Source organism: Zalophus californianus, chromosome 10, assembly GCF_009762305.2.
Source record: "Zalophus californianus isolate mZalCal1 chromosome 10, mZalCal1.pri.v2, whole genome shotgun sequence".
NCBI lineage: Eukaryota > Metazoa > Chordata > Mammalia > Carnivora > Otariidae > Zalophus > Zalophus californianus.
Genome location: NC_045604.1, coordinates 105,153,990 through 105,214,937, shown reverse-complemented (window position 1 = coordinate 105,214,937; position 60,948 = coordinate 105,153,990). Strand labels below are relative to the sequence as shown.

The 60,948-nt window shown below is 55.2% G+C and overlaps 3 protein-coding genes across 12 annotated transcripts in view; all 3 read right to left on the bottom strand.

The window, feature by feature from the left end:
• Positions 1-7,389: 7,389 nt before the first annotated feature.
• Positions 7,390-12,067, bottom strand: UPK3B (uroplakin 3B). Of its 2 annotated transcripts, XM_027612880.2 has the most exons (6): positions 11,825-12,067; positions 11,524-11,673; positions 11,062-11,299; positions 9,684-9,763; positions 9,069-9,198; positions 7,390-8,599 (listed from the first exon to the last, which is right to left on the bottom strand). In XM_027612880.2, exons 1-6 carry the CDS (start codon positions 11,910-11,912, stop codon positions 8,440-8,442), a joined length of 846 nt encoding a protein of 281 aa, XP_027468681.1. In that variant the 5' UTR covers positions 11,913-12,067; the 3' UTR covers positions 7,390-8,439. The 2 variants fall into 2 exon arrangements, with proteins under 2 accessions (XP_027468681.1, XP_027468682.1); XM_027612881.2 differs by lacking the exon at positions 11,524-11,673.
• Positions 12,068-13,910: 1,843 nt separating this feature from the next.
• Positions 13,911-49,382, bottom strand: DTX2 (deltex E3 ubiquitin ligase 2). 9 transcript variants are annotated; one of them, XM_027611473.2, is made up of 12 exons: positions 49,169-49,382; positions 48,937-49,034; positions 47,630-47,792; positions 36,108-36,464; positions 33,406-34,042; positions 27,109-27,209; positions 22,334-22,474; positions 19,287-19,360; positions 17,719-17,877; positions 16,941-17,102; positions 15,629-15,718; positions 13,911-14,543 (listed from the first exon to the last, which is right to left on the bottom strand). In XM_027611473.2, exons 4-12 carry the CDS (start codon positions 36,373-36,375, stop codon positions 14,316-14,318), a joined length of 1,860 nt encoding a protein of 619 aa, XP_027467274.1. In that variant the 5' UTR covers positions 36,376-36,464; positions 47,630-47,792; positions 48,937-49,034; positions 49,169-49,382; the 3' UTR covers positions 13,911-14,315. The 9 variants fall into 9 exon arrangements, with proteins under 9 accessions (XP_027467274.1, XP_027467280.1, XP_027467273.1 ...); XM_027611479.2 differs by lacking the exon at positions 47,630-47,792; XM_027611472.1 differs by lacking the exon at positions 49,169-49,382 and having other exon boundaries at positions 48,937-49,075.
• Positions 49,383-58,260: 8,878 nt separating this feature from the next.
• ZP3 (zona pellucida glycoprotein 3) overlaps positions 58,261-60,948 on the bottom strand; it is a 7,769-nt gene continuing 5,081 nt past the window's right edge. The window contains exons 6-8 of the mRNA XM_027612093.2: positions 59,141-59,232; positions 58,837-58,979; positions 58,261-58,494 (exon numbers count right to left, since the gene is read on the bottom strand). Of these exons, the coding sequence (XP_027467894.2) occupies positions 58,274-58,494; positions 58,837-58,979; positions 59,141-59,232 (456 nt within the window). The 3' untranslated portion in view covers positions 58,261-58,273. The remainder of the gene's footprint in view (positions 58,495-58,836; positions 58,980-59,140; positions 59,233-60,948) is intronic.

Sequence of the window (60,948 nt, the reverse complement as noted above, 5' to 3'; positions counted from 1 at the left end):
CCACTGTGTCCCCAGGGCTGAGGCACAAATTCAGCTACTATGGACCCCTCCCTGCTCTGTGTATCTGCCCAGTTGGCCCATGGGTACCATCTTGTTTTATAGTATCGGGCTGACAATTACCTTGTTGTGGCCTCACCTCAGGGCAGAGCCCAGCTTCTCTGCTGTGTCCCCTCTTCCTGGTCCAGATGTCCCCAGCCCCAGTGAGTCTCAGTGTGAAGGGTGTTGGCCCAGAATGCCCAAATGGATGGGGTTGGGGGCATGCCAAGCCCTAGGGGATAGTCTGTTCCCAAGGACCTACCTTGCCTTGTACCTTTGGGGTGACTCATGGGACGAGGTGGGGCTCCACCCACCCCCGAACACAGAGCAGGCCAGCTAAAGGCTCCCAAAGGCCCACCCAGCTCCATTCACCAAACAAGGCCCCAGCTCTATGGCAACCATCACACCCTGTCCCGTGGAGGTGCACAGGGAGAAGCGCTGGCCCTTCCAGGGGCCAGGCTCTTTCCCCCCTTCCCCCTGTAGAGCGATGTCCCAGATTTGCAGTCTGGGGCTTTCTCGTGTAGAGAGGGGAAGTGCAGGTTACCCAGTCCCTTCCCCCTGCATCAGCGTGGCCTTGGGGCCGCTCACCAAAGCCTGACAGAGACCCGTCTGTGCCAATATCAAGGGGAAAAGACCCCAGAGTTCATGAACCCCACCCTGGTCCTGAATCTTTCTACTGCATGGTGGTCCAGCCCCTCCCAGGTCTGCTTGAACACCCCCCAAGACAGGCAGCTCACCACCTACCTGGTCTAGTTAAAGCATCACACACCTGGAATCATAAACCAGAAAGCTCTTTCAGTAGGGGAATGCCTCCTTTGAGTTAAACCTCACGATTCTGGGGCCAAGAGGCAAGTGACCCCGGCTCACCCTGACCCACCTAAGCCTGGGGCCAAGTCCTCCCTGCTCTGGGCCTATATGTCCTCACCTGGACACAGGGCAGCTGGAGGTCAGAAGACTGGGGCCTTTTTACTCGCTATATTCAGTGTAGTTGCCCCACTGTTTATTGAGGGGCGACTATGTGCCAGGACCACTGTGGGCAGAAGCTCGAGAGGCAAAGTGGGGGCTAGGAAAAGGGTGGGCACTTTATCCACTCATCCCTCCAATAGGCCATCAGAGAGGCCAGCAGCTCTGCCTGCAGAGGACCTCACTCGGGAGAGGCACCCGGAGATGTCTGATGGCCTGAGCCCACTCTCAGCCCCCAACCCCTCCTGCCCATCCCCCCCCTGCACCCCATGACACCCTCTGCCCTGGGGACTCTCCCACTGAGTTGGGAGAGTCCGGCCCCATGGAGTTGGGGCTCAGACAAGGACAGGGTTCCAGGCACAGGGATCGGAGGGGAAGGCTGAGCCTGGGGGTTCCATGAAACACTCGTGGGGGCTTTGAGCAGAGGGAGCAGGGCTGGAGAGCAGGAGGGAGAGGCCAGGATGATTAATGAGGCATTCCTCTCTGTCCCTCAGGGAGAGAAGTCAGGGAGAAGAATGGTTGTCAAGGGTAACACATTCTTTCCCGTGGGTAACTCTAGCCTGTGTCACCCACAGGGAGTGGGGTTTCGGGGAGGCCCGGACTGGAGCGTCTGAGCCACGGAGCTTGGAGGTCTTTGCTCGTTTTGTGGAGGAGAAACTGAGGCCATGGCAGGGCTTCCTGGTGGGGCTCCCCCAGCAAATAAGGCAGAAAGGACAACCCCAGGCTCCTGCATCGCGCTGGGGGCTCTGCCTCAGGAGTCGGGGGCATCCAGTCTGGGACCAGTGCGGGGTTTGGAAGGAGAGTGACAGGACATGGCTGTAGAGGCTTCTGGCTTCTGTGGGGGATGGGGGTGGGGGAAGGCCACCCAGAAAGCTGGGCCAGGGACAGTGAGCAGGTGGACCCCAGCCTACACCCAATCCATTCTGAAGTCTTCAGCCTGCTCAGTGGGCCCCCAGGCCCTGTCCTACCTCCAAGCCTCTGTGCACAAAAGCTCCTGCCCTCAGCTCCCCTGTTGGCTCTGAGCTAAATGACCTCTCACCCTGACCCCGGCTCCGTGCCCTCCACCTCTGCGAATGTTCTCGCCCACTGTGCTGTATGGTGGGGTGGATCAGTCCCCTTGGGAGGCCATAGCTCGATGCCGCAGACCGCGGTGCTCAAACAAGGCTTGGGGGCTCCTGCCCTTCTTGATCTGGGGGCTGGGAGGTCAAGCCCCACGTTGGGCCCGGAGCTTACTTAAAAACAAACAGCGAGTATCCGTTTTCTCACTCCAGAAGCCCAAGGTCCAGTGGGCAGGGTTGGTTTCTTCGGAGACCTCTCTCCTTGGCGTGCACTCGGCTGCCCGATGGTGGCCTGATCCCACGGTCTCTCCTCTGCGCGCATCCCTGGTGACCGTGTCCTCTTTTATCAAGATGCTGGTTGGACTGGATGACGTCCCACTCTAAAAGGCCTCACTTAATTCCCTCTTTAGAGACTCTATCTCCAAATACAGTTGCATTCTGAGGCACTAGGAGTTAGAACTTCCACAGAATTTTCCACAATTCAGTCTATCACAGTGGGTGGGCCTCCCCTCCGCGTGGGACACTCCCTAAGGACAGGGACTGGATCTGAGCCCTCTGTATGTCCTGGAGGGTCTCCAGGCTGGGTCCCCAGGTCCGTTGTCCTGCCCAGAAGTGGGTACCCACCAGGAACTACCCCCTTTGCCCCCACACCTCTTTCCCCTCTCCCTTCTAGGAAGCGAGCAGGTGGGGTAGGCAGGCTGCAGAGTGAGAAGTGAGGTGTGACAAGTCCAAGGGCTGGAACCTGGAGAGGCCCTCGCACTCCCCCACATTGGCCCCGGGGGCCCTACTAGAAGGCCGATAGTCACAGAGCCCCGTAAAGCTCTGAAGAGCCCCCAGCATTTAATGACATTCTTTCATTACAGTGAATATAAAGCACACTCCCCGGCCGCTTGGAGAGAGTGACAAATGGCTCCCATTCAGACAGTCTAGCTCCTGCCACCGCCTTCGTATGTCTGGGACACTGCCTTTCTGCTCTGTGTCCTCCCAGAGCCAGCCCTGGAGAATCACAAAAATGCGTCCCTCCTCCACAAGGACTCAGTCAGCCCCTCACCCACACCCAGGAACGCCAGCATGGCCCAGGCTCCCATGCAGCCAAGGTGCCCACCAGTCATGCACCCACCCCAGACAAAGGAGTGGGTGCCGAGGCTAGCCCTTCCAGCCAGGGCAGTGGCCACCATGCCCAGCTTCCAGACGCGACCAGCCCAGAAGCTCTCAGGGTGCGACTCCAAGGAATGCAGTTTGTTCTGCACTGGGATCCCCAGTGTGATTTCCAACCCCGGCTCTCTCAGAGTTTCCAGGAGCTTCCTATCTCTTCTAGAACATTCCTTCACCACTGAGCTCACTAAGGTTGGTTCCTGCTCTTTGTGGCTGAGAACACACTGGGGCTCTGTGGAGATGGTTTCCTGGGTGGGTGAAAGAGACCCCACTTTTCCTACCACTGGAATGTAGTTCTACTCAGAAATGATTAAGAAGTGATTCTTCCAAATGAGAGGAGCAGCGAGTGATGGAACCCATGACAGGCAAATAAATGTCAGGACTTCTGTTTTCTTTTCCCCCCAAATTTTGCCAGTCATGGTGTCTTTCAGGATGATTAAAATGTTTTCAAGTTGGTTCTGATTCGCAACTCTGTGAATATGCTAGAAATCAGCGAACTGAACAGTTTAAGTAGGTACCCCACATCGTATTTTAATTATAGCTCAATGAAGCTGGTATTTTTTCAAAATAATTCATGGGCACCTGGGTGGCTCAGTCGTTAGGCGTCTGCCTTCGGCTCGGGTTGTGATCCCAGGGTCCTGGGATCGAGCCCCACATCGGGCTCCTTGCTCCGCGGGGAACCTGCTTCTCCCTCTCCCACTCCCCCTGCTTGTGTTCCCTCTCTCGCTGTGTCTCTGTCAAATAAATAAATAAATAAATAAATAAATAAAATCTTAAAAAAAAAGAGAGAATGCAAAGATGAATTTGCCTTTTATAAAGCAGTCAGTCAACAAATGTCCATTAAACACCCACCAGGGAGCCAGGCACTGTGCCAGCTCTAGGCGCACCACGGTGAGCAAACCAGACACAGAGTCCCTGTCCTCCTGGAGTTTCCAGTCCAGTGGGAAAGAGGCAAAACTCACCCTTTTAAATGTCTAATTACAAAATGGAAAACGTGCAGAGAAGGGAAAGAACAGGGACCCAAGAGAGCTGAAGGGACAGGAAGGATTTTCCTGAAGAAAAGACACAGGAGCTGAGGAAGCTCCTGAGCTGAGTGAAGTGGAGAAGTGTTTTACACTGAGGGGGGAAAGCAAGTGCAAAGGCCCTGTGGCAGGAGGGCTAACCAGGCACCTGTGTGGCTGGAATACAGAGAGCAAGGGATGGATCGATAGGGCCTTGAAACTGAGATGGCAAATCTAGATTCTGGTCTCGCAGCAGGAAGTCTCTGCAAGTAGTGAGCAAAGGTGGACACCATCAGGTTCCTAACCTGGCCCCTCTGGATCCTGGGAGGAGGAGAGGTGTGGGGGTCAGGAGCACTGATGTGGAGAGACGAGCTAGAGATAGGGTGGCTGGCTGGGGATTGCAGGGATGACGGCCAGGAACACGTGATTCAGAGGCAAAGAGGGACAAAGTGGACCCAGACGGTGAGAGGGAGCGGTGGTGCCCCCCCCACCCCGCCCCCGCCGCCTGGTTTCCACCTGCTGTCATCCTGATTCCTTTGATTTTTGGTCTGATGAGTCATCTGTGAGTCATCACCCCCACAATCACCGCTGTTTTTTCCTTTTTCAACAATGAACTTGTTTTTAGCCACTGAGCCATTATATTACAGGCCAATGGATTTGGAGGCCCTTCTCCAAAGACGGTTCTGGGGAAAATTTAAAAGGCTATTTAATAAAAGATTCACCATAGCATGGCTGTCACTACATACGCTGCTCAAGGCTGTCATGCGCAGGGTGGGGTCCAGCTGGTGACCCTCTGGAGCATGACTGTGGGGCAGAATGCCCCGTCTTGGCTCCCCGGGGGCCCAGTGGGGTGGTGCCCATGCTGGGCCACGACCAATCCTGCTGCCCCTTCTCCATGTGGATTCTGCGACACCCTGGCATGCCTGCCACCACAGCCCTGGGCCAGAACACCCACCATCCGCAGGGCTCCCAGGATGGCCACCCGCTGACCCAGGGTAGGCTTCCATCCTTGTAAAATATTAACCTGTTAACGTTCTTCTGAACTCACCCATTTGCTAATGGGTGATTAGCCCATTGATATCCCCAGAACCCCCTTTTCTGGGGGTCTGCTCTGAGGCAGGCTGGGGATATAGAACCACTTGCAGGACATAAAGTACCTCCATTTTGCAGTCACAGTCACCCGCCACCCCCCATCAGAAACCCGAGCATGGCCTCTCCTGGAGCATCTCCTTCATCTGCGAAGTCCCCGTTCCTCAGACCACCTTCTGAATATTCTGGAATCCACCTCCTCCTCTCCAGCTCCCTTTGTCTGCCCTGGTTCAGGCCTGGTTCCATGTGCCTGGAAGACCAGGCCAGTCCCCCTCATCCTGGCCTCCCAACCCCCGTCCCTGCTGCCAGCCCCTGGGTGCCATCCATGCCCCCGCACGGTGAGACCATTTACCCCTGGTCTCCCCAACTCTCTCACTCTCTCTTCCTTCCTCCTTCCCCCCCTACTTAACTCACTTCCATGTGCCCCTCAGGACTCGTCTCAGAAGTCACCCTTGGGAGGCCCCCTTACCTTCAGGTGGGGTCACTTTCTTCCCCTGGGCTACGCTTTACCCACTGTGCTGCAATGTCTGTCTGGAGCCTGCCTTCACGGTCAAGGCTCAGATGGCTGGATAGGGTGAGAACAGCTCCTCCCAGGGCTCCAGGGTGCTGTTCAGAAACAAGGAGCAGCCCTGGGCACACATGGGGCATCACTGGGGCTGTGTCTAGGATCAGTATAAGCCACAAGAGGGCCCTGGGACACATCAAAGCCTGGGGCAATTACTGCTCCTGCCTGATCTCCAGCCCTGGGCTGGTTCATTCATGTTTTCACTCAGCAAACACCAGGGAAAGCCTCTTCCTTCTCACCATACCCCACCCCCGGGGCAGGTGTCTGGGCCTAGAGGGCCTACTCCCTGTGGTGTTGGAGCCAGGGCTGGACAGGACAGTGGGAGGCGGGCTCTGCTGGACATAGCTGGTGAGGGTGGGGGGCGCTTTTAACCCTTCTCCGATTCCAAGAGGCCAGGACGGTCCTCGGTTCCACAGCAGCAGAATTTCAAAAGTGGCTGCCCAAAGGGGCTGGCCGATGTCACCCAGGACCCTGGAGCCTGAGCTCCTGACTACATTTGAATCTGCCTCTGCCTGCACCTGGAGGAGGTCTTGTGGCTGGTGGGGGATAAACCACTAGGGACCAGGGGTTCATGGGTTTTGACAGCAAAACCTCCCTGAAGTGTTCGCCTGGGAGGGAGCACCACTCACGCCACAGAAGCTGCATTGGTGGTTGGTTGGTCTCTTGGCCCTGAGCTGCAAGGGTGGGTTTCCCTGAGGCTCATTAGGCGACGGGGCACCCCCAAAGTGCAGTTAGGGCTACCAGTCAAAGGGACAGGCTCAGGGTGGTCCCTGGTGCGGATGCTCCTCTCCCCAACCAGAGCGGGCGCCCTCCAGGGGAGCCTGCATGCTGGGACCCGCGGTCAGGCGGGAGGAGCCAGGAGCGGCGCGGCGCCAGTGGACAGAGCGCGAGGACAAGTCGCAGAGCCTCAGTTTCTCCATCTAGAAACCGACGGCGGTTGTGCAGTTTGGACGGCACACGGTAGGCCCTCAAGCGGGAGCGTGACTGCTCATCCCTCTGGCTTGGCCGAGATGAGGCCTGGAGCCCCGACCTCCGGGGACCCCACTGAGTGGCCGCTGCTCTTCGGCTTCAGGTCACTGCCGCGGCCCCCAGCGCACAACGCCCGGCCGCTCTGTGAATAGGAGTGCGCATGCGCGGGGCCAGACGGCTGCGGCGCATCGGCGCCCCCGCGTGGCCACAGCAGGAACCACCGGCCTTGTGAACAGACGGTGTTAGGGGCCTCCCGGCCTCAGACAGCCCGTTGGGGTGATCATCTAAGGAGCGCGAACCCGAGAGTATGTGACAATCTGAAGGCGTGACAGCCCTAACAGTAACAGATCACATCTGGACACGTGGTCATCTCAGGTCCAGAGTGGTGAGTGAGTTCCCCAAGATCAGGACTGGCTCTGCCTGAGGCCCTATGTCTAACACTGTCAGTGGCATACAGCAGGTGTTTAATAAATGTTTGTGGAGTGAGAACGAGTAAGCCATCTGTGTGTGCAGTGGGGTTGGAAGTGGTGGTATCAGTGGTCAGATGGTCACAATGTGCGTCTACACTCTGACCTTCTGGCCACCCTCAGAAAGGGCCCGTCTCTGAAGTCCCCAGCCACTGGAAGGTGGGGCAGAGAGACAGAGGGAGGCTCAGGCCCCATACAAACTGTGATGGGCCCGGCCCAGTCCCCTGCACAGGGCAGAGCAAGGCTCCCTGCTCCTGGAGCCTGGAAGCTTCTGGTCAGGGCGGCCTCTGCACATCACCTCTAGCCTCTCCCGCGAGAGGCCAGGCAGAACAGAGGTGGGGATGGAAGTGGGAGCTGCATACTAGCCTGACCCTGACCCTCCCTGGGGAGGGCAGAACAGGAAAGGCAAAGTCAGGGCTGCTGGGGGTGGTGATGTGGGAAACGAAGGCAGAAGAAAAATTATTAAATTTCCTCACTACTTAACAACCACTGACAAGTCCTTGAAACAAGCAGAGTGACATTCCTCTAGGGACTCAGCTGCCGGGATGTTGACACTTTACTAAGGGCAAAGGGCAATCTTAGCTTGACCCCCAGGACCCTGTAAGTCTACTTAATGCAGAAAAATTCCTTTGGAAACTTCCTTTATCTCGAAACCCCCAAGATACATGTTGGCAGTCATCCTCCGAGCATATGACGCACCGATATACATCTGAAGGGTCTCGTGACACTTTTTACTGAACAGTAATAAATGACCTTTTCCTAACAATAGCTAGCCCCCTCAGGATCCTGGAAACCTTGCTTCCAAAATTCCTTAGAAACTTATGCTATCCCTAATGCCCTCCTAACTTGAAAGTATATATATAATGGGCCACTCCTCGCCACCCCAGAGCAGCTCTTTCTGCCCACGGGTCCTGTCTCCCGTGCTTTAATAAAACCACCTTTTTGCACCAAAGACGTCTCAAGTGTTCCTTGTCGGCAGTGGGCTACGAACCCTGACATCTTTCCTATATCAGTGGGACTGTGGGCAGGGCGGGGAAGTGCGATGCGGAAGGGGCATGTAGGCGCAGAGGCTGGGAATGAGCCCCAGGTCCTTGCCCCCGACTCCCTGCGGCCATGCCCCAGCCACGTGGGCCAGCCTAGGGGCTGAGGCTGGGGAGGGGGTCCAGGCCAGGCTCACAGCCCACGGGCAGGGTGGGGGCCTCGCTGGGTGGGATGTGGTGGGTCATGTAGCGCTTCCCCATGAAGGAGCCAATCCGCAGCTGCTCCGGGGCCTCCTCAGGCCACCACAGGCTGGAGCTGGATGGGGAGAGGAGGCCGCACTAGGTTCCTGCTGGGTGGAGCCCACTGCCAAGCCCGGGCCTCCTCCCGCAGCCTCTTCCTTTCCTTCCTTCTAGAACCAGCTGCTGGCCCACCTCCTCCAGGTGGTTGTCCTGACTACCCTGGTATCAGTTCCCTGAAGTGACTGAGGGCTGGCTGGCGAAAAAACAAGGCCCAGCAGGAGAAAGGCCAGGGCCAAGGACACAGTGAAGGGCAGGGCGGAGCAAGGTGGCCCCTTTTCTGAGCCTGTGTTCAGAGGAGCTGCTGGGCCACCTCCCTGCCCTCCAGGTGAGAGAGACTTGGGGCAGAAATCCCCCGAACATCCCTAGAAGGGGCATCGCCAACTCAAAACCGCAAGGTTCAAGGAGGGCTTCCAGGTGCCAGGACCAGGGAGAGGGAAAGGGCTCTGCGGGGTGGGAGAGAGGCCCATGGGGCCGTCAGCACTCACAAGCATGCGGTGGACGCTGCCAGGAAGGCCAAGAGCAGGAGGCCGGCCAGAGAGCAGAGGATGGAGGTGATGATGATCATGTCACCACTGCGCCGCCCTGGCCACGTGTCGATGGAGGCTGGCGCCTTCCCTGCACACAGCAGCAGCTCAGAGGCTGCCCCTGGACCCCAGGGCAGTCATGTCCCCACCCAAGCTCACACTCAAGGCCTGACAGCCTCCTGAGCCCACCCACCTGTCCATCTCAGCCGGGCATCTGGGCCCTGCCCGCCTGTATCACCCACAGCTCCAGCCCCTTGGTCTCACCTTCTAGGCTGTTCCTGCCAATGTGCCTGCCCACCGCCCTGCCCACGACTGGGCTGGGACCTGGGCACCCGAGGGGTGACCAACATTTGGGCATGGACAGAGCCGGTGTGTCTGCCCATGAGGCTGACCCGGTGCCCCACCTCCCCAGCACAAGCTTCTGTTTCGGGGAGGGGCTGGACTTGGACACACTGCCTCCAGGCCCCCAGTCTCATGGCAGCAGGGGGAGAGGCCGCTGAGCATGACCATTTGGCAGGGGGGTGACGAGTCCACAGGGGTAGACTGGAGCCGGAGCACCCCTCTCCCCAGGGCTACCTTGGTGGAGAGCAATGGGGTCGGACCACCTGGTCTCGGCCTGGGGTGAGCCTCTGGCATCCATCAGGAGGAACTTCACTCTGCGGGGAGGAGAAGCGGGGAGGTCTGAGCCTCAGCTGCCCTGGGCAGGGCGCCCACAGTGGCCAAGCTCCAGGCAGTTCTGGGCCAGGCTCTTCTGGGGCACATCGGGATCAGCTGTGGCCTGGTCCCCTTCTGGGGGCCCTCTGAGACCGCGCTGACCACAGTGACCTCTGCCATCAGTCCCAGTGCACTGAGCCATTGCTCTCCAGACACCCCATCTGGTTTAGGGGGCCCCAGTCACTAAATGTCATATACACAGTGCCTCAGGGTGGCTCAGCGGGTCAGATGGAGCTGGGAGCCCCAGGCCTCCCAGAGAAAAAGGCTGGCCAAGTGGCACCTAGGAAGCCATAGAAGGCCCCCCACTAGGCTCGGGCACCCTAAGCAAAGGTCCAGGGAGGGAGGGGTGTGGTCAGGGTGCACTCAGAGCCTGGGGTCCCAGGGCGGGGGCCGGCTGAGCACTGAGGGCACCAGAGGCCGCGCAGAGGAGGTCTGGTTGTATCTTTGTGCCAGGTGGGGAGCCCTGGAAGGTGTCTGAGCATGGAGGGACCCAGGCGGTCTGGCACCGAGGGCAGCCAGCTCCAGTGGCTGCTAGGGATGGGGGCAGGAGGTAAGAGGAAGCCGAGCCAGGAAGTAGGCATGGGGGAGGTGGGAGGGTGGTCCTGTCCGGGCAGGGGTTGCGCAGAGGCAGAGGGAGGCTGTGGATGGAAGCGCGGGTCCAGCCCACACCATGCCCCACCTTCCCTGCACCCCGTGCTGGTTTTCTCGGCCGGACTTGGACTCCCTGAGGACCCCTGGGCCTGGCTCTTCTGGGGCATATCGGGACCAGCCCCCATCTGGACACCTGCTCTCATTGTGGCTCCCTCCGTGACCCTGACAAGCCCATGGTGCCCTGTGCCTCAGCTTCTTCACCGGAGAAAGTGGGTGGTAGTCTTATTTCCTGCTTCCCTGCCTCATACCCACTGCTTGGCCCCGGACTCAGCCTGGGGCTTAGATTCCTGCCAGATCTACCCATGGGCTAGTGGCTGCAGCCCAGCACCCCCCACCGCCCAACTCTGGGCCTGAGACCCCACCAGCCCTTTGGTGCCCACTTCTTCCTCATGGGCAGGCTTCCCGGAAAGGCCACATTCTGCCTGCCCCCCAACTGGGATGAGTGCTGCTCCTTGACCCCACAGAGGCATAAACCAAAGCTTGTGAAGGGGAAGGGTCTGGGGAGAGGCTAGGAAGGGCAGCTCTCTAACCCGAGACCCCTTCTCCCCCAGCACAGCCCCTGTCCCAGGGTCCAGGTGGAGTGACCCACCTGTAAGGTCCAGGGCTCGGGAGGGGGCTGTTGCAGTAGGGTGGCTGGTGGAGGTCAGCAAGGCAGCCGGGGTCACTGCCAACCCGCAGCAGGGGGACGTCCCTGCTGCCACCCTCGGGGTCCTCACAGGGCAGCTGGTCCAGGGAGAGGGGCAGTGTCATATAGTGGCCATCAGTGAGCAGCCGTGGGAAGGCTGGGATCTCAGCTCGTGTCTGCGGGTTCTGGAAGTCCCTGGAGGCTGCAGAAGAAAGGGACAGACAGAGGGGGCTAGAGGGCCTAGCCCCTTGCTGGGTCTAAGGCTCCCTGCCCGCCTGGCCCCTCCACGCCTCAGGGCCCAGAGGCTCCCTCCAGGCACAAACCAGGTTACTTTGTCACCCTCTCAGAGCCCGTTCAGGATAAAGCCCAACGCCTGGTCCACCACTGGCCAGCTCTCCTCAGCCCCAGACCTGCACCGTGACACACCATTGCTGAAGGCCACCACCAGCCAGATGGTGTTGGCAATGCCAGCATGCCCGTCCAGGACACAGCGAGGCTGCTCCAGGGAGAACGTGGTGGCTGTGACCTTTCCTTCCAGGTCCCAGGCTGTTATCTGCGGCGTGTAGGGGATCAGCTCTGTGGCCACGGAGATAGGCATGAGGGTCCTGGGACCTGCTCCCCGCCTCCCCGTTGGAGGTGGGGGGGCTCCCAGGATCCAATAACCCCAGCGGGTGGTCCCAGCCCCTTGGGTCCGGCCAGGTGAATTCATGCCAGGACCCCCACTCACCCAGGCTCACACAAGATGAGGGCCAGATCAGCGCCCCCACGAGGAGGAGCAGGACCGATGGGCCAGGCTGCCTCTGGGGGAGCCCCATGATGGCCGCCCGAGCTCAGCTTTCTTCCCCATCCACAGCCTGGGGCTGATCTGGCTACCTCCTGCCACACCCCCGCCCCCAGCGCCTTGAGCCTGGAGGAGCCGGTTAGTCAGGCTGCGAGGCTGGCCAAGGCCTGGAAAGACCTGAAAATGTAAATGTACCCACCCTCTCCCACCAGCCCGGCCTACCCTGAGGGGGCTGGGCTGGGCTGGGCTGTAGGGTGGGGCAGGCTAGTGCCAGGCCCCAGTGCAGGACTGAAGGGGATGCCACCGGACCCCCAGATGCCAGCCAGGCCACCAGAGTCCCATGTCTGAATTGGGCTCCCAGCTAGCCTCCCTGCCCTGGAGAGGACCCAGTCTCTGGAAACCTGGGCTCAGGGCCACATGCCTGAGATTCCTGCACTCCAGGTGCCAAGAGCCTCCCTCTGGCCTTCCATCCCCACCTAGGGAGTGCGAGCAGGATGCAGAGGCCCAAGCCAACCTGTCCAGCTCCAGCCCCAGGACAGCACCCCCCCCTCCACACACACCCCCCCCCCCACCCCCCCGCCACCCCGGTCCTACTGCCATCTCAGCACCCTGCCCTCCCTCCACAAGGCCACATTCTTGTCTAACAGGAGTCTGGAGTCAGAGAAAGGACCTTTGACAGCTGACAAGCCTCCCATTTACTTTAGTCCTTTGGGTTCTATTTTTTTGTTAAGATATAATTTAAGAAAAAAGATAATTCACATAAAATTCATCCTTTTAAAAATCCACAGCACAGTGGGTTTTCACAAGGTTGTGCAAACATCACCACTAAGTTCAGAACGTGTGCATCACCCCGAGAGAACACGCTGTACCCATGATAAGTCACTCCCCATTCCCCGCTCCCCCGGCAACCGGCAACCGTCTACTCTCAGCCTCCACGGACTTCCCTGTACCGAACACTTCACATCGACAGAATCACCCAAGTGGCGAGCTGGGGCTGGCTTCTTTCACTTAGTGTTCTGTTGTCCAGGTTCATCCATGTTGTAGCGTGTGGCCGGCCTCTGTTCTTCCTTAGGGCTCCAGAACTTTCCCTCCACTGTACGGAGACCGGGCATTTTGTTTCCTGGCCCCTCGGCGGACAGTTGGGCTGTTCCCACTTTTTGGCTGTTATGAATAATGTTGCCACGAGCGTTCATGCACAAGTTTTGTGTGGACCTGTCTTCTGTTCTTGGATACATGCCTAGGGGTGGAATCACTGAGTCATAGGGTAACTACTTTAAGATTTTATTTTTAAGCAATCTCTACACCCAACATGGGGCTCGAACTCAAGAGTCACATGCTCTATTGACTGAGTCAGCCAGGCGCCCCCAAAACCCCAAACTTTTAGGTGGAAGAAAAATGCTTTAATATATAATATATTCATCTTTATACCAACACATAAAATATAAAAACACATAAAAAATTTAATTTTTTTTTCTTATGGAGAAAAAGGGTTTATGGAGGCAAAAGTACCCGGGGCCCACTCAGGATGTGGCCGGTGTCCCTGCAGCCCCGGGCCACAGTCACTGCCCCCAGACAGATGGCAGGCTGGGGTATTTGATCCTCCTAAGAGGGTTGAGAAGAATTAGAACTTCAAGTATGGGGTCAGACCAGCCCTGGCCCCCTTCCAGGCCCAGCTCTACTGCGAGCCTGGGACCCTGGGCCAGTCACTGCATCCTTGAACCTGTTCCCTCATCCAGAACCTGGAAGCCAGCAGCACCCGCTACGTGCAAGCAGCGTCTTACTCGGGGAATAAATGGGACGGTGGGCCTGGCAGAGTCACTGGACCGCACGCGGTGAGAACTGGAGTGGGGACGGGGCAGCAGCCCAGGTCAGGGGGTGGGCTCTCGGGCCTCACCGCAGCTCGGTCATTGGGGAATGCGGGGCGAACAGGCAGTCTGCGGCTCCCTCCTGCTCGGACGCAGCAGGGTGCACGCACACGCACGCACACATGCACAGCCTCTCCACCAAAAAACACACCAAGGCCTGCTGACTTTGGCTATAGGGCATTTATTGCAAACAGAACATCTGAGGTATGAGAAGCTGACCTTGAACCCATGCCTGCCCTGGCTACGATGGGGCAGTCTCGCCTCACCCCACGCCAGGCCCCCGGCACTATGGACCCAAAGCAGCCCGCCAAGGGCAGGGCCCCACGCTCTGAGGTAGCTGCATCTTAAGCCCCCACAGTACAACTCCCCAGGCTTGCCCAACTCCCACGCAGATCCAGGCCTGGAGGGGAGGAGGGGGGGTGGAAGGCAGGCCCCGACAAACACTGCAGCCTCTGAGGAAAGGCACCTTCCTGCCTGCCCATCCCAGGGACAGCCCAGCCGGCGGCGTGGGGAGAGGGCGGCTGGCTGCCGGAGGCAGGCGGGGCGGGGCTGGGGCCGGCCAGGCTGGGGGGTCACTGCTGCTCCAGGCAGTCCTCGGTCACCCCCTGGGCAGCCAGCTCGGCCAGCACATTCTGCAGGTAGTTGGGGTCAGGGTAGCCGTGGCCTGTCACATTGCGGTCCATCTCTGTCTTGTGGTGGATCTCGTTCCACACCACTGTGTCCGTCTCTCCCGTGGTGCTGGACGTCCCTACTGTGAAGATGAGTCGCCTCTTCCAGGCCACCTTCAATAGCTCCAGGACCTGCCGCGGGGGGCGGAAAGGGAGGGAGGGCCTGGTGAGCGAGCGCAGGCCTGGGCACGGGTTTTTCACCCCGGAGCGGCAGGGCACAGGGACGGTCGACAGCTGCTGGCATCCACTGCTCGCTCCCCTTCCCGGGACTGACCTGCCCCAGCAGTGGGGGCCAGGATGGGCGCAGTGGCGTTGGGTGCAATGCCAGCCGTGGGTGGGGCACGCCAAGGGGTGCAAAGCCCTCTCTCTCCGACCTGTACTGTGACCGCCGGCAGAGCCGGGGCCAGGCCGCTCTCCTGAGTGAGCCCACCCACAGTCCCGGGCCTGGAGCCCCATCTGTGGCGGTCCCCGACCTCCGGCTCCAGTCCTAACTCCTCTCTCAACAACTCTAATCTAACAACTCTACCTGCTGACCTCACCGCCCAAGAGGACCCTCAGAGGGCACCACCATCCGCTGCTCAAGCCATACCTGGGGCCGGCCTAACTCGGCCCTACTTCCAAGTCGGCCTCTCCCTCCTGAGGGAGCCCGCGCCTCTCTGCTCCCCCACATCCAGTACCTGCCGGCCAGGCTCCCAGCAGCCAGAAGAAGCTTTTTCAAACCTCCAACCAGCAACACCCAGGGCGGCCTAGGGGTGCCCGATGCCCCACTGCCCCCACAAGGGGCTCTGGTCCTCCCCAGACTCTTCCCAGCCTCCAGCCCAGCCCACCTGCTGCCACTCACGAGCTGCTCTGTCTGCTGGGAATGCTCTCCCCAGTCTCAGCGAGGAGGTGGCTCTGCAGGCCGTCCCAGTCACCCAGTCCTTTCCTGTCCCCTGCACCCCCACTGCCCCCACCCCACTGATCTCGTCATGCTAACCTGACTGAAGACCAGGTGACCTGGCCCGGGAGGTTGACGGAAGAGGCCTCCTCTCCAGTCATCTCTCCTGGGGGAGCATGCCTAATGCACAGCCGCCCCTGGGAAGGAGGGGCCAGCACCCCAGCCAGCCCCAGAAGAAGAAGGTGAGCAGGGCAGAGCAGGCATGGCCACCAGGCTGGGCCCTTCCCCACCCCACCTGCTCGAACTGCCCATAAGCAGCCCCGGGGGGCCCCTTCCTCACCTTGCGGCCCTGGGCACTGTCTGGAAGGTAGCACTGGCGGGGAAACCCCCTGGCGGTGAACGGCTTCCCGGGGTTGGGGTGCTCTGGGCCCTGCAGGAGGAACGCAGACACTGGGTGTGGGTGCATCCTGAGAGGGGCCCAGCAGCCCAGCCCACCCTCTGCCTCCCCGGCCAGGGCTATTCCTGCACTTGAGACCAAATAAATCCGTGTCTCAGATCCCGCCCCTCAGAGACCGGACATGACACGGCCTTCCCTGACGCCAGGCCACTCGGTTTGGCACAGACTCTCCTGCAAACTGATGAGGCCAGAGCTCATCAAAGGCCGGGGCACACGCTCCCACCCTGCTGGTGCCCCTCTGGGCTCTGTGGCCGAGATGGCAGGGCCTCCTTCCTGACGCCCTCACCCCTTGCTCGAGATGGGGCCACAGCGGGGTCTGGCACAGGGGCAGCAAACAGGACGGGAGGGGAAGGGGCTAGAACAGTGGAAGGCCCTTGCTTGTCTGCCCTCTGCCACTCAGAGGCACATCACATACACCTCCAACACCCCCCCCCACCCACCAACACACACACACTGCTCTGTGGCTCTAAGGCCATCGGGAATGTTTTTAAAATTCACTATGACCCCCTGAGAAGAAGCAGAGGGAAACCAGGGAAAAGCATGTGGTTGGACAAAACAGGCACACCCCACCTGTCACAGACAGGCCCCTCTGGGTCCTGGTCTCCACTGCCCAGTACCTTCCCCACCTGCCACTGGTTCTGAGGTCAGCCCTGGCCCAAGCAGGAGGCCGAAAGACCCAGGGCTCCTATCTGGATCTCTACTGGGACCCTGGGACCTTCTGCTCAGGTTCCTGTCTTGTTCCTGACATTAGAGCTGGCCCCACCACACCCAAGGCAGGCCTGGATCTGGCCACTGAGCTGGCCTCTCAAGAGCAACTGCCCTCACCGTTGGCATCTCCCTGCCCTGTGGGATCCCCCGTTATTCAGCCCCTCAACACAAGCATTGTTCCTGCTTTATACACTTGGCCTTCTGCCCAGTACAAACCCAGCTACGATGTCTCTGCCCCCAGGATGCCCTCCCTGCATCAGGAAAGGGCTGCAGGCCACCTCTTTGCTTCCACAGCCCTACAAGCTTGTTCCGTCCCCAGACGCTGGTGCCTCCTGGCTCCTGGGAGCCTGAAATTGGGAGGCTGGGGCCTCCTGAGTGCCCCAGGGATCAGACCACTGAGAGAGGGGCGGCGTAGGAAGAAGACTGCCCCAGAGTGAGAGGGACCGATTCCAGAACGGTCCCAGGAGGCTCCTCTCGTGCCCCTTACCTGGATGCCGTGAGGAATGTTGTAAACTATGAGTATTGTTCCGCAGTCCTCATGGCCGGGGAGAGATACCTGGAACTTGAACACCTCCATCTTCCCCCGGGGCTGGGTCCCCGTTTTCTCCCCGTAGATGGTCTTGCAGGAAGGACACTGCAAACTTCCGTCCTGAGACAAAGCAGAGCACCATGGACTGAGCCGGTGGCCCTGAGAGAGTGCCTAGCACGGCCCCCTGCCCCACAGCAGGTCCCCAGCTCGTCCCCCGACTCCCTCCCGGCATAGAAACCCGACCCCAACGGCTTCCCTGGAAAGACGGTCGATGTGGGGGCGAGGTACTGGGAGACCAGCATCAAGGAGGCAAATCAGGTTGGTGTACAACAGTCTCCACGGTCGAACAGGTTTCAGACCAAACAAAAACCCCGTGACCTAGCAAATGCTGGTGCCAGCACCCTGGCTGGTACAGGGCGGCCCAGGGATGCTGCAGGCGGGAGACGCCACGCCAAGCCCCGAAGTCTGACACGTGACTCGGGTCCTCCTCTCTGTCCTCCCAACCTCTGTCCGTTCCGGCTAAGCGCCACCAAAGGACAGCAGCCAGGTGTCCCTTGCCACCTTCAGGCCCACAGCGGCCAAGTTCTACCCTGCCAAGGGCCCAGGCCTGGAGACATCGTGAGTCTGCCTCCGAGAGCGTCCCGGGCCCCCCGCAGGACAGCAGCAGTCCTCTGCTCAGCCGCAGCAGGACCGCAGCAGGACTGTGGGCACCTGTGGGAGGCAGACGTGCAGGCACCTTGTTCCCGTTGCAGTACATGGCCAGCAGACACAGCAGGTGGAAGGCATGGCTGCACTTGGCAAGGCGGCCCACAGCCATGGGCCCAATGGTCTTGCTGTCGGTCACATCGCTGTAGCCGGACACCACAGACAGTTTCTCCATACAGATGATGCAGTCCTGGAGGGAGACCAGCACAGGGCACGCTCACCGACAGCCCGCTGCGCCACAAGGGGGGGTGGAGGGTCTTAACAGGAAAAGGCCGTCATCTGCCGAAATGCCAGAATTATGGGCAGTCATTCCTGTAGTCAGTTGTCCCAGAGGTGGGGAAGACAGACGAGGCACCAGGATCCACGCCCTTAGAGGGTTCGCCACAGGAGAGGGGACGACAGGCGGCCACGAGCACAGGGGCACGGGGGCCTTGGCAGTGACAGAAGCACAGGCTGAAGACAGCAGCAGACACGGGCCGGGAGAAGGGAAACAACAGGGCAGGAAACTGAGAGGAGAGGACCTCAAAGCTGGCTGTCACGAGGGAGAAAGGACAAGGCTGACAAGGACGGGAACGGGCATGGCAGGGAAAGGGAAGAGAATGTTCTGGAGCAGAAAGCAGCCTAGTTTGGGAAGGGCGGTGGCAGCCGCGGGGGGCAGGGGTGAGTAGGGTGTAAAAGAGACAGGCGGGTCAGGACCAGGCCCATGAGGTTCTGACGGCCAAGCTGAGGAGCGGGGCTTTGTCTCCCATGGCAGGGGACCCTGCCGAAGGGTTTAAGGTGAGGCTACCAGCATGATCACAGCTGCCTGGAGGCCAGGAGGCTGGTACAGAGCAGCCCAGTTATGCCAGGTGGGGGCGGAGGCTGCAAGGGCAAAGGCAAGGACACAGATTTGCGTGCTGACAGCTCTGGAGGGAGGGTGGGGGACGCGGGGACAACCTCCAGGTCACTCAACCTTTACCAGCCAGAGCTGCGGGAGAAAGAGGTGGGGCGGAGGCCTCGGTTCTGTACTAGCACGACTGCCCTTTAATCCATGACCCCCTGCCCCGTGCCCCCAGAGTCCTTGGGACTCTCCATGCAAATCAGAGACCAGTGGCACAGCAGCCCCCAAAACGCGGCTCAGCACAGAGGCTCGGGTCCTACCGAAGCTGCTATGAGGGTCTGGCAGGCCCCGTAATGACAGCGAGGCTGACTGGCTCTCCCCACAGCCAGAGGGGCAGGAGTGCCAAGGGGACAAAGCCACGCTTTTCCCTAGCTCGGTCCTCGGGGAGTGAGGCAGGCTCTCCCACCCCTTGTCTCCAGGATGGCCCAGGCAGAGGGCTACGCACAGGCCTGTGTAGGAGCCTTGCTCAGGACCACAGCTCATGAGCGGCAAAGCTTAGATCAGAATTTGGGCCTCTGAAGCCAGGCCATCTCCCCTTGGTAAGGCCTGCCTCCTCCAGGAGGCTGGGAGATCAAACCCAAGTACCCGGACCACGGCCGGCACTCAGAGGCACCTTGGGAAGCACCCTCCCAGCAAGAAAAGGCTGGTAACCTTCTCCTCTGGAGCCAACCCTCATCTCCAAACCAAACCAGAAGCAGCGTGGCTCCAGCGACACGTACCTCATCTGGGGCCATTTTCAGCTCTTCCGTATACTTTTTTATCACCTGTTCTGGCTCTGGCTTTGGAGTCCCTCCTAGAAGAGAGAAGAACATTAGCAGTGTCCCAAGGAGTACGAACTGGAGACGCTGAATCTAGAGAGGAAGGAGGACAAGGGAGAGGCCCAAGCTGCCGGGAAGGACACTGAGAAGGGCCGAGGTGGGAGGGGTGAGCGTGCAAGAGGAGACACGGCACCACTGCAGACGCCCGGAGCTCGGCCTGGCAGAGCCCTATCTGGTCCACCCGCTGGAGGCCCGGCCCCAGGAGCCCTGGAGGCAGTGGACGAGGACCGGAGACCGGAGGTCCCAGCCGTCAGGAGCCATGTGTGGGCCTCCACCACATCCCCACGCGTATTCGGTCAGAAGGCTAGACCCAGGCTCTTCCGAGGACACACAGAAAGTCGAACAGCAGCTTCTACAACAAACCAGTCTGGAGCATGTTCCAGCAGTGCTGTTTCACTCAATCTCCATTACTCTCGTGAAAAAGCCAAGGCAAGAGAAGTTCCAGGAGCTGAACGTGCAGCGGGTGCCTGCCCGGCGGGCATCTGTGTGCACGCCGACTGCAGACAATGCCACATGGATAAGGTCACGACAAACCATGGTTTTCTCTTGCCTGGCCCTGGACCGTGGGGTCTCAGCGACACGCCAAGTCCGGGAAGGAGCTGGGACGCAGCAGGAAGGGCACCCCAGCCACCCCACTCCTCTCAAGACCCCCCACGTGCACAAAGTTGGGAGGGGCAGCCCTGCGCCTGCATCAACACTGAGCCCGGCCCCACACGGGCCCCCCCCAACGCCCCTTAAATGAGAAACTCTCGCAGCCGGGGAGAGAACTGGCCAGGTCTGGGGCTTCTCCAGCCAGAGGCAGCGGCAGAATGACAGAGAATGGCAGCAAAGCTGTGCAGGAGCAGAAAGGAGGACCCGGAAAGACCAGTGCAGCCGGGGAAAGCTCTTCTTCCTGCCTCCGGGTCGTTGGGTAGGTCCCGCTCCTAGCCTCTGACACCAGGGGGACCCTGGTCTGCACCCAAGTTCAGAGCCACCAGGTGTGGCTGCAAAGACAGACAAGCCTGAGGTCTCCACAGCCAAGTGCCCTCAAAACCAGAGAAGGCCAGGCGACAGCTAGGAGGGGAGCAGAGGCTGGGAGCAGGCAATGTCAGGTTTGGTTCTGGCTGTCACGCTGGGACCAAAGCATACCACCTGAACCTCAGCTCCCTCACCTCAAAATGCAGACCTCATCCTGACCCGAATTGTGACTGTTGTGAGAGGCAGTTATGGACCAAGGAATACCACCCTACCAACACACAAACGTCCCCCCAACTCCTTCACACACACACCCCCCACCCCCACACCCCCCACACCAATGTACCTCCACCCCTCACACACTCCCCACAGTCCCACACACACACACATATCCCCCACCCATCAAAACACACACACACCCTCACACACGCAGCCCACACCCCCTCACAAACAGCCCCTCCAACCCCCTCACACACGCAGCCCACACCCCCTCACAAACAGCCCCTCCAACCTCTTCACACACACACACCTCCACACAAATGTACCTCTACCCCTTCACACACATACCACACACACACAAATGTCCCCCAACACATTCCACACACACCCAAACTTCCCCACACACATGTAAACGTCACACACATACACACACACGCACATGCGCACCCTCCCTGCACCCTCCCCCCAACACATACAGACACACACAGATTTCTAGGCCCCGGACTGGTCACTGGTGAGAAGGCCAGGCCAGAGCACAGTGACCGCCAGCACTGGTAGCTGTCCTGGTAGCTGCTGGGACTCAGAGTGAGGAGAGGAGCATTTTAGAAAAGCATAGGGACCCCAGGACCCCATCTGCCGGGACTAGCCTTGGGCCCAGCTCTGGTGAGGCCTGGCTCAGCATCTCATTTCCCCGCTACTTGCCCTTGCCCAGGTGGCCTTTTAGAACCCAAGGTAGCTTTCCACGATCCACACTTCTCTTAAGGGGGCTAGCCAGGTGACCACCAACCCCAAGAAAGGGACATCTGAGCCCAGGAAGGAAGGTCAGAGTGTCTACCAAGAGCCTGCATTCTTCCCGGGCCAGTCTGAGTGTCTCAGGAAGCTCCGGGCCTGTGCAAAGGCCCACACTCCCTCCAAAGGCCCATGCCACTTGCTGGGCCTCCCTGACACCTGCAGGGTTGGGGTTAGATAGGCAGTGGGCATGATCAGAGCACCCCCGTGACTACATGCCGGGCGCCTCATGTGTGCATTTCCTATTCCTCCCACGACCGACCTGCTAGTAAGTACCAGGTGCCGGCTCATGCATGGAGACACAGGTGTGAGACATGAAGCCAGAACCAAGACTGGAACCCAGGCTGGCTGCGCCAGAGCCGTGCTCGCTTGCTCACCACAACACGCTGAAGGTCACCGGGCTTTCAGCAGTCTGTGCATCTCCAGCCCAAAGTCAGAGGCATAGGCTTTCGAAATGGTAGGTTAAGAACTTACTACCCACAGGCCCCTTCACGTAAGTCTGCTTAAAATCCACAGCACCTTCCATGGTCCTGAAACCCCTTCCTCCCCAGCCATGTGATGGGCAGCGCAGCACCATTGGGGGACTCCTCTGAAGTAGTCCTTCGTGGTGGCCAGATAGGGCTGGGGGCCTTTCCTGAGACGCACGCTGGCCCTGCTGGGAGGGACAGAGTCACCCCAGCCTGAGCTGGCCTCAGCCCATGCTTGTGTTTATAGAGTCACAGAGGCCTCAAGAACAGGCCCCTCACACTCCACCTGTGCCAGGAAGACAGGAGCTTCTGAACTGTGGGTTTTCGGCAGTAAGTGGCTTTTGGGGCCCACCTCTGCACCAAGGGCAGGCAAAAGGGCCATTGAGGCCCTCCCCTGGGGACAAAGGAAGCGGAGAAGGGCCGTGGGGGTCAGAGAAGAGTGATCGATGCAGGAGAGTCAGAGGCAGCAAGACTCGGAGGCTTAGCAGAGGCCAGAGAGTATTTGTGAGCAGGAACTACCTTTCATGGACATTTTCCTCAATCTCTTAACTGAGCTGTGACTTTTAGAGGCCAGACAGGAGGCGGGAGGGCTGGCGGGCTGGGGTGCGCGGCTAAGACACACAGGGAGTCCAATGGCTGACATCAGAATACTCGTCATGCCTACACGGGGTGCGAGATCAGACATGCAGAGAGGGGAGAAACGTTAGAAGGAGTCATTCGGCATGTGACATCCACAAACCCCGGCTGAGTCCAGGTGGCACTGTGAACGGCCAGCAGGACCCACCGATCTTCCCGAGGAATCGGCTGCTGGAGGCTCGAGGCAGCTAAGCTCCAGGCCAGGAACCAGTGAAATGCCCGGCTCATCAGAGCTCCACAGGTATCTGTACGAGCCACCAACTGGCCCACGCACACAGCATGCGGGGAAGGGGCAGGGCGAGGCTCTTTGCTTCAGGAGGGCAGGATGCCATTCCGGGGGGGAATCTCCCTTCTGCCAGGCGCAAGAAGGAGAGCAGAGGGGTGACATGGAAGGGCATGGGCAAGCTATGGAGACATGGACAGGGTCTCATGCTCACAGTCCCCCCGCCCCCCGTACTTCCCCCAGCCGTGCCCTCTGGGCTCCTGGTCACCTTGCCTCCAGTGGGGTGCTATCTGCTTTTCACGCCCATCTGGCCCCCCTAGGTGCTTCCAGTGCCATTGCTAGGGTGGGTGAACAGAATGCTGGCCCCGGGGACTGCTCCCCGACTAAGGCCTCCCCCTGGCCCCTGTGGCCGATCCTCTGGAGCAGCCAATGGTCCCAGGCCGTGGCTTCCTTCTCTAGCGCCCTCAGTCAAGGCTCAAACAAGCCTTCTCTGTCCTGGAGGGTAGCACCGTGGGCACACCCACAGGGGGAAGGCCTCACTCCGCAGCCTGGTGTTCCACACATGCTATAGCTGGACCCTCACCCCATGCTGCTCCCTTGGCACTCGCTGAGGACCCAATACCTCCCGGGAACCCAGCATGTCCTCCCGTGGGAGCCCCTATTCCTGCCACACTTTCAGCCTGCCTTGCTGTCCACAGCACCACCCACCCAATCCTCCCTGCCCTCCGTCTAGCTCAGTAAAACCTCCTCCACAGGGCAAGTGAGCTCTTGAGTGTCTCAGGAAGCTCCGGGCCTGCCCTGAGGCAGGCTTTCCGAGCCTGAGGAAGACTTTCCGAGCACTCAGTATCAGGCTCAAGGGCTGGGTACCGAGGGCAACCCGGGGCAGGAAGCAGAGATCCTGGATGGGCCAGCCACTGTGGCCTCGAAGAACAAAGACTGAATGTGGCAAATGTGCCCAGTCGGGGACAGAAGCAGAGGCCAGCCAGCAGCCTGGGCAGCACAGCAGAGGTGGGAGGGGGCGCTGTGGCGGCCACTCGCAAAAGACACCAAAGCGCACATCGGAAGACCAAGGCTGCACCCCGGGCACTTGTTCATCAGGCAATGTGATGCCACCAGCGTCTCAAGGTTGGTTGCTCCTGAGCTCCAAAGTAGGTTTGAACTAGATGTCAGGCAGACCGAATGACAAGCAGGCACGGGGGAGGGGAGGGGGCACAACGGGAACAATGCTTTCGTAGAACCCTGCGCCTTTGCACTGACCATGACCTCCTCCCCCAACACTCTCTGCTCCACTTCAACCAGACCTCTCTCCAAGCGTCACCTACGAGGCAGCCCTTCCCTGACCACCCCATCTAAAAGGGCCACGTCCCCCTCTGTCTGTGTCTCCTTTACCCTGCTTAGCGTTCTTACTACATGAAAGGACTCGCATCTTTATGTTATGTTATGGTGTTATGACTGCTGTCTTCCCTGCACCGAGCACTGAGGGCAGGGCCCAGTCACAGGAGGTGCACAGCACCTGTCTGCTGGGGAACCAAGATCCCCCTGAATGCTGCCGGGTGGCTTCTTTGAGGCCAGCATGAACAATGCTTCTGCCCTCGTCGATGCAGGACCCCTCCCCTGAATTCAAGTCACAGACACAGAAGTCTCAACTTAGAAGCCTGCAGAGCAGGAGCCCCTGCTCCGTGCGTCGGCCTTCTTGCGGGAAAGTGTGAAAATCACCCCACACCTACACTTTGTAAAGGCAACATCCACTGGACAGGATGGGTTGCTGGGGGGGGGGGGGCGGGGGCGGGAAACGCCATGAGTGGGCCATCACAACTTCCCAACAGCAGGGCTCAGGGACAGCCCCCCAAGCTCACATGGCCACAGCTCCCCCAATTATCTGAGAGGGTGCCCACTTCTCCGCCAGACCCCCAGAGAGAGGCCCTGCAGCGGTCAGATGTGCAAACATCTCCTTTCGGACACCGGGGCTCCGGTCCCCCTGTCCTCTGACCGACCTGACCAAGCTGGGTCCCAATTCCACTCGGCCCTGGCTGCCCGGCCCTGGGGGGGCTGCAGCAGCGTGAAACACAGACACTCCGAGGAGAGGGCTGGGCCCGGGCGTGGCCAGGGAAGCTGTCACCTGAGGCACTGCTGGCCTGACAGGAGGCGGCTCCTCCATGGCCTTCCTCTGCCTGCGTAGAGGGTACCCAGTCCTTCCACAGCATGACCACTGCTTTGTAAACCTACCCGCAAAACCCCACGTCCCTCAACGGCGGCCCGAGTATTCCCGAATCCATTAACGTGGCCCGGGGAAAGAAGACATTCTCCAGACCCTACTTCCTGGGGGCTGGCTCGGGTTCTCTCCTTCCCTGGCACCTGAGACTAGAGTCCCACCGGCAGGTGCAAGGCAGAGCCTGTGTTCAGAGGAGGTGGCATCTGGCCACGAGCTCCAGTCTCCACTCCTTGCTGGCTGGGACCGAGATCCCCAAATTTCCCCAATGAATAAAATGGAGGTTAAAAGACCCACCTACCTCCAGGATTGATCTGAGAGCCAAGGGGATGGGGGACACTAAGGACACTCTGGGCCACAGACTAAAAGGGTCCTCAGCCTCAAGAGCATAGGAAAGGGAGCAAGTGCAACTCGAGCCCCAGAACACTTCTGAGCTGCGTTTAGAAAGGTTTTTATAGCATCTGTATTTTAGCCTTAGTGATTACAGAGCTGAATGGAGCTCAGTCTTGTGCCGGCTACGCCTGGTCACCCACAACCTTTCTCCAATAAGATCACCACCCCACGCATGCACGCACGGGTCTGACTCAGCTGGTACCACATGAAGACCTCAACTGGGTGGGAACTTTGCAATCGCCACATGTCTGCTCACTGTTCTCTGTGCCCCGGCACAGGGCTGATGGCTGAGCAGCTGAAGCAGGTTCCAGAGGGCCCCACTCTCCCATCTTCTCCCACCTCTCTGACTGGTCCCTCCATCTCCTTCCAGTTCTCTTCCCAGCATCCCACCTGCAGTCTCTGTAAGCTCATACATCCCCCCCATGGGGGGCAGAGGTCACCCCGTTCCGCCCTAGACTGCTCTTCTGAGCTGCACATCTAAATGCCCACTGCCTCCAGGACAGCTCCGCCCAGGTACGACCCAGCAGCGCCCGCCCCCCTTGCCCCTCTACGTGCTCCCACCGGACTGGGGAATGGCACAGTGTAACTGCTGAGAACCTAGGTTCTGGAGCCCAGAATGCTGGTGCTGAGTCCCAGCTCTGCCAAGGGCTGGCCGGCTGATCTTGAGAAGTTTCTAGAACTCTCTGAGGCTCAGTTTCCTCAAGTATAAAATAAGGAATAAAAGTTCCTACCTCGCAGAGCTGTTACTGGGAAGAAATGAAGGAAGATACACACAAAACCCCTCCTTAGTGCCTCAGCCGCACACCGGGCCTCATTCCATTCCTTCTCTCGACCCACCTAGTCACCAAGACAGAAGCTTTTACCTCCACCACTGCCGAGGCCCGAGTCAGGCCCTTGGCTAGCTCCCCTGAGCCATGGAGTCGGGCTCTGCACGGGTCTCCCTGCTCCAGGCCTGTCCCCTCGAACCCCACTGTGCTACTACAGTGACTCACTTAACACACAGACTTGGGTTATCTTATTCTCCTGCTTCAACCTCACTACACTCCCCCTACCTTTCTATGACATTTTGCCTTTCCCACTCATTAAAAAGTAATTTTCAGTAACTCCCTAACCTATAAAAGGAATTTTAAAAACAGTTCAAAGGTGTATGGTTAACAAAAGATCGAGGTGGACACAAAACCACTGATTCAAAGCAGAACTCCAGCCAAAACAGCTGAGTTCCCCCCGAGGGCCCCTTCAGGGAAATACGTAAAGCATTTCAGGACGGACAAGTGACTCAAACCATAATTAAAGTGACGTGGAGGGGCGCCTGGGTGGCTCAGTCAGTTAAGCGTCTGCCTGTGGCCCAGGTCATGATCCCAGGGTCCTGGGATCAAGCCCCACATCGGGCTCCCTGCTCAGTGGGGAGCCTGCTTTTCCCTCTCCCTCTGCCCCTCCCCCTGCTTATGTTCTCTCTCTCTCTCTCTCTCTCCCCCACTCTCTGTCAAATAAATAAATAAATAAATAAATAAAATCTTTATTAAAAAAAAAAAGTGATGTGGAAATTTCAAAGATGGGGAAAGGTCCACACCAGGGTACCCACTGTCATCAGGCAGGCCGCCCCCCCCCCCCCCCCGAGTGAAAGGCTCACTCACTGAGGGTACGCCATCACGGAAAAGAGGCACCCCCCCCCCCCCACCATGGAGCCACTGTGGCTTTCCGTGAGAACAGAGAGAGTAACAAGACCCCCACCCCACAGTCTCCCCCCCGGCCCACGCATTCTCCCACAGCCTCTACGTCCTGTCCCGCCAGACACAGCCTGTTCTGGAACCCAGGACCCAGCAAGGTGCCTACCTGCAAGGGCTTGCTGGACCCGGCTGGGCTTCGGCATCTGCACGGGCACCGCGGCGGGGATGCTCCCAGGGCTGCTCGCAGGACCGCTGGGGAGGGAGGCACTTTGGGAGAAGAGAGAACAAAGCTGAATGTAGGAGCCAACTTAGCAGAAACCAGAGCCAGAGCCAGCCCAAGATGTGAAAACGCTGGTGCTGCTGGGGCCCCTTCAGAACTTCACTTTGCATGGCCACGTCCGTGTGAACGAGGACTTCTGGGTTGTTTTTTTGTTTTTTTTTTAATTAAAGACCCTGATATCTGGAAAGAGGAGCAAAGAAAGCTGAATTTCACCACGCTCAGACCCAAATTAACCTAGAGAAGCTGAATACTGAGGATGTGAAGCCCACAGCCTGGCCCACCACCCCGGCCAAAATCAAGTAGGGAGAGTCAAACTCCAAGCCAGGCTAAGAGGCGGGAGAGCATTGGCAGGCGGGGCCAGAGCCGTGATGGGAAAGAACAGCGCTGGGGTGAGACTCAGAAGTTTACAAGTGATCAAGAAGGAAGCTTTAAGCGTTAAAAAAAAAAAAAAAAAAAAAAAAAAGGTTTTCCTGGGCAATTCAGATTCTGAAGACAATCCTAAAAGAATTTTGAGCTCACTAGCTTTGTCAGAATGAGAGCTCTACGGTACCTAGAGAGGGAAATCTGGCAGAAACCACTCTAACACATACTCCAGACCAATATCACCAGTAATATGACCAATCAACACCAGCAACCCCAAGAAATGGTGCTCTGAGAAGGACATAACACCACTTTTGTGGTTCCTGCCAAAACTGCATAACCTCAAGCATGAGAAAGCAACTGACAAGCCCAAATTAAGGGACATTCGACAAAGTAACTCTTCAAAAGTATCAAGGTTATGGACAATAAAGACGGAGGAACTCCTACTGAAGGGAGGATGGGGAGGAGACAACTGAATGTGAGGCAGGATCCCGACAGAACGGGAGCAGCAGTGGACAAAGTGAAAATCGAGAAAAGTCCTTGGTTAACAGTAATGCCCCCATGATGGCAATTGTCTGGCTTTACAAGGTAAGTCAAGGGAGGGAGTGATGGAAACTCTCTGTACTATTTTTGTAACTTTTCTGTAAATCTAAAATTAGTTCAAAAGTAAGGGTTTTTTTTGTTTGTTTTTTTAAATAAGGGTCTTCCTTCCCACAGTAACTATGTTTGGGTCTTTCATTTGGTTTTAAGCCATTATATTTTTCAAGTGATAATAAATCTATGCCACTGTGGTTTGGGGGAAGGCCCCCCCTCACTGGAGAATGGTTGCTGTAGATGGCCTGAGATGCCTGGCAAACACCCGCCCCCCGCCGCCGACCTGCCACTCCAATTCCTGTGTCTTCCCGTCCATCCCTGCCCACGTTATGGATGGTGACACCAGAAGGGTTATGAAACCCTTTTGCATAGTCCCTACACCGGAGCTCCCCAAGGATAGGGCCGGGCTGCATTAGTCTGTTCCACTGGGCCTAGCCTGGAGCGGGGAAGGTGCTCAGGAAATGATGGACAGCTCTGATCTCCTGTACAACCCTCGCAGCTGCCAGCAAACCAACAACCTGCCTGGTTTATGGTGAGTGCTTCTGGAAACTGCCCCAGATCCTTCCTCACCACCAGTCCCGGGGGCACAGATCCTACTGGTGGAATCTACAGGGAGCTGGCCGGTTCTGATCCAAACCAGAACCTAACACTCAGCTGGTGCTGAAGCTGCCAGGGCCCCCCTGCACAGGGTTGGGAGCACAGCAGGCGCTCCAGTACATATTTGAGCAAAGAGGTTATTTTGTTTTCATTTCCGGATCGTTCTCCCCAAAGAGAATCACCCGTGTGACACTTGCCCTCCTCAGCTACTCTCAAGCCCGAGAGAACAAGGGACCTGGCCCTGGAGAGCTCTGATAATGCAATGGAAGCGCTGGGCGCTCAGAACACCTGGGCTAACTAAGCTTTTGGCCCCACTAAACCATTTAAGTCAGAGCAACCACCTCCCCCTTTCCTGAGCCTGTCTCTCCACTTTGGTTTTTAAAAGGAAAGTAGATAATCTCTGACAGTCTTTGCAATTCTCAGGTCCTAGAAGTGAAGGAGTTCCAGAAGACAGAGCCCTTCCAGGCATCCTTCATCTCCCAAGCCAGCTCTACGGGGGACATGGAGCTTGAGCCCTCAGCCAGGAAGCCGGAAAGCTGAAGCTTGGCTCGACAACTCCCCCAAGTTAGTGGGCTACTCATCGCTGGCCCAGAGGGGGTCCCAGAAGTGGGGTCCTCCTTTGCTGGGGAGAGGCACATATCTGAAGGAGAAGGCCTTAGGTTCTACCACCAACACTTGGAGCAGAAAGCAGACAGGCCATTAAGGCTCCCACTGGGAAGCTCACCCTGGAACTGGGGCCAGGAACTGTGACTAAGTTCTGTGGGTCTCACACTGTTGCCACTTCCCCTATCACTCATCCCAGTTCCTCCCCCAGATGTTTCCCTGCAGTGATGAGAGCAGTAAAAGGACCCAGCGGTTCCCAAGATGGGGACTCTCAGGGTGGACGGAACCTCGGAGGTCACCGATCCCCCTCCACCATCCTCAAAGGGCCCAGACGGGCAGAATGTCCCCAACATGGGCACTGTTCGCCCCAAGGAGTGCCCTTATGAGACTTCCTTCCAGTCACGGCCTCCCATTCGTGGGTCTACCTACTAGGCCCAACCTGACTTTCCTGTCTGGAACTATCTCCAGGAGCTTCCAGATGGAGCTCAGAACATGAGACGTGAGGACTTCCAGTGTTCTACGAAGACATATGTGGCAGTCCCAGGCAAGGGGCAGAGCTGGGAGGCTGGAGCAAGAAAACACAAAGCCTCCCACCAGCTCCCTACAGGCCAGTGAGCCAGCATCAACGAGCAAGCCCTGACAGCAGGTGCTGTACAAGGAGCACCAGATGTGGGGTCTAGAGCTCCCCCCTTACAGCACCCCCTCTGGATTCAAGTGGCGTGCCCTTGGCAGGTCAAGTTCCCTTTCTGAGCTTCAATTTCTCTATCCGTAAGATGAGAATAATTACAAAAGGCCCCTGGCTGGTTATGAGGCTTAATCTGCAGCCCAATACAAATGTCCACTGCTACCCTGTTCTCAGAGGGGTCAAGGGGATATATACAGGAAAGCTGGAGGGCCGCCAGGCACCTTCCCGCAGGGCCCCCGTGGAAATCCCAAAAACCACAATAGTAGAGCAAAAGGAAACTTCAGACTTCCCAGACCAACTCCTTAATCTTAGGAGGGCAAAGGAGAGACATGGGAAGGGAACAGAGCTGACCCAAAGGCCTAGAGCCAGTCAGGAGGAAGCCCCACCCCCACCCCCACTCCCACCCCATCTCTGCCCCAGGCCCAGGACTCTGAGCATGCAAACCAGGCAGACAGCAGGAAGGCGTGCTTTTAGAGGCTGGGAGAACAGCAGCAGCAAGAATGGAGCAGATGGAAGCAAACTGGGAGAGCCATGTCCTAGGACCACTCAGGACAGGCTCAAGCAGCCCTGAGGCCTAGCCATGCCAAAGCTGCAACAGACTGCGGGTCACAATCACCACCTCAAGTCATCAAAACATTAAGCCACCACACCCTCTACTAAAGAAGACAAGAGTATGCATGACACATTTTGGAAAGCTTTCAGTCCAACATCATTAAAACACAAGTTTTGGTGCTTAAAGGGATAAAGTTCAGCTACCAGGAAATCTTCCTCAACCCAGCAGCTCAGTGTGTTACCATCTACTCAGAAAGCCTCCCAGGGCACAGGGAAGTCCAACAGCCAAGGTTTTACCCAGGTTGAGCAAGAAGCGATCTGAAACCACATGGGTTCCACAAATTTTTATTTCGCTCACTCTCATGTTCCTTCCAGTGGCTACCAGTAAATATGGCGGGTTCCCAGACTTTCCCAGCCCATGGTGCCACCAGCCCTGACGCCCTCTGGGGAATTTCCACCTAACACAGTTGACATTCGTTCAGCCTGCAGAACCATACCACGGCCCCTAAGGAGACCAAGGTGACAAGTGTTTTCGCTTCTCCTGGCTCTGTTGGGTCAAGAGGCCAGGTATTCATTAAGCCCCCTCCAGGCTCTACAACACCCATCAGAAAGGGGTTAACTGAAAAGGGTCGCCCTACAAATAAGACATGGGGCAACCCTGTTTTTCAAAACAGGGAGGGATAGGCCCATGCGAGTGAACTGTACCTCTCCCAGCTCCTGAAAAGCTGGAGGAGATAAAGATGAACACCCACCTCATGAAGCAGGCCCCTTTGAGGCGGTTTCAACTAACAGAGCCAGTTGGCCTGGTTCCCTTCCTGACTTACAACCAAGGCAAGCAGGGCAAGTAGCAACATGCACAGCCCAGAAGCAAAGGGAAGACCATGTGGTCCAGCCACCTTCCTTTCTGTAACTTGCCTGGCCTGTACCAGTAGGGCCCACTCTGGCAGTCTCTCAGGCCCTCAGGCAGGGGAGGGGGGATGCCAGAGAAGTATCAGGGGAGACCAATGGGAAGGCCGTGCCAGGAGAAAGCAACAAAGCCCATTAATTAAGTCACCCAGCTCCATCCCAGAATCCCAGCTCTAGAACTATCTAGAAATGTGCCTCAAAATAATTTGTAAGAACTTAAGCAGCCCTAGGAGGCTCAGCAAAACTGACCTAGTAGAAGAGAAGCTCTAGCCCTGCTGATAACCATTCTGGGCTAGCAGACAGCATACTTTTCTCTGAAAGATTCTGACCCACATACTGGAGGGGGCCTCACAGAACACTGGGTGGGGCTGAGACAGCACAGAGCCCTGCTTGCTAATGCCTATGCGAAAATCCAGGGAGAAGGCCAAGTAAAAGCTCCAGTTGCCCCATTCCCAGAAAGACCTCAGGTTCACATGCCCCCCCCAATCTCTGAAGGAGAAGATGCCCAGGAAGATGCCCTGACCCACCCTCCTCCTGTCTATGGACTCCTCCACACTCATCCCTCAGGAAGTCTCTGCCTTCCCCTCACTCTGCCTTTAAGAGAGCTTCAAGATCTCCGTGTGTCCCTCACGGCCTGCTCTGGGGCCTGGGCTGACTCCCAGCTCCGCCACTTGCTGGCGGTCCTGCCAACCTCAGCATGCTCACCCGTAAACTGAGGACACCACCTAGCAGGTGGCCATTACAAGGATTACTGAAATCACTCACACAGCCCAGCTATGTGCGCTCAGTGAACGGCAGTCGCCACCGTGTCTTATAAAGAGAAGCTGGCAGGGTCCTCTGAAACCCAGCTTTAAAAAATGCTAGAGGCCGGGGCGCCTGGGTGGCTCAGTCATTGGGCGTCTGCCTTCGGCTCAGGTCGTGATCCCAGGGTCCTGGGATCGAGCCCTGCATCGGGCTCCCTGCTCGGCGGGAAGCCTGCTTCTCCCTCTCCCACTCCCCCTGCTTGTGTTCCTGCTCTCGCTGTGTCTCTCTCTGTCAAATAAATAAAAATCTTAAAAAAAAAAAAAATGCTAGAGGCCGACGTCAGTCCAACCCAACAGAGGGGCAGGGCAGCCACAGGCCCTGGACAGGCCCACATGTCCAGTGACCGGTCACCCTCTCAGAAACCATCCCCCATCCCGGCTAACATTCAGAAGCCCAACGCCTTCAATAACGCAGCCCAATGAGTCCCCTCGTCAGCAACAGGTCTCCGGGCACCCCAGGAACACCCCCCACTGGCCACTCCACGGCTCCCCTGTTTGGTGCCCTCCGGGGTCCAGGTGGGGCCCATTTCACCATCCTCCTCCAGGCGCAGAGAGCTCTACAAGACACTGGGCTGATCGCACCAGCGTGGAAGCCACCTATTGCCACCCGCCACACACAGCCCTCCTCAACCGTTAAGCACCCAAACTGGGCTCAGGGCGTTCCCCTGGCCAAGTGGGAGCGGACTGAACTTTCTGCCTCTGTGTCTTCAGTGCCCGGCACAGAGAAGTCAATGACGCATCCTCAGGTACACAGCAGAGCTATGTGGTACGCAGGAGCAGCTCAAAGGCCTTTACCTGCTCTACAGAGAGCCTGACTCTTCTGAGTGAACGAAGGCACTGCTGTTTCGAACCCACGAGGCAACTACCAGCACTCAGGTACCGGAGGTCAGGTAGGCTCCATGCAAGGCAAGGCTGTGCAAGGCCGGCACCTGGGCACCAGATGCCACAGCAGGAACAGCCAAGGAGGCAGGGCCCAGGCCTGCAGGTATTTGGGCGTGGCTTCCCAGCTAAATAAGAGCAGAAACCCAAGCCTGCTGACACGGCGCACGGGTGGACAAACGGACCCTCAATAACATGAGATACCTGGCTGCACTGGCAGTGGACAATCCTGGGGGCTGGTGCTGCGGTCCCAGGTGGGAGAGGCTGGAGTGGTAGAGGGGCTGGTTCCCCAGGGAGGGTGGCACCCCACCCCAGGGGTTGGTGGTGTTCAGCCTGGGTGCAGACCTAGCCCCAGAGAGCGAGGGCTTGTTGTACGGGGCAAAGGCCTGGTGGGCCCCAAAGACAATGGCGGTCCTGTGGGGGGGCTGGGGGACAGGGTACGCGGGGAGGTTGGTCATGGAGTGGCGGTAGCGGCCTGACACTGGGCCAGTTCCACCGCCATTGAGGCACTGATGGCAAGAGCAGGCGACTCCCGTGTGGCCCGGTGGAGCAATGATGGAGGTCACTGGGTACGGGGGTCCTGCTTGGCGCCGCACGCTGCGGCAGAAGCTCGAAGTCTTGTTGGTCTGTGTGTGGGTGGCATAGTTGACGGTATAGTTGTACCCCAGGGGAGCCAAGTCCACAAGTTGGCTGCCCCTGGCCACCTGCTGCTCCAGGAAGTCACAAACACTGGCTTCATAAGCCGTCCAGGAACCATCGTCACTCAGCCATTCCCAGACGATGCCCCGGCCGGGGGCTGAGTGCTGGGGGAACAGGTGTCTCCGCACAGCCCGCATGGTACCTGTTCAAAAAGGAGGCAGACACAGAAATGGTGAATCTGCTAGTCCCCCAAAACAGAAGGAGCTTAAAAATTCTCTTTCTACAACCAAAATAAATCAACATGGTCACAGTGTGCATAGGGTCATGCTGCAATTTGACCTTCAGACTGGCACCAGTTATGCTTTCCAAATTTTGGGTAGAAAGGGCAGAAAGCTCCCTCTAGGTAAAAAAACTAGGTGGGGGTGGGGGTGGGGCGCCTGGGTGGCTCAGTTGGTTGAGCATCTGCCTTCAGCTCAGGTCAGGATCTCAGGGTCCTGGGATCGAGCCCGGAGTTGGGCTCCCTGCTCAGTGGGGTTTCTGCTTCTCCCTCTCCCTCTGCCTCTCCCCCCCAGCTCATGTTCACTCAAGCGTGTGCTCTCTCAAATAAATAAAATCTAAAAAAAAAAAAAAAGACAGAAACTGGGCCCACAGGGATCTAGTGGGAGAGGGGGACCGATGCTCCTATGCTGGGAACTTGGGTCAAAGAACAGGTGTGGCTCAGACTCCAGGCTTTTTCAAAATATTTCTAGTGATGAAAAATATGTAGCCCCACTTAAAAAAAAAAAAACTGAAAAAAATATGAAGAAAATTAAACCGTCCATAATCCAACGATCAAGACCTACCACACAGCTTCTATCGCCATGCATTTCCTCCCATCTGGTCTCCTACGCACATACACTTGGGGAGCTGACGATCACACTGAAAACTTTTTGGGCTGTTCTCCCGTATGAGGGAGTATTTCTTATGTTTCTTAAACTTTATAAAACTCATTATTCATGGTTACATAAGTCCCTTACATGGATGTACCATTCCCTTTGACCTCTCAAGGGACAACCCTGTGGTTAGCTTATATTCTTAATAAGCCGAACCTGAAGATTATAGAGAAAAAGAAGAAAATGAATTTGGGCCATGTTTCCAATAGCACTTGCCAAAAGATGATCACCGCAATTCGCTTCTGCTGGTCTCCTGACCTCCACCCTTGCCTCTCTTGGCAGCCAGAGGGATGCTCTTCACCTCCAAATCAGATTACAGCACTCCTCTGCCCACATCCTCCCACCGCTCCCCCTTTCAGAATAAAAGCCAATGTCCCTTCAAGGGACAACCTGCTCCTCCCTCGGGTCTGTCTTCGTTCCTTCCTGGTGACCTGGCCACCTGAGTTCAAACTTCGATCTCTCCCAACACCTTACGGTCCCATTGCCTGATTAACACTCACTGCGACCTAATGCAATACACAGTTTCCACATTATGTATCTTGTTTGCTGCCTTGCTCAGCGGACTGCTAACATCAGGAAGGCAGGGACTTCCCTCTGCATCCAACTGATTGGAAGCCTTAGCCCTCACACACCCAAGAACCCTGCCGTAGGGATCAGAGTAGCATTTCTCAGTCCCAGCACCAGTGACATCCTGGGCCCAGAATTCTTTGGCACGGGGGCCAGTCCTATGCATTTTTGCAGCATCCCTGGCCTCTACTGACCAGAGCCAGTGGCTCCCTGCCCCATGTTTGTGACCATCAAAAATGTCTCCAAACACTGTCAAATGTCCTGGGGGGGAAAAAACACCTCCAGTTGAGAACCCCTGGGTTAGAGGGACAAGGCACAGCTCCAGGAGGAAGTTGGTGGTTCCATTCTCAGTAATACTGATCAAAACACACAAAACCCACACATGAGCACGTGGGAGAGTGCAGTAACCTGTGTAACCAGGTCAAATAGACATGCGCAGTGGAGGCAGGACGCATCACCAGGCCCTCGTTACTAGCACACTACCTCCATGCTGGCCTGTCCGCAAGACCCTCCAACCTCTTCAGGTGGAAGCAGGCATTTTGGGTTTGGGAAACAAGGGGCAAGGGGCTGGGAGGGCCCCTGCACTGTGCTCTCAAGACACTCCCTCGTACTGAGAGGTACATCTCACACTGTGGTACCCGTACGACTCACAGCACCTGCCTCCCAACTGAGCGCGTTTCAGGGACAGGACGAAGCCCTGAGAGTCACTGCTATATATAACCCCAACGTGGGCGCTCTGACACGTACGAGAGGCAGGAAGTGTCTTACCAGTGTCCTGGCGGAACTGGGTCCAGCTGGGGAGGTCAATGATGTAAGGGGCCAGCGAGGGGTCAGCTTGGCCTAAGGGGATGCTATGGGCCAGGCTCCCCACCCCGAAGCGCTGGCCTTTCTGCTGGACGAACTGCTGCTCGATGTAGCTGCAGACGGTGGCACTGTAGGGGTGCCAGGTGCCCAGCCCGTCCTGCCATTCCCACACAGCCACCGCCACAGGGCTGGTGTACACCTGCGCCACGGAAGGGCTTGGGGCCATGGCCATCTTCCCCAGGACTCCCTCTGCTTTCCCAAACAGTTTCAGACCACTCTGGGCTGGAGTCTCGGGGTCATTGCCCAGTGCTTCCAGAAGACCTGTAAATAGGACAAACAGTTACCAACACAGAAAGCGTCCCCAAGAGTCAGCCTCAGAGGGGAAAAAATTTCTACTTTTCCACAATTACCTTTTCCCCCTAATACCTTAAGAGCATTGTGAGTCTAATACCTGATCCTGTCTCTTTGCTCAGGCAGCCAGGAAGAATTCAGTCAATCAAGCATCCTACCTGCCTCTGCGAATGTTCACGGAGATTCAGCGGAGTCCTGGGTGCTAATTGCCGGCCCAGCTTCTTTTTACCAATCATCTCCCTGTGACCTAACTACTGAGCATATCCTTTTACCCTGTGTTTTCATGAATAAGCCCAAATCCCTCGTGCACTGAGGCTGTGGTGACCCCTCACTTACACTATGTGGTGGAGACTCTACTGTTTCCAAAGCGGATTTGTTTGTGAGACACCTGCTATGCTACAGATGGGAAAAACCTGTGTCTCAGAAAGGACTGGGGAGGGGGAGGGCTCAAGGACACCCAGAGGGTCAACGGCAGAGCTGGGACTCAAAGCACAATCCTAGCTCCGCCCAGGTCTCCAGGCTGCTTCAGGAGGCATCACTAGCCACCAAGGGTACCCTAGATAAACATTAAAATCTCACAGATGCTGAAGCCCGGCCTCTCTGCACCCCAGTGTGGACCTCGCTGACCACTGGTCAGGCCCAGAGGGTTTGCATCCATCTCCTGAGACGTTCCTCTCCCGGCCACCCCAGCCCATCCTCCTCCCTTGTCAACTCTACTCAGCCTTGAGGCCCAGGCTGCGTGGTTCAGGGAGGCTTTCCCTGGCTGCCCATCATGTGAGCTTCTCCCTTGCAGCACTGACCAGAACTCTGATGCCTATAGACACGTATGGGTAGGATGACGTTCCAGATCTTACTGCCCCTCCAGACAGCACCAAGCTGGGCGTTTGCCTTTTCCACAGTCATATTGCCAGCCCCAGCAGAGGCCTTGTCCTAAGTGTTCTATACATATTAGTTCAAAACACAGCTGCATGGGAAGTAGCCCGCAGCTGTTTGGAGAAGAGCACTACACTGTGAAGGCACTGTACCGTGTCAGGCCCCCAGAGTACCAGAGGAACAGGACCAATTTAGTGACAAACGCCAAATATACTTGTCTCATGTATGCCTAACAGACCCACAGGCGGTACTTCCACTTTATGACAAGGCTCAAAAGAGGTCAAGGTCTTATTGAAGGGCACATAAATACTGCTAAGTGACAGCAGGGAGCAAATCCAGATCAACCCAGTGCTAATGCCCATTTCCTGGACAGGAAAGCTCAGCCCGACTCTACCTTGGGCTCCACTTTCAGGCCCCGCTGAGAAAGGAGGGAGGAGAGAGGAAACTCCATCCCGAGTCCTGAGCACCCTCAACTGTTAGAGCACATCCCCCAGGGCCCAGGGTTCCCAGTCACACCGTCTGCTCTGATTCCTACACAAACCCCTCAGGTACAGACACTGAACTGTCTCCCCATTTTGCAGATGAGGAAACCGAGGCCCAGAGAGTGGCGGTGACTTGCTTACACAGCTGGTAATAAGGCTCCTGTCCCTGGGACAGCACTGCACCACCAAGGTTTCGAGAAGACTCAACACCTGCCCCACAAGGCAGGCAGATCTGGACCAGTGCATGAAAATAAACAGGCATGGGCTTACTCTACCCACTGTATCATCTTGACGAAAGTACCTGAGCTCTCCAAGTTTGCTTTCTCCCACCTGAAAATGATGATACTAACGTCTGTTCTCAGTGCTTTTCACTGGTGTTCCGATAGCTCTGTACAGAGCACCCAGCACAGCACCAGGCACACAGCAGATAGCCGCAAGCCTGTCCTCCTTCCCTTTCCCTGCTCTGCCCCACCCCCTGCCACGCCAAGACCTCCATCCCCACCCTTCAAGTCTGGGGGAGGAGCGGTGGCCCAGGGCGGCACTGAGCTACACACACAGCATGAGAACGCGGGCCATGGATGAGTCAGGCCTGCGGGAACTCAGAGCACACCTGCGGGTGCCGGGGCTGTCCATGAGCTGCTCACTGCTCCAACAAAAGCACACATCCCACTCTGAAGGATCAGACCTCGGATGCCCTTGGGCTGGCTGGCTTATTAGCTCAGTGACTGCAATTAGAAGTCTCTGTAACCACATCCAGGTACAAATCACAGGACTGGTTTCAGAGCCAATTAATCCTGAGCTCAGACTTTTCTCTTGGCACCTCCTGGCAGGCATCACTCATCTCTCAGGCAGCGGAGGCCGCCCGGATATCAGCACACGCGGTATGTTCCAGCATGTCTGCACATCCCCAGATGAACCAACTCGCAGAACTCTGCCAAACAGCCTGAGAGATATGGGCTAGAACTGCAGCTGAGGTTCTTCATGAAAGCATTCGGCCTCCACACACCAAGGGTCCACCCTCATCCAGGCACTGTTGGGGTACTGGAGACCCAGAGAGGAAGACGACATGGCACACAGCCGCTGTCCCCCGTCATACCATGCGGCCTCCTCCTTAGGTCCAGCCACAACCAATTCTAGCAAGTGCCAGAACGTTCAAAGCCATTGCCTACTGCCTCCTACCTGTTGATCCTGCTGCTACATGTGTCCACCCAAGCGAACGTGCCCATCTTTCCAGACTCAGCCACAGCACCCTCCTCTCCTGAGCCCTCTGACCCACACCCTCACCAGAAAAGCACTGACTCCAGCCCCCAGGGCGTCGAACACAAAAGACTGCGTTTATTGGTTTCAGTGTCTATCTCCCGACTGGAACAGGAACTCCCTGAGGGCAGAGCTGGGGGAGCTGACCCAAAGCTGGGGCTTCAGCTCTTCAAATGCCTAATATCCCAGAGGGTCTCAAACACCAGCAGACAAAAGAGAGGAGAACCTCCTGCTCCCAGGGCCTGGGGCACATTTGAAGCCAGACCCAGAAACACCCACTGGTGTTTCACTTGAACATGGCAATTACTCGCACACAAGGGCCGTGTCAAGGAGCCTGTTTTCTGCAACCACCTCAGCCATCATGAAGCTGTAGTTCAAAAACCTAATTTGTTTTGGCTCTTAATGGCAGGGGATATTGAGGGTGTTCTTAATTATGAAAATAATAATTACTATAATTGGCCATGGAAAAAAAGCCTCAATCTGGAACTAAACACCTACAATAAGGGAATTCTTAAAGAAGTTACAGGATATCCTAATGATGGAATACAAGTCCTGAAAGATGTTTACAAAAGGCCTATAGATCTATGATAATGCTCATGACAAACACAAAATACAGGATACGGAACAGCACCCGCTCCGTTGTTAGGCAGGACGGTGTGTCATTTACTGGTCACCTACTGTGGGGCGCTCTGGTCCTTCAGGCTCTCTCAACCCTCAAATGCCCTTGAAGGTAGGCACTGTCCCCCCATTTTATAGGGGAGAGAACTGAGGCCAAAAGAAATTAAGAACTGGGGCCTGGCTGGTTCAGTCAGAAGAGTGTGTGACACCTGATCTCAGTGTCGTGAGTTCAACCCCACACTGGGTGTAGAGATTACTAAAAATAAATAAACTTAAAAAAATTTTAAAAAAAGGCTAAGGGCACCTGGGTGGCTCAGTCGGTTAAGCATCTGCCTTCGGGCACACCGCGGACAGGCACCAAGCGTGTCCTGATTCCAGGGTCCTGGGATCGAGGCCTGCATCGGGCTCCCTGCTCAGCAGGAAACCCGCTCTCCCTCTCCCTCTGCTGCTCCGCCTGCTTGTACACTCACTCTTGCTCACTCACGCTCTCTGTCAAATAATAAATAAAAATCTTTAAAAAAATATATTAAAAATGTAAAAAGTCTGGAAGGAAGGGGAAAAAAAGGCTGCAAGGAACAACTCTGAAATGTTAACAGGAGTGATGGAGTTATGGTTTTGTTTTGTTTACCTCTTTCTGTACCTGCAAATGTTCCACAATGGTCATACTACTTCTTAGGATGAGTCCAAAGTTACTTTTTAAAAAATACCAACAACTTCGACCATGAGAAAAACCTTCCTGCTTTCCTTCGCATTCTCTTGCAGGATTTACCTGCAAATCCTGCCCACGGCGCTGCGCTGTGAGGCACAGAGGATTGCTGCTGTCCTACCAGGGAGGCATTTCACACAAAAGAAAAAAGTTACATGTGTCCCAGAGTCTTTCTATCCGCAGAGGATTTAGAAGAGCTTTAGAACAAGATCTGAGCTGGCACAAGAATCTGAGTGAAAATCATCCTGCCTAACTGTGGGCCTCCGGGTGCGGGAACCACAGAAGCGGATCCCACGACGATTGCAGCCTCTGGGAGGAGGTCCTGGAGTGTGGTTTCTAAGGCGGTGCTCAGACTGAGTGATCGTCACCTTGCCAACATGTGAGGACCCCGTTTCACCCCTCCAAAGCCGACCGAAATAAGTACTGGCTTCGTGTATGCCTGGGCTCAGCAGTTCACCCTTCGGTCCACGCAGGGACAGGGACCGGCCCCCACCCTCCATTGTCCCGAGGGGAGATGGAGACAGTGGTCAGAAGGCGCGCGCGCGCGCACACACACACACACACACACACACACACACACACACACACGCAAGTACGCTCCTCCCTCGTGACTTTGGAACAATCACCATCCCTTCTGTAGGCTCTACCACTCAGGCAGTCAGATGGGTTTTCCGGCCCCTGATGATTACCAGAACCTATTTGCAAATGGGATCACAGGCTGCTCACTGGTATGTAAAACGCAGGAACGTACTCTTTCTGACAAAGAAATGGCCTCCATGCCAACTTCTCCAGAAGCCCAGGATGCTGTTCTGCAGAGTACAAGAGTTCTGAGGAGCATGGATGGGAACCCAGCGAGCCCAGGCCTATTTCTCAAGCCAGCTCTCCTTTGGGGCCTTTCCAAGAAGCTCAGCCTGAAACTCCACGCCCACCAGCTGACATGAGGAGCGTGACCTTCCAAGACCTTGGGACAGCACAGCCAGCCACCCTGGCCCTGGCAGGAAGCCTTCCCACAGACCCGGGAAAGGCCAATCCTGCACACAAATATGGCAAAGAAATGTCCTACCTGACTAGAAATGTTGTTTTTACTGCAAATTTAAAACAATGGAACATTATTTTTTTGCCTATCAAAATAGTTTAAAAAATAAAATAAAAAACAAAATAAAGCTTAATTTCAATACTTGGTGCTGGCAGGAGTACACAGAGTCCTCCTACCCCTGGGAAGGATAAACTCTTTCCAGAAAAATGTGGTAATATGTATGGAGTGGTTTAGAAATGTTTACTTGCTTTGACCTAATAATCTACCTAAGGAGATAGACATAAAGATATCTGTCATAGCACTATTTTGACCAGGTAAGAGAAGCATAGAGGAAACTCAATAGAAACCTACAGAAGTGTTCACACCAGCTGCCTTTCGACTAGAGAAACCGTAGGAGGCCTCTGGTTCGACCTCCTTACCTACCTGAACTCTTCACATTTTCTAAAGTGAGAAAGTATTATTTCCGTTATCAGCAACACATCTCTTTAAAATGCCCAGCACTTTTAAAAGACCATAAACATAAACCAAACCACCACTGTCACTTAGCATCATTACTTTAAATGGCTGCTAACTACCCCAGTGTGGTTTCGCAAACAACAGACCTCCTCAAAGTACCATGGCACCTCTTTGCCAAGATACATCCCCATCTCTGAGTCCCAAGAAAAGGCATAAAACAGACCATCCATGCGCCTGAACTACTGCAATAGGCAGGCACTGCAAAAGGGGTTTTTGTCTCGAAAAACGGATGGCTCAAGCTGGTGCCACCCAGTACTTACCAGGTTTCTGAGAGATGGAAGGACACTCATACATGATCTGTCCCCTACACATGGGGCTGCTGGAAGGGAAGGGACAACTCCTCCTCTAGTGGGTGCCCGCCTGAGCCCTCCAGGGGCAGGTCAGAGCAGAACCTTCCAAACAGGGCTCAGTAAGCCACAGGGTGGGGCACCTGGGTGGCTCAGTTGGTTAAGCGTCCAACTCTTGATTTCAGCTCTGATCATGATCTCAGGGTCATGAGATCGTGCCCCACCTCAGGCTCTGTGCTGAAGTGGGGGGGTGGGGGGGCCTGCTTGGGATTCTCTCTCTCCCTCGGCCCCTCCCCCTGCTCATGCTCATGCTTGAGCTCTCAATAAATAGCCAGCAAGCCACAGGGTGGCCAAGGGGCAGGCCCTAGCAATCTTCGATTCCCTGTAAGCAACCTCTTCCACCAGCACCAAGAACCGCTATACTGCTCCTTCTCTGCCAGAAGCAACCGTGCCCTGGTCCCCAGGCCTCCCCAGGGGGGTCAAAATGGGGGAGCAGTGGAAGCAGTAACAGCGATGGCCACCAACCAAGGGCTTATAAGGCACCACGCACTGAGCACCTTCCACAGGTTCTTAAATGTTTAAGCCTCACGGTCCTGGGCGCGGGTCTTCGCTTGACTTTACAGATGAGGACAGGAGGCAAAAGAAGATAAGCAACCTGCCCAAGAATCCACAGGTTTTTTTTTTTTTTAAGATTTTATTTATTTATTTGACAGAGAGAGATATTGCCAGAGAGGGACCACAAGCAGGGGGAGAGGGAGAAGCAGGCTCCCGGCCGAGCAGGGAGCCTGATGCGGGCCTCGATCCCAGGACCCTGGGATCATGACCTGAGCCGAAGGCAGACGCTTAACGACTGGGCCACCCAGGCGCCCCAAAAATCCACAGGTCTAAGGAAACCCAAATCTGTTTCCAGAGTACAAGACAGAAGGAGTATGCTGATGCTGGACACATCAGCCTGCCGGATAGGATTTTCCTGGCCAACACAGTTTTTATGTTTTTGTTTTTGTTTTTTAACTGAGCTGTTGTTTAAAAATTGGAATATTCACCATTAAAAAAAAAAAATCCAGATTTCCAGCTTCTGGAAAGCAGAAAAATTGGCAACATTTGCAGCGCTGACCAAGATTCATTAACCATCCAGCAACAACTAGTTGAACCACTGTGGTGGCTGGGACACACTCGTCAGGTTACCACAGTTACCAGACTCCCCCGGCAGGAGTCAGCAAACTTTTCCTCTAAGGGGCCAAAAGAGCACATATTTTAGGCTTTGCAGAACAGAGGGTGTCTGCAGCATCTACGCAACTCTGCCACAGATAGTGTGAAAACAGCCACAGACGACGTGCAAACTAACTGGAGTGGTTAGTCTACAGCTCCCCCAACACCCATCACCATGCTCCCACCATCCTGGAAATACTTCTCTGTGAGAAATACTTCTCTGAATCCATTTCTCTTTCAAAACGTAGGGAAGTGCCTCTGCCCTCGGCAGATACCCACAGGCAGAAGTGGCCACTTCTAATAATCAATGTCCACATAACATCTAAGTGAAATTATCTACCCGGCCTTCCACTAGGGCACAGGCTCCTTAAAGGCAAGGACTGAGGTCAGGTAAAGATGTTTTAAACAAGACATAGAACACTGACTATAAAAAACAACATCAACAACAAACAACAACAAAAAACAAAATTTCACTATGTTAAAATTAAGAATCGTTCAACAAAAGATGTCTTATTTAGAGTACAAGCTAGAAGAAAATATTCACAATATGAACAAAGGATCAAAATCAAGAATCTAGGGCGCCTGGGTGGCTCAGTTGGTTAAGCAGCTGCCTTCAGCTCAGGTCATGATGCCAGGGTCCTGGGATCGAGTCCCACATCAGGTTCCCTGCTCAGCGGGGAGCCTGCTTCTCCCTCTCTCTCTCTGCCTGCCTCTCTGCCTACTTGTGCTCTCTAACTCTGTCAAATAAACAAATAAAATCTTTAAAAAAAAATCAAGACTCTATACGGGGCGCCTGGGTGGCTCAGTCGTTGAGCGTCTGCCTTCGGCTCGGGTCATGATCCCAGGGTCCTGGGATCGAGCCCCGCATCGGGCTCCCTGCTCAGTGGGAAGCCTACTTCTCCCTCTCTCTCTGCCCCTGCTTGTGTTCCCTCTCTCGATGTCTCTCTCTAATAAATAAAATATTAAAAAAAAAAAAATCAAGGGGCGCCTGGGTGGCTCAGTCGTTGGGCGTCTGCCTTCGGCTCAGGTCATGGTCCCGGGGTCCTGGGATCGAGCCCCGCATCGGGCTCCCTGCTCGGCGGGAAGCCTGCTTCTCCCTCTCCCACTCCCCCCCTTCTTGTGTTCCCTCTCTCGCTGTGTCTCTCTCTGTCAAATAAATAAACAAAATCTTTAAAAAAAAAAAATCAAGAATCTATAAAGAACTCTTACAATCAGTAAATAATAAAACGTTGGCAAAAATCATGAACAAGTATTTCACAGGAAACATGCCAACGAGCTTATGAAGAGATATTCAATGTCAGGGCTCAGGAACACGGAAATCACGATCCCAATGATCCCATTTTACACCCATTCAATTGGCAAAAATAAGGTCTGCCTATAGTGAGTGATGGCAAGAATGTGGAGCAGCTAAGTCCCATACACCGGTACAACCACTTCAGAAAACAGTCTGGCTATACCTATGAAAGTGGCACCTTTATTTACCCTATAACCCAGCAAAATATCACCCCTAAGTTCATACCCAAGAAAACCTCTTGCACACGTACTACCGATGTGTATGGAAATGTCCAGAGCAGCACATTTGCAACGGCAGAAATCTGGAAACAACTAAGTGCCCATCAGTGGAAGATTAGATGCATGAACTGTGGTGTGTTCACTCCACGGATTATTCAGCAGTGAAAACAAATGAACCAGATGACATGCAGTAATATGGATAAATCTTAGCAATATTTTTTTTAGTTTCCTTAGAAACACAGAGGTACAATAAAAATACATGAAAGTGAGGGGATAACGGTTATCTCAGGATGGGGAGAAAGATCAAATGATTACACGTATACTTTCCTTTCAAGCTTTTGTTTTGGGTGACCGGAATGCAGGAGCTTACGACATTCATTAAAAAACACTTAGGCAATAAATAAAAGCAAGCCACACACGAATGGTGATGAGTGTGTATTAACCTAGCTCTGTGTTTACCGAGGTAAACATTAAAACAAACACATCTTACCCCAAGCGCCAAGCACCAAGCACTAGCCCTGGCACATGGTTTCTGTGGGGCCCATGGCCCCATTCCTTTTGGTCTCTTCGGCACCTTCCATATGTTTGTATCCAGACTCACCTTCCTTCCTAATTCTGCTTCCCCCGTGGATTCCCTGGCCCCAGGCACTTAGGAGAAAAACCTGGGTTTCTAGCTCCTCACCACCTTCCCCCCACAGCGACACAGCTGCCATGGCTCACTTTCTCCTCCCTCCTCACCTCCTCAGACCGGCTGCCAGCATCCGCTTGGGACCTTTGTGCCCCTCTCACTCTGGTAAGTATTCTCTTCCAACTGGCTTCTCCAACTCTGTTTCTCCTGGTCCACCCGAAAGGCACATGCAAGATTGAGCCTTCCAAAGTATACTTCCCGAATACATTTCAAGTTCCTTGGGTTGACATTGAAAACCCATCACAATCTGGTCCCTCCCTATCAACAGAATTTGCCAGTGCACTTGCCTTCAATACCTTCTTTTCCTCGGGGCGCCTGGGTGGCTCAGTCAGTTAAGTGGCTGCCTTCGGCTCGGGTCATGATCCTGGGACCCTGGGATCGAGCCCCACATTGGGCTCCCTGCTGGGTGGGGAGCCTGCTTCTCTCTCTCCCTCTGCCTGCCTCTCTGCCTACTTGTGCTCTCTCTCTGTCTGTCAAATAAATAAATAAAATCTTATCTATATGTAAAAAAAAAAAAAAACCCTTCTTTTCCTCTTCCCCTTCCCCAGCCCATACGTAAGAGTTTAAGTGACAACTGCTCCCCCCATATACATCCAGTTTTCCCACCTCCATGCAGAATCCCACCCACCTCGCCACACATCCTCACCTTACCCATACTTTCAAGACCCAGTTTAAACAGCACCTCCGGGGCGCCTGGGTGGCTCAGTCGTTAAGCGTCTGCCTTCGGCTCAGGTCATGCCCTGCATCGGGCTCTCTGCTCTGCAGGAAGCCTGCTTCTCCCTCTCCCACTCCCCCTGCTTGTGTTCCCTCTCTCGCTGTGTCTCTCTCTGTCAAATAAATAAATGAAATCTTTAAAAAAAAAATAAAAAGAATAAACAGCACCTCCATGATGCCTCAAGGTGCCCAACCGAAAGAAAACACCCTCTTGGCAACTTCCATAGCCCTTGTCTGCCCTTTACAGTTCTCTATGTCCATTCTATCTCTTTAAGGAGGCCCTGAGCAAACTGGGGGCAACAATCTCATGTCTAACCGCTCCCCCCCCATCAGAAACTGGCGTGGTGTAAGGGAACAGTCACAAAGAGCATAATCCTGTCTAATCCATCCCATACTTCCAGCCACTGTGCTCGTTTAAAACGCCCTCCTGGAATTCTTCTGCTAAAATCCTGCTCCCTAGAGCCTTGGCATGGCCCACAAAACCCTCCAAACTCAGCCCTCTGCCTACCTCACCAGCCTCCTCTACCCCACACCCATCCCTTGCTGCCCCGATCACACAGAGCTACTTACAGTGGCCCAGACGCAGCAGGTAACTTCTGGACTCTGCAGATGCCAACTCCTCTGCCCGGCTTCTCCCCTCCTTTTCAAGTCCTACCCCTTCACAACTCACCTTAGTTATCTTCTTCCAGAAGCTTGCTGACCCTCCCTCCGTCCCCTTCCTGCACAAACAGGGTTGGGGGGCAAGGGGCTGGGACTCTGCCCTGCGATTCCTCCCGCCTCAACACACAGCACACCGACAATGCCTTGCCACTATCTATGGTTTGTCTGTCTGTTCCACCAAATGATAAGCTCCCAGGTGACAGAGCTCTTGTTGCTCATCAGGGTGCCCCACCACTGAGCACGGGGCTTGACACAAAGAAGGCACCCAGTTTTGTTCGTGCAACAAAAGAAATAAAAATTCCCAGTTCAGATGCTCAAATCATGAGTTGTGTCCTTCACCGCGTAAAGCATGCCTTAAGTGGAAACCATGTGAAAAGCATCCTCTAAGACTGGTTAAACAGGAGAAGCCCTTGGCAAGAAAGCACTTGACTTTATTTGAGACAGTTGGCAATCAACAATCGACTTCCAAGGCTGACTTTCATTCCGGAGACCTTAAATTCCACCCTCCCCAGTCTCCACCTCCGCTACTGAAAACCAGGTCCAGAAGGCAGCAATGAGAAGTCCCTGCAGCTCTTACCTTTTCTCTGGAGAGCTGGCACAAACTGTCCCTTCTTGACGGAGACACTAGATCCTTAGGAGGAATGACTTGTTTGAGTTCCCATCTTGATATAAAATGCAAACAACAAAAACGGAGCAAATCGGAAAGCCTTGCTGACTCAGCAACGCAAATTCCAGGGCACCTTCGCCAACAAGGAAAAAGATGATCAGGTTTTAAATGGAAAAACGGCAGTCAGTGAAAACGAATGCGCAGATGTTGGGTCTGTGCGCTGTGGCTGGGGACTGGAAATCACCAGATTTATTTTCCAACAGCCTGGGCAGGGCAGAAGGTACAACAGTCTCCCTCTACCCGCTCAATAATCAAGGGGATGGTGGGGGAAAAAAAACACACACCTCAGCTCTTTCATGGAAAGGCCTAACCGAATTTCATAAGCCACTCTGCAGTGTAAATAACCACGGAAATTAGCACACCAGAGAGGGTAAAAGTTTGGCCAAGGTCACACAGCGAATGAACAAGAGACCTAGCTATAGTTACCCGGATGGTAAAGCCTGATTTTGGCTACCAGAAAGTCCACCTTATAGAACTCTAGAAGAGTTAGGATGGCAGGCAGAAATATTCTGAGTTAATTCTTAACGTACAAGCGCCTGTGCACACACTATTTCCATTGTTACTGGCACGTAGAGAAGTGGAACCAGGCTGGCTTGAGGGGGAGGGGGGTACGAAAGGACAGCTTCAGAAAAGAGCGTCTTCTAAATCCTCTTCAACATACATTATGCACCCCTCAAAAGTAACCCAGGGCCCCAGGAAACAGGAGTTTCCTGGAGGGCGACCCCTACTTGAGGCGAAGGAAGCAGAGTCAGGGGACAAACTCCAAGTACAGCCCCGGGCTCCAGCTAGTCGTCCACCTGAAGGCAGAGCCCAGCCGAATCCACACCCCGAACCACGGAGCCCGGTGGCAATATCCCCACCGCCTCGTCCGGGTCCTGCGGGAAGGGGTACCCTCCTCGCGACAGCCCCAAACTCCCAGGGTCTGCGCCCCTCCCCCTGCTAGCCCTTCGGCTTCCACCGGCGTTCACGCTCGCACCCAGTCCTGTCCCAAGCTGCCAGCGCGTCCCATTTCCCCAACTCCCGCCTGCGGCTGCCCCAGCCCGACGGCCAGTCCTCCCAATCCCCCTGGACCTCACCCCGGGGCTCTTCCCCGGCCCGGCCCAGCCCTCCCTGACTCCCTCGCCCGCCCCCTTCCGGTCCCAGCTTGGCTCGGTCTCCCCCGCGTCCCCGGGACCCCAGCCCTGGCGACAGACAGGTGGCCTGCCCGCCCCTCTCACCGAAGCTGAGGAAGGCGAGGGGATAGGCTGAGGGCACCGCCGCGCTCGGGCTACAGCTCCGGTTCGGCCTGGGCACCGCTCCGACTGAAGCTCCGACTCTGAGGAGATAACCAGAGTGAAACTCCGCGTCGCAGCTTCCTAGCACTCCGGTGCGCATGCCCGGGACGCGGGGCCTTCTGGGAAATGTAGTTCCGTGGGTTGGGGGCGGGGCGGGACCCAATCCGACACGCACCTGTTCAGGTGTATCAATTCTTCCTTCTTAGTCCGCTCACTCACTGACTGACTTCTTCATTTACTTACTGACTCGTTTTAGATCGTGTTTACCCATACATATGTGGTGCCAGGCCCTGTGCTGGGTACTGGGGATTAAAACGTGAGTCAGAAACTTGGTTTCTCTCCTGGGAGAGCTTCATATCTACTTGGGGAGACAGACACTTAAACACGTAATTACAGTACAGTGGGATAAATGTGAGTTTAAGCACAGGACTTGGAGCACAGAGGGTGTGGTTAATTTGGGGGTGGTGTCAGGGAGACATCACAAAGGGGTCGGACGCCTGAGTTGGATTTTAAAGCACACACAGGGGTTTGCCAGATGGAGTACAGGGAAGCTTTTGCAAAGGAAGAGAGATGTGAAAGTGCCTGATGCATTCAGGAAGCAGTGAAACTTTCCCTGTGGCCAGGGCAGGAGGGTACACGGAGGGGCTGAGGACAGAGAAAATAGATTAGGGTGGAGAGCAGGCTGGGTAAGATTATGATTGTCTTTAAATGCCCATGCAAGGAATTTAGGCAATGGGAGCCAGTAGAAAGATTCAAGCAGGGGAATGACAGTCAGCATTGCACTTTAGAAGGATACCCTGTGTGGCAGGTGGAGGATAGGTTTAAAGGACAGAGAAAGGAGTGGGGAGACCAGTTTGGAGGCTGTTGCTTGTAGTCCAGATAGAAGGCCTGAACCAGGTTGGTGACTATCCTTTTGGGATCACAGACCTCCTTTACAGAGCTAAAGAAAGCTATTCCCAAAATACGCTCAGATGGAAATGTTCACACACGTGTACATGCAGGTCACATATGCAATCTTGCACACAGTTTCACAGGGTTCGGAGTTCTCTGAATCTGGGACTCTAGTTGAGTATCTTTACATAATCTAACGTCACTCATACTTCATCAGGGATTTAAGAAAGAGACACCTCCCGCTTCCCCCCATCATTCAGTTCAAAACTTTATTTTATAGAAAAGGAAGCTGAGGTCCAGAGAGGGAGACTAATCAACCCAAAGTTGATGAAGCAGGGGAAGGAGTGCCTGTGGTGGGCCCTCTTCTGGGACCCTAGGCCAGGACTCTTCATGACCTAGAACCTGACTTAGAGGATATAGGCCTTGAGTCTGGAGAGGCACCAAAGTTAGGTTCTCCCAATGATGCCAGCCCTCTTTCTAGAACTGAAGGCTGACTTTCTAAGCTGTGATTTACACTAGGTAACTGCAGGGGCTACAGATTAGGATGGAGACATTTCCTTTCTTCTCTCAGAATCTCAGTATGCTTAGCCAAAACCACCTACAACAACCTAGTATGTGCCAAGCACTTGACATGCATCACCTCACAGTAGATCCCCTCAATGAGGTAGGTGATAACATCATCCCCATTTTTTTTTAAGTAGGCTCCACGCCCAACGTGGGGCTTGAACTCACAACCTTGAGATCAGGAGTCGTATGCTGTACTGAAAGAGCCAGCCAGGTGCCCCCTCATTATCCTCATTTTAAAGATGGGGACACTGAGACAGTTCAAGCGATGCGTCTAAGGTCACGCAGCGGGGACCTGGCAGAGCTGGTCTTTAAATCAAGGTGGTGTCTAACTCCAGCCTTGAGCAGCCCCATCTGACTGGCCTTGCTGGGGAGTGGTGGGAGCGGGGAGGGTAGTGCAGATAAAACGGTCTGAAGCATTAGAAAAGCCTTTCAACCCTCAAAAGGTGTTCTCTTAAGTGCTTCCTTTTTCCTCAGTGAAATGCTTGAGTGATTTTGTCCCTAAAACTCCACTGCACTCACACACACACCTACAGGCTCAAACAGAACAATGGTGGCAGGCTGGGCTAGAAAGGTTCTGGAACCTAGGCTCTGCAAAGGGTAGGGCATCTAAACTCGGAAAGCGGAAGGAGCTGGAGCTCTGAGGGAGGCCTGACGGGGCTGCCCAGGTTGGGGGCCAGTGTGGGAGCCAGGGGGAAGGCCAGGGTGGAGAAGTTTCACAGAGGCAGGAAGTAGGACACAGCCTGGAAGTCTGGGTGCATGGAGCGCCTTCCCATGAGGCAGAAGACACTAGAAAGGGGGGAGGAGGGGATTTCAGTCAACAAGTTGAGTGTGAGGTAGGGAGGCGAGCAAATCCAGACATCTGGGTAGAGATAGGGATTTGGGAGTCACAGGCAATGAGATTGAGATGACCTGGAAAGACCACAGAACATAAGAAAAGGGGAGTCCAGGGCTAAGGAACACTGACTTTTGAAGAACAGAGGAGATAGAAGTGTCTGGAAAGGAGGCCGGACTGGGGGACCCCGGGGCGAGCATGGTGGCAGAGAATCAAGAGGAGTGTCCGATGAAGGTGGCGCTCAGTGGTGACAGACACTTCCTAGAGGTCTGCTGGGAGGGGTGCCTATCCCAGAACCCAGGGCCCCTGCCTCCCAGTTCCGGGCTCTCTCATCTTGCAGTCTTCAGGAAATGCCCCAAACTTCCAACTTCGCTACAGGGAGTCCCCTGGTGACCGAAGTGGTTTCCATAGAGAAGCAGGGGCTCAAGCACATAGATGCACATAGATGCCTGTGGTTGTGAAGGTGGTGCAGTCTGGGAGTGCAGACCGCTCTTCCAAGAACAACCTTTGTGTTCCACACATCCAGGCATGGGGTGGAAGAGGGTAAACCCACATGTGTGGAATGAGGCTCCTTACATAAGGTTGCCCGTGGCTGTATGTGCCTGGAAGGACACTGGCCAACACAGTAACATCTGACGAGCAGGATAGCAGGTGATTTTCACTTTCTTTGTACTCTTCTTGCATCATTTGAGTGTGTCCCAATGAATAGTTTCCTTTTTTATAACCTGAAAAGAAAGACTATTTTTATTTGGGAAAAATAAAGAGTTTTGTCATGAAAAGAAGAGAAATAGGGCAGCAGCAAGAGAGAGAAGGGGGGGTGCATGGACTTTAAATTTTTAGGCAGGAGAGAATGAGTGTGGTGTGCTCTGAGGCTGCAGCAGGATGCCCCTGAGGGAGCTGAAGGGAGGGAAAGAGGATCGGCCACTTGCAAACTGAACTTTAAACCAATGTATGGGGATGCCTGGGTGGCTCAGTCGTTAAGCGTCTGCCTTCGGCTCAGGTCACGATCCCAGGGTCCTGGGATCGAGCCCCGCATCGGGCTCCCTGCTCGGAGGGAAGCCTGCTTCTCCCTCTCCCACTCCCCCTGCTTGTGTCCCCTCTGTCTCTGTCGAATAAACAAAATCTTTTAAAAAAAATAATAAACCAATGTATGTGACAAAGAATCAGAAGCATCCGCCCAGCAGAAGGGAGCTGGTTAAATGACCTCGGCACACTAGTAGGAAGAAAGAGGAAGATTCACAGGAGCTAATGGAACGGTGGCCAAGATCTATCGTTAAGTAAAAAAAGGAACTAGCACGGGGGCACCTGGGTGGCTCAGTCGTTAAGCGTCTGCATTCGGCTCAGGTCATGATCCCAGGGTCCTGGGATCGAGCCCCGCATCGGGCTCCCTGCTCCGCGGGAAGCCTGCTTCTCCCTCTCCCCCTCCCCCTGGTTGTGTTCCCTCTCTCGCTGTGTCTTTCTCAAAATCTTTGAGGGGGGGGGGAAGGAACTTGCAGAGCATAGAGAACTTGCGCCTCTTTGTGTTGTTGGTTTGAAAAATGTGAGAATGCCCCCCACACACACACACAGTAGGGCAGGTTAGGTATGCCCAGCACGAAGTGCTCTTAGGAGTGAAAGGAACTGTCACATTCCTGGCATTGGCCCTCTGTCCTAACAAAATCTTCTGCCCAGAAGGGGAGCTTTGTTGGTTTGTTTTGTTTTGTTTAATGTCTCAAAAGGCTGGAGTTTGTGCCGCCCCCAGGCCTCTGAAGGCTCCCTAGCAACTGAGAATGAATGACGTGGCCCAAGAAAGAATGTGGCTGTTGGCCACGGAATGGGGAATGGTGGTGGCCAAAGAAACTTAATTTTTTTCCGAGAAGTCCTTAGACTCCACTCCAGGTGCCAGGGTTTACTGCTTCTGAAGGTTCTGATCCTGGAATCAGCCCCAGCTCACCCGGGAGCAAGAAAAGATCAATGTAAATTTGGGGAAAGGCTAGACACGGGGGCCCAGCATCTCCGCTAAGGGGCTTGAGCACTTTCTGATGTTTTGCTTGGAAAGGCAGAATTTTGTTGCTTGGTGCCTCCGCTAATTGGCCTCCATCTGACGCTCTGGAGGGATTGTCTGATTAGAAACCACAGCTGCCTTGCTCATTATTTCTGATTAATAGACAGCACCTGGCATCTCTGAGCAACGGTGCCCACTCAGGACCCAGGTGTGACCTACACAGCCAAGAAAAGCATGATGGCTTTGCAGCCCCAGGAATGAAGCCCCTAAGAGCGTTATCTCATGTAAGTCCCGGCCCCTCGGAACACGTTTTGAACTGGCTTGTCCTTTTTGCTGGTTCCCTTGCTACAAGTCTGAAATAACTGATGTGTACTCACAGCTAATTCATCCGAGAAGTTTGTTTTAACACTAGGCAATCTCACTCGACCTACGCCCTCCACCCCAGTTGTTCTCATTGTAAATTAATACTCTGGCATCCTGGTTTGGGATCCGGAGTTGCTCAAGAGAGGGCTCAGTGTGGTGTGTGGACAAGCCAGGTTTCCTAGCCTAAAGGCTAAGGGCAAGAGGCCCCCCGAGAGACAGAGTTATCTTCCTGGTAGTATCCAGCCTTCCCCCGAACCTTAGTTTCATTAGTCCCTAGGAGCTTAGAATCTCTTGCTAAAAATACCTGGTAAATCTAACACCTATCAGGCAAAAGTGTCTCAGACATGGGCAAAAAGATAACTGGATGTCCTCTAGCAACCTTCCAGATTATCTGGTTCTATAAAAGTCTGCCTTGCCTAGTCTTTGACTCAGTTTTTTTTTTTCTTTAAAGATTTGAGAGAGGGGCACCTGGGTGGCTCAGTCGGTTGGGCGTCTGCCTTTGGCTCAGGTCATGATCCTGGAGTCCCAGGATTGAGCCCCATGTCGGGCTCCCCACTTGTGTTCTCTCACTCCCTCAAATAAAATCTTTAAAAAAAAAAAAAGATTTGAGAGAGAGAAAGCACGGGGAGGGGGCGGGAGGAGAAGGGTGGGGGGAGAGGGAGAAGCAGACTCTCTGCTCCGAAGGGAGCCAAACTCAAGGCTTGATCCCAGGACCCCGATATCACCACACGAGCCAAAGGCAGACTCTTATCCGATTGAGCCACCGAGACACGCCTAACATACTTTGCAACTCTGTATATCGTAGAAAGCCGGTAGTAATGCAAATGATTGCAAAGGATTCCCGTCTGTCTGTGGAGATAAAATTGATTTCTGCCCTTTGGAGGAAGCCAAGTTTGCATCTATCAGCAAATTCATTTCTGCATTCCTGATTACCTTTATGTAAGTCTGCGGATTCTCCTTTGAACCAGTTCTAACATCCTGTGGTTTCCCTCAAGGAAGGAGTTACAACAAGACCTTTGACACATTTTCATTTTGTATTTGGGCGATCATGATTTTACTCCCCCCGCCCCGCATTGTCCTTTTTAACCACCTCCTGTCTTTTTTTCCCCTGGCCACCAGGAAGCACAAAGGCAAAGTTTTAAAACCCATGAAGTGCTGATCCACCGAGAGTTTCAGAGCATGTAATAGGAAGCTGCCCCAAACACCATGGAAGCAGGTGGTTTTAAGCAATGGAAATCCAGACAACCCTCAGCTGCTGGCTATCGCCCTCACTTCCCCCAAACTTCCAGTGGAGTCTGGAAGGCAGGGCCCTCTGCCCTCACTGCTGGAGGCGGCCTCTCTGGCCCTGCCCGGAGGCCAGCTTCGCGCAGCGCAGAGGCCCATCTGGAACCGGCTGGGGCTGACATCCAGGGTCACATTCTAGTCACACTTCCTCCCCACACCAGATACAGCCACTTCCTGTTCCCACTGAGGACAGCAGAAGTTGAATGAGAGGAGTTCCCAGGATGTTGCAAGCCCCCGAAATAGGAGGGCAGATAACAGGATGGGTGGTTGTTGCGGGGACAGTCCCTGCGGCGTGTCCTGGAAGTAGCCGTAGCTTATGGAGCGCTTCTGTCCCAAAACGCGCTGTGAAAATTCTCTCTCCTCCAGAAGGTCTCTCTGGCTGGTCTAAGAATTTTGTTACCAGCTAGACCCCTGAGCGGAAACCTGATTTGCACCTGGGCAGATGGACCACGGAGTGACCTCTGGAATGATCCACAATCACCTTTACCTCATTAAAGCACTAAAAATCTCCACCCAGCCTCATTTATGTAACTTACGAGGTAGGGCTAGGCATGTTTCCTTCGGGCACATGTACCACCTTATGCTCACCTCTGCATGGGAAGACAAGACTTCCTCATCTAGTCCGCCTACCCCTAAACAAAAGGAACCTGTCCAACCCTCTATCAGTCACTGTGTATTGGAAGCCATTCCCCGTGATCTCCGTATTTGCTCCAGCTGGTGCGGTTTGACTTCCCAAGGTGCAAACTCATGTGGGTAAATTACAAGTTGACATGAGACGGATTAACAGAAAAATCAGATCGAATTTTGTAGTCATGAACCATTCATGTATGTGCGGTTTCCAAAGACAAAGCTGACGTGAAGTATATAGGCCAACCTGAGCTAAGAAAGGGGGTAGGCCATGTAAGGCAGGCAATTCAAAAGGCAAGAATCACAGATGTTTGGGGGCGCCTGGGTGGCTCAGTAAGTTAAGCATCTGCCTTCTGCTCAGGTCATGATCCCAGGGTCCTGGGATTGAGTCCAGCACCGGGCTCCTTGCTAAGCTGGGGGCCTGCTTCTCCCTCTGCCCGCCACTTCCCCTGCTTGTGCTGACAAAAATCTTAAAAAAAAAAAAAAAAATCAGATGTTTGCCCCCCCCCACTGTGAGTCACTCAGATAAAATTTGTGGGAAAAACTCCCATTCTGGGAAAGACACTCTTCCCCCAAATTCAATACTTCTAGTCAAGGGAGGTGCAAAAATTTCTCTTGAGCTGTTGGGTCTCCGTTGGCACGTGGCCTACCTTGAGCTGAAGGCCAAGCCGCAGACTTCGGGGAGACTTGTCCTGAGCCCCTTCATTGGACCCCAAGTACCGCATTACTCCTCCCAAGAACCCTGAAGAGTGGGGTACTCCATCTGAAAGGTGATGATGCTGAGGAGGAAACAGGCTCGGTGAGGAGTAGAGCTGGGTGGGATGAGACACAGGCCCTCTGGCCCCCCGAGGCCTGCTGCAGGAGCCAGGCGGCCATCAAACACTCCACTCAGTCTCTGGACAGCGTACCTCACAGATGGGGTGACCTGCCAGGCCAGCAGAGGCAGGGAGCCAGGCTGACTCTGCCTCCAGGCCCTGTTCTGCTGTTCCTCTGGGTCTTCTTGACATGGACCGTCCATTCCGTGGCTCCTTTTCACATTGTTAGTGACTCATTGTCAGGAGGCCTCCCTCCCTCCCTGACCCCCCCTCTTGTAGGCACCCAGGCCCTCCATTCTTCCAGGAGAAAGTGTCCTCTCTTCGTCTCCTCCCTCCACGCCCACCTCTCTCCTTTTGTCCAGCCAGGACCTGCTGGTTCTTCAAGGATTTGCTCCAGGATCACCGGCTCCAGGAAGCCCACCCCTCCTACCTCCAGCCTTTTACTCCCTCCCACAGCACACCCGGACCTGCTTGGTGGGGGACAGAGAGAGGGTGGGGTGTGATTCTTTCTTGCTGCAAATCTCCTGGCCCCGTGCACTTTAACACACCTGAACCACCTGGAGATTTTAAAATGCAGATTAGAGCTGGGATGGGGCCCCAAATTCTGCCTTTCCACAAGTCCCCAGGTGATGCTAATAGTGTTCACACACCACCCTTAGAGGGGCAAGAACGGAGGCAGACCTAGAATCACAAAACCTTGCTCTGAATGTACTTTAAGGATTTTATTTGACAGAGAGCAAGACAGCGCAAGCAGGGGGAGTAGCAGAGGCGGAGGAAGAAGGCTCCTCACTGAGCAGGGAGCCCAATGCGGGGCTTGATCCCAGAACGCTGAGAGCATGACCTGAGCCGAAGGCAGACATTGAGCTGAGCCACCCAGGCACCCCCTGAATGTAGACATCTGTCTCTAGGCCTCTGTCAACATATCCAAGCCTCTGCCCTCAGCCAGGCCCCAGGCTACAGGGAGGGAGCCATTCCAGATGCAACAATTAAGCTCCTTCTGGTTCCAATCCCATTTATGTCCAACCAGCCCGCCCAACAGGTACCAGTCCCATTCTGCCCACGAGGAGCCTCAGGCTCACAGAAAGTAACTGGCAAGGCTGGGATTCCCAGTGAAGGGGACCTTCACCCAATCAGGAGGAGGAGTTGGGGGTCTGGGGTGAGGTTGGAGCCAGCTAAGGGCCACAGCCCCCTGGGGGGATGGGGATGTCACAGCTGTCAGGGAGCGGGAGACCCCCTGCCCTGGAGAGGGGGCCGCAAGCTGCTTGGGCACCCCGGGGCTTAGGAGAGGAAGGCAGCTCCCCCCAGTGACAGGAAGCTTCAAACAGGGCTCAGCCCTTCTGAGGAGCCTACCTCTGAGTCGGTGACTTGGCCACAGCACACTCCCATTCACCCTACACCCCAGACGTGCTCCCCTACAGCAGCCTCAGGCCCAAGGTGACCACTGTCCAGACCCCTGCCCTGGACCTGGTCACCTCTGGGCCTTGAGCCTGCTGCCCCCTGGAGAAGCCGACTCCATCCTTTCCTCCCTGCCCACACCCGCATTTCAGATGCACGGGGTCCAGAGACGCACCAGACCCTCTGCTAGCCCAGAAGCAGGGCTGGCAGAGCCCACCCTGCTTTTTTTGCCCCCGATAGCCGACATCTTGGCCTCCTTGGAGACATGGGAGGATGGTGGCCTGGGAAGATGAACCCCGCTCCCAGGAAGGCCGTGTTGCCCAGGGCCAAGGAAAATGCAGGCTTGCCTTCACAACCCAGCCTGGCCTCTCTGCTGTGGACAGACCACCCCACACTAGAGATGCAGCAGTCCGTGCTGGAGGGGGCTCCTTGAGCCCACAGCACTGTTCTCCCATCTGCCCCCCCATCCCCCTCACCCCTATATGACATCATGTACCACACCCCAGAGCTCACTTTCTTCTTTTATTGGGGAACAGACATAGGGCATATCACTGAGCGAGAAGCAGAACGGTGCCTCCGGGCAAGGACCAGGCCCATGGTAGCCAGAGTCAGGGATACCACCGTGGCCAGGCCTAAGCCCAGCATCACAGAGGTGTGAGGAGAGGTGGACCCCTCTACACCACGATCACCAGCCTTTCCCAGGAAGATCAGAGGCCCCACGGTGATCTCTGCTTCTTCGGTCACTGAAAGACACAGGACACCTAAGGGTCACCTTAGTCCTGCACCAGGGGTCAGATACAGGGTTTATGCTGTTTCAGCAGATTGAACTAGGTTGTTCCAGAAGCTGCGTTATCTCCCCACACTCCTGATCACGCCCTACTCTGAACCCCTGGCTGATGCTGGGGTGGGGGTTTAGAGTCCCCTATTAGCCCCCAAGTCTTCTATGTAAGAAAGCCCAAAACTGCATTCCCCCAGCAGTGAGCAGCCTTGAGTGGGGGACCAAGGAGGAATGTCACCCTGCAGGGACAGCAGGTACCCTAAGACGGAGGGGAGGGCAAGAGCCCTGGAGGGGTCCTAACACCTACCGTGCCTTCGACTTCGGGTTCGGGAAGCAGACTTGTGCTGCCCTCTCTCTAGGCGGGACAGCCTCCTGGAACTGCCTGGAAGGCCACAGCTGCCTTTGTTACAACAGTGACAGATGTCAGCCGTGCCTTCTACAGGGTACCACCTGAGCAGGGCGGGGTGGGGGGGGGGGGAAGAAGACAAGAAGATCGGATGGCCATGTTGCCCTCAGGAACCAGTCTGCTGCTGATGTACATCCTAGGGGAACGGACCCCAGGGAGGTCGGTCAGGCTTTCTGCCCCAGCCATGTCTAACCTGTTCCCTCACCTCTTGGTGGACTTGATGAAGGAACAGGCTTTGTTTAGCTGGTCCGGGACTTGGTCAGCTGGAGTGACCTTCAGATGACAAGTGATATAGATCTAGAAGTAAGAGCAGCTGTTATGAGGTGGAATCCTAAACTGTACCAGGGACTTGAGTAAGCCAGTTCTTTAACCTGAACCCTTGGAGGAGTTCATTTTAGAGATAGTAGAGGGTCAGAGGTGAAGTTGCCCAAGATTTGAGGAAGTGGCAGATCAGATTCTAGATTGTAACCCACCAGCTTTATACCACACCCCACCCCCCAATCTTTCCCAAACTCTCCAATCCCTTACCACCGTGCCACCTGGGATAGGGGAAATTTTGATACAGAGCCAGGGTTCACATCAGCCCTGGTCCTCTTGGCAGATGCATCCCCAGGCAGAGGTCCCCCCTTCATACTCCAAGTAGTGCTTTGGCACCCCCTGCCAACCCTACAAGGGCATAGAAGTTCTACCACCTTCTCTGAAGGCTTCTGCAGAGCCACAAACCTTGGCCACCACCTAGTGGCTGAGTGCACCAGCAGGGAAGCCAATTTGAACAAGGGAGGATACACTTCTAGCCACCGGTTTTTGTTTTTTGTTTTTTTTAAAGATTTTAAAGTAATCTCTACACCCAACGTGAGGCTTGAATTCACAACCCCGAGATCAAGAGTCACATGCTCCGCTGACTTAGCCAGCCAGGCGCCCCAGGCCACCAGCCTTCTATCTGCCCCAGCAGAGGAGAAATCTGGGATCCCTTAGAATCCCTATTTCAGCCTAGCACTGCTTTTATCCTCAAGCTTCTTCCCAGTACATTTTTTGATGTTAACTGGGGCCTAAGACTCTACAATGGTTCTCTGTTCCTCTTGAATAAAAGGTTTACTTCTGTGCCTTGGACAGAGTCAGCCAAACCATCCCATTTACTGTTAAGAGAGAATCTTCCCAGAACTCAGGCTACCTTCCATTGATCAGCATCATCCTCTGGTCTCCGGTGGGCAAGCCCAACCCCCCCAAAAATCCCTAGAGATGCAGATACCAGCTCAGGTTGCACCTGTCCTGATAACCACCACCCGTATGAAACCTTATCCCTTTCTCCTCCCCACTAGGTCACCTCTTGGGGTCAGTGGCACTCCCTACCCCAACTAGGATCCTCTACCCTAGGACCCACAAGGTCACTGATCTGGGTCATCAGGATCCTTTCTCACAGTCTGTTCTTTATCTGCAGCCCCATCCAACCCATCTGGAGTTTCAGGGCATCTCACCAATAGCCTTGATTCACACCCCTCCTTTTATTGACCAGTCTGTATCAAGCTTCCTGTTCTCAGAACAGAACTGCTGGGCATGGGGAGGTAGCTTCAGTGTCATCTACAAATTCACTGTGCCCCTTAATGCCCCTCAGCCATAGGAGCCTTTGGTTTAGTGGTTTGTAAACCCAGCTGCTTATTAGAGCCCCATAGGAGCTTAAGTAGCTTTTGATGATTTCCAAATAAGGACATTTTACGGTCATTTGTTCACTAGTCTAATGGTAGAAATCTAGATGATAGGTGTATAGGTATTTGCTGTGAAATTCTTTTATCACAGGAGAATTTCCATAATAAAATGTTAGCAAAGGGATGCTGTCCCCACCCCAATTAAGTGAAAAGATATGGGATTATAGGACCTTTCCAGGTGATTAGTATAGAGCCATAATTAAAAAAATCCCTGCTACGATCCCTTCCTGAGCAGCTATTCCAAACTTTGCATCCCCTGCTCCTAGTTCAACAAACTTATGATCTATTTGATTTTTATTTGTAAAATTCT

Coding starts and splice junctions, on each gene's coding strand:
- UPK3B (XM_027612880.2), bottom strand. CDS start 11,912: ATGGGGCTCCCCCAGAGGCAGCCTGGCCCATCGGTCCTGCTCCTCCTC. Junction 11,674..11,824: donor CTCATCTTGTGTGAGCCTGG/GTGAGTGGGGGT, acceptor CCGTGGCCACAG/AGCTGATCCCCTACACGCCG. Junction 9,199..9,683: donor CCCCATTGCTCTCCACCAAG/GTAGCCCTGGGG, acceptor TGCTGTGTGCAG/GGAAGGCGCCAGCCTCCATC.
- DTX2 (XM_027611473.2), bottom strand. CDS start 36,375: ATGGCCATGGCCCCAAGCCCTTCCGTGGCGCAGGTGTACACCAGCCCT. Junction 34,043..36,107: donor CCAGTTCCGCCAGGACACTG/GTAAGACACTTC, acceptor CTTTTTGAACAG/GTACCATGCGGGCTGTGCGG. Junction 17,103..17,718: donor TGTACTGCAACGGGAACAAG/GTGCCTGCACGT, acceptor GCTTTGTCTCAG/GACGGAAGTTTGCAGTGTCC.